At 45.2% G+C, this 66,018-nt stretch overlaps 2 protein-coding genes across 9 annotated transcripts; one reads left to right on the top strand and one right to left on the bottom strand.

Moving 5' to 3' along the window:
* The first annotated feature begins 5,938 nt into the window (after positions 1-5,938).
* RUSC2 (RUN and SH3 domain containing 2) lies at positions 5,939-62,626 on the top strand. Of its 2 annotated transcripts, none has more exons than XM_045195179.3 (12): positions 5,939-6,177; positions 50,167-52,266; positions 56,804-57,430; positions 57,650-57,835; positions 58,008-58,148; positions 59,299-59,375; positions 59,586-59,760; positions 59,850-59,955; positions 60,650-60,696; positions 61,119-61,941; positions 62,031-62,168; positions 62,252-62,626. In XM_045195179.3, the coding sequence occupies exons 2-12, from the start codon at positions 50,235-50,237 to the stop codon at positions 62,451-62,453; spliced, it is 4,554 nt and encodes a 1,517-aa protein (XP_045051114.2). In that variant the 5' UTR covers positions 5,939-6,177; positions 50,167-50,234; the 3' UTR covers positions 62,454-62,626. The 2 variants fall into 2 exon arrangements, with proteins under 2 accessions (XP_045051114.2, XP_024415829.2); XM_024560061.4 differs by lacking the exon at positions 5,939-6,177 and adding an exon at positions 40,448-40,864.
* Positions 62,627-62,850: 224 nt separating this feature from the next.
* CIMIP2B (ciliary microtubule inner protein 2B) lies at positions 62,851-64,952 on the bottom strand. 7 transcript variants are annotated; one of them, XM_053922907.2, is made up of 7 exons: positions 64,823-64,952; positions 64,210-64,433; positions 63,911-64,122; positions 63,845-63,876; positions 63,680-63,731; positions 63,406-63,535; positions 62,866-63,089 (listed from the first exon to the last, which is right to left on the bottom strand). In XM_053922907.2, exons 1-7 carry the CDS (start codon positions 64,882-64,884, stop codon positions 63,001-63,003), a joined length of 801 nt encoding a protein of 266 aa, XP_053778882.1. In that variant the 5' UTR covers positions 64,885-64,952; the 3' UTR covers positions 62,866-63,000. The 7 variants fall into 7 exon arrangements, with proteins under 7 accessions (XP_024415831.2, XP_053778882.1, XP_053778877.1 ...); XM_024560063.4 differs by lacking the exon at positions 63,845-63,876 and having other exon boundaries at positions 62,851-63,089; positions 63,406-63,603; XM_053922902.2 differs by lacking the exon at positions 63,845-63,876 and having other exon boundaries at positions 63,406-63,603; positions 63,920-64,122.
* Positions 64,953-66,018: the final 1,066 nt, after the last annotated feature.

The following is a 66,018-nucleotide window of genomic DNA, read 5'->3' as shown; positions in this document are numbered from 1 at the left end:
GCAGTTCCTCAAATTTCCCACTATCTTCAGAAGGCTTTATGCCTTCGCTCTTTCCATTCTGTCCTCTTAGGACTTCCCTCCTTCCTCTAGCTAAAATGCCTGTCTGCCTTCATGCACAGCGTTGGTTGTTTCCTCTGGGAGACTTCACTGACACCAAAGCTCCTATTCTTGAGTTGGGTGCCTCTTGCTTGCACTAGACCACCTTATACATTTCTCTAATTTTTAGTTCCCAAGAGTAGAATATATTTGCACTCACATGCCTATTTTAATTGTGGTTTACTTCTGTCTTCTCTGCTAGGCCATTATGATCTCCTTGAGGACAAGGACTTTGTGTCATTTTTTTTTGTATTCCTATCACCCAGGAGACTGCTAGCACTTAGATTATTCATGCTTTTCAATAAATGAGTAGAGGAATGAAATCTACCACCTCCTTTTTGTCCTAAACTTGTCTTTTACTGTGTTCTTGCAAGATGAATCTTATCCTTTGGTATCTAGTTTCCAATCTTACTTAAGGGGCCTCTTTTTATGTAACATGTTCACTCATGGTCTCCCATCTAAGGAATTTGTAAAACTACAATTTGGACCAATAATATCCCCCCAAACAATTGGCATCCTCTCCTAGTGGTTTATATGCATCTCGGGAGGTCTGATCTCAGTCTCTGCTGAGGATCCAAGGCAGCAGATGCCACGTTCCAAAATGAGGTGTGAGATGACTGTGCAAGACTTGCATAAAGGGGGTAGGTAAAACAGTTTGCAACTCTTAAATCACCTCACTCACGTTGAGAAAAGGGACAGAAATTCAGACATTGGAAAAAGATCCTTAGACGGAATTGCTAGTAGGCTTTGAGTCCCCTGACCCCTGGCCCAGTTTGATTGAAGTTGAGAAGATTTTGAGGAAATTTCTTGGAGAGATTGATATGATTAATATGTTTGAGAGCTCACCTGACTTATAACTGGAAAATCTAAAAGGTCAAGAGAACAATTGCCAACCTGTTCACTGGCAGAGCAAGACAAGGTGGCTGTGGTGAGACTGGCCTATGCTGCTATTGTTTTTCAGGACAAGGGGTGCATGGGTGCTCCCCATAGACCAGATATGGGCCATGTAAGGGACCTAGTAGAGTTCCTTTATATTGTCAGAGATACTGTCTGAAAGGTTGGGGAGATGTCAGCGGAAAGAAGCATGAGATACGCTGTTAAATTCTTACAGATTTCTAGTTAGGGATAACGTTGCCTGAGGCTGGAATTGATTGCCTGGGAAGGGGCATGAGGTGGTTACCTGGGTGTATACATTTGCCAAAACTTATCAAACTATACACTTAAAATCTGTGCATTTTATTGTATGTTAATGATATTTCAATAAAATTGATTTCTTAAATGCCTGGATATTTCTAAAGGAGTTTGTAAATAACCAACTAAAGGAAACAAGTTTGCCCACATTAAAGTGACTAGGTATAGGGGAGATCTCCACCAACAGGGGGGGCATCTCTGAAAAACCTCCAAAAGGGCTCCTTGAGAAAGAGTCGGCTCTAGGTAGCTAGCTACCAAGCACTGAAATTATTTTGTGATAGATTCAGAGGAGTAAGAACCTTCCTCATCTCTTCTCCCTCCAGCATTCTCAAACCCTCAAGAAACAGGGTTAGCAAGCTGGAGACGGGAGAAGAGAGACACAGGAAAAGGTAGACATCTAAGGGCCTCCCCTATTTCCCACCAAACATGGCCATTTGCAATAGGGCCAAGTTGAGAAAGAGGAAAAGCCTTAATTTTAAAGTCTGAAGTTTAAAAATTATTTCATTAGTCTAGACATGTTAGTAAAGTTTTACTCCCGGAGACAGCCACATGAGGGGTTTTTAGAAGTTGGGTTGAGTGAGGAAATTTTTTTACTTGAGTTAGATTGAATAGCTGCCGGTAACAAAAACACAGAGGAAATTCCAGTTTACATAGGCCAGGTTTACATTTGTTCCTCATCTACAGCCTCTCCGGACAGGGAGAGGTCACGGGACCATCTGGTTCACCTGTACCTTTTTCTCTAAGAACTTGGTGGGGGGCGGGAAGTAACCTTCTTTACCACTGCCAGCATCAGGAAAACAAGGGAGCAGTGTCCTAGCACCAACATTTCCCTGCAATTCTAGCCTCAGATCTTCTAAGATATGTGCAAAGAGTTCTGGAGCAGATGGCATTTGGAGGATCCTGGATTCACCCTAGACTGTTTGCTGCACTCTACCCCTCCAATCTGCCCCCAAAGACACATTTAATTAAAGTCTCATCCCTCTTGACTCTATCTCCTCTTATGTAACCCCTCAGTCACTGCTCTAATTCAGACCCCCTCACTTCTCATCATAATTAACACAGAGTCTCCTAACTGGTCTTTTTTCCTTCCTCTCTAATTCAATATTCACACTCCAACTAGAGGGAGATTTCCAAAGTGCTCATCTGTTCAAATGCTGGTGGTAATGCAAATGTTTCTGCCCATAACAATGCGAATGAGTCCTTGTTCCCAGTGATGCAAATTAATTTGGTCTGGTGGAAAACATATTTCTAAAAGTCAAATTCTCACTTGAATTGGCTTTAGTATCTTACTGGTTCCCTCATTAATTAGTAAGTTTGATATGTGTTTAGTTTATATTTGTGTAAGACTCATCATTTTACCATTTGGGAAGTTATCCCTTACCACAAACATCAGGCAGTGACCCACATCTGCTGGATGAGACTGTGTGGACGGAAGGGTGTGTGTTAACACCCCAGGGCAGGGATCAAGCCGGGCCTCAGTACCGGTGGAACCAGCTGCTGGAAGGCCCCAAGAACCTGGGGCCTTGTCTCTTTGTGTCTAGACCGGCTTCCTCTCTATGCAACAGACTGATTCTTCTCAGCAAATTGGTTTTCTTTGCTACTCAGACCATTTAGAAAGTCACTTGCCATTTTCAAATTTCCATTGCGAGTTTAACCATGAGTAACGGTGTAGTTCTCTCTCCCCTAATACCAGTTCTCGGGGAAGTGATTCTAACTAGCTTACTTTGAGGTAAGTCCTCACCCTGGACCATTTAAATGTACAACCGTGGCTTTTTATTGGTCCTGCTGGCAGTCTAAACCCTCTCCGCCTCACTCTCAGAATTTACTTCTAAAATTTGTACCTGATTTGCCATAATCTGCATAAAGCCCGTCAGTGTCTCTCCACTGCTTGCAGGTAAGTCTCCACTCTTTAGTATGCCACAGGAGGCTCTTCATCATCTCACCCCTGAGCATTTCTTTTTTTTTCTTTTTCTTTTTAAAGATTGAGTTCATATTGCAGAAGGGACTTTTTTTTTAATTCTCACCTGAGGACATTTTTGTTATTGCTTTTAGAGAGAGGAAGGGAGAGAAAGAAACATCAATGTGAGTGAGAGAATAGCATTGATTGGTTGCTTTCCCATACGTGCCTGGACCAGGGATCGAACCACAACCTACGTATGTGCCCTGAACGGGAGTCAAACCCGTGACCTTTCTATTATGGGACAAGGCTCTAACCAACTGGGCCACGCTGGCCAGGCACCCCGACCATTTCTGCTGTGCTCTCTTTGTTGCATCCCACACCTCCATCATATCAGTTATTATGCCCCTCTGTTCTTTTGCATATGCTGATTCTCCTACACTCTTTGTCTCCCACTCATTCTTCAAAACTCAGGTCACACTACTTCTGTGAGGCCAGAAGATGCATTATACAAAGTGACGTTTATCTGCTTCCTTGACTGTGACCCAAGAAGCTCTGAGTGGCTAGAGCACAAGTCTCAGTCTCTCTTTCACAGAGCATGGAACCTAGTGGCATCTAATAACTATTTGCTGAATGACCACCTGCCCCAACCTCCACCCCCTTTGGCTAGAAGAAGGAGACTGTAGGGTCCTCAAAGTCTCACACATACCCTGTCTGTCATTAGGAGTGGGAAGCACGTGAGTTCTGTTAAAGAAAAAATTATTCAGGACACTAGTTAAAGATGATAAGGCAGACTTTATTTAAGGGGTTATTGTGGTAAGTTTAGGACCACTGAAGTCTTGCAGTGGGGGAGAGATTCAGCTCAATTCAGACCCCAACAAGGACAAATGGGGATTTATAGCCAAGGAACAGGAGTAGAGTCAGTGGATGGAAAATTACAAGTCTTAGTATATTCGGGCTGCTGTAATACCACAGATTGGGTAGCGTATAAGCAACAGAAATTCTCAGTTCTGGAAGCTGGAAGGCCAAAATCAGGGTGCAGAGTAAGGCATTTTTTTTCCAGGTTGCAGACTTCTCCTTGTTTCCTCACCTGGAGAATTGGACTAGGAAACTGTGAGAGCTTCTTGGGCACTAATCCTATTCATGAGAGCTTCACCCTCATACCTAATCACCTCCCAAAGGCCCCCATCTATTGGGTTGGCCAAAAAGTTCATATGGGTTTTTTCCATAAAATAAAAGACATTTTTTATTTTCACCAATAACTTTATTGATTTGGATATTTTGGGTATGTCAGCTGTCTCCCAGTTAATGTCTCCATTTGATCGCTATCAACTTCAGCTGGTCTGCCCAACTGGGCAGCATCGTCCAGTGAGAAACCTCCAGCGCAAAACTTCGTTATCATTTTTGACACTTTTGATTAGTCACAGCACGTTCTCAACACACTGCACAAATCTTGGCTGTTTTTTTTGTTTGTTTGTTTGTTTGTTTTGTGTGTTTCAGTTGTTTTTACCTTTCTTGAAATAATAAAGCATAATATGCTGGAAAATGTGTATTTTCTTCCATCTTCAATATTAACATGGCTACACAAAAATTCACCAGTTTTGGTAAGTTTTTTTTTAAATGCATGCTGACTTGACAGCCCTCACAATACAACTTAACAAAATTGTTTCAAATGAAGTTAAAGTCAACTAAGAGCTACTAGAGCCATCTTAAGGGGAAAAAACAAATGAACTTTTTGGCCAACCCATACTAATACCTTTGGGTGTTAGGATTTCAACATATGAATTTTGGAGCATAGCACGTGGTCTATAGCATTCACGCAGACCACAGCATTCGGACCATAGCAATTACTAAGGAAACATCAGGGGTAAGGGGGATTCTTGCTAGACTGACTCAACAGAGTTCTTGAGCTTACACGAGCCCAGGATGATAAGGTAGCCAGGGTGATCAAATACCAACGGTGGGGAGTTTTCACTAAGCTGACTTATCAGATTTCTTGCTTAAACTGGATTTTTTTTTAATTTTTATTTATTTATTTATTTATTTATTTTAAAGGCAAGAGAAGAAGCCCAAACTCAAGCCAAAGTCCAGCAGAAGACTCAGGGGCGCCTCTCTAAAGTTGGTCAAAGGAGACAGTTCCAGATCTTACCAGGGCTTCTTTTTTTAAAATTTTATTTATTTTTAGAGAGAGAGGAAGGGAAGGAGACAGAGAGGGAGCGGAACACCAACGTGTGGTTGCCTCCCAAGCACCTCAACGGAGGACCTGGCCCATAACCCAGGCCTGTGCGCCCACTGGGAACTGTACCGGTGGCCCTTGGTTCGCAGGCCCACGCTCAATCCAGAGGCATGGGGTGCTTTTAAAAATACCAAAGCCTGGGAACCACCCCAGTGATTCTGATTCAGTCGGTCTCGGCTGAGATCAGGCCTTAGTTTTGTTGTTTTTCTGTTTTCCCCAAGAGGTTCTACTGGGGTGTGAGGGTTGATCATCGCCACCTTACGCGGAGGTGGGTGAGGTGGAGGTGGGTGAGGTGGAGGTGGGTGGTGAGCAAGTGCACCTGTCTTCAAAACCAGTAGGCCTGAGCCGCAGGGTTCTGGGTTCCAGCGCACCCAAACCGCGATTCCGCGGACACCACCCCGAAGGGGCGGGGCGCGAGCCGCAGAAGGCGGGGCCACGGCCGCAGCCTCGCTGCTCCCCTCGCGGGAAAGCACTGCGCGTGACTCGCTGCGCCCAGCACAGCCAGAACCGGAGAGGTGGGCGAGCCCGGCAAGCCCAGCGGGCCGAACCAAAGCGCTGTCCGGAGGGGCGGCTCGAGGGCAACCCAGGTTGGACCATCGGCCTCGCGGCTGCAGGGGGAACCGGACGTTACCAACCCGCGTGGAGAGGAGGGGGGCGTCGGCCTGTCCCCGCTGCAGCGCAACCCCTGGAGGGCGCGAGACGCTGCTGCCGCCGCCGCTGCAGCTGTAGGACCGACCACGCTGAGGCGAGAGACCAGGTAGGGACGCCTCTTCGCGGCCCAGCGGGATCCGGGGACCCTTTGCCCTCACGTTCTGAATGATCCTTCAGGAGAGGACCCTCGGTCTGCCCGCTTAGCCACTCAGCACCTCGCCCTTCCCCTCCGCTCCGTCCTGTCGCTCCCTCAGCCCCAGACTCCCGGGCCGCTCCGACTCTCTGGACCCAACTCATCCTCAGCCCTCTTCCTGACCCTTCAACTCCACCATCCACTGAGCTGCAAACTCCCAGGATCACCTATCCCTTTGGGCGTCACCCCAGATCCACCCCGACTGTTTCCTCAAACTGTCCCTTCGGAGACACCCGCTCAGCTGACTCGCGCCCAGTAGTCATCGTTGTACCCACATCTCTTGCGACGTCCCTGGGGGAGCGCGGAGGCTCAGCATCCAGCCCCGCGACTGCGGCAGTAAGTTCAATCCGGGTCCTCTGCGCCGGGTCCCCTGGTCCCCGCTTCCCAAGTGGGTATCTAGCCGAGCCGGGATGGGATCTCTCGCGCGCATCCAGTTTTACCTTGGGAAAACCTTTGGCCTGGCAGCTTGCCAGTCCCCTGCCACTGCCCTTACCTGCTGCGAAGGGCACCGTGATTCTGTTGCCTGGGGCTGGCTTGAGATCGCCGGGCTTGCCCGGTGGACTGCCCTGGAGGCAAGGACCATACACTATTCATGTGTATCCGCAGCGCCCAGGACGGTGCATGACACCTGGTAACATTCAGTAAATATCTGGTGGGTGGATGAATGAATGAATGAGCCCAATGCAGAGGCTGTGAGGCAGAGTGCTTTAGTGGGAAAGGTGTCACTAGGTACATGAAACGATAAAAAAGGAAGGGCATGGTGGTGGCTGTGGGTGGGGAGAGTTAATTGTGGTGCTCATATTGGAAGCATAAAACGGAATATATTCCGTTTTCAATTCATACGTCTAGTTGTATTTACATACGAGCGTCTATGTATGAGCTGTTTTCCACTTATGTTTACAATCAATCAATCAATCAATCAATCAGGGCTGGGGCTGCAGAAATTTGCATTGGTGAGTGCCTTAGAGGCTACCCAGATAATCCTGAAAGAGCTGTGCCCAGGTAAACCGCTCCTCTTGTCCTATAGCCTAACTGCTCTCTCTAGGGAAGAATTCTGGAGGCTAGCCACAGCCTGTAAAGCTGACTCAGTGTAGCTGATCAGCCGCTGCCTCAGGACAGGTTGGAGGAAAGAAGAACCTCAGTTATTTTACCCTTTAGCTCCTGGATACTCACACTGCACCACCACCCCAGTCCCCACCTCAGAGACTGGCCAGATAGACATCCCAGGCAGGCCTAGTGTGAGAGGTAGATATCAAAGATTCCTAAATACTCCTGTCACGTGGTCAGGCCACGTGGGCCATTGATATCTCAGCAAACCAGAGTCAGACAGGATTACCACTACCTGGACAGTGTCAGGAGCAAACAAGAACACGGGCCTTTTAAAGATGGCATTCTCCAAGAACAGACCACCTGGAACCTGTTTTTATTGATTCCTAGAGGATGACCTAAACAAATTCAGTTTCCTGAAAGTAAGACAGGGTTCTGAGACCTAAGTTTGGGCCCAGGTTCCATGGGGGGAGTAGATAATATTGCTGAGTGATGAAACAATGGCTGGAAAGTTATAGGAGTTTATAAGCTAAGAAGTAGCTGCCCAAGTAGTAATGGTGTTATTGTTACTAGGGCTCAGAGTTAGTAGGTAAAAATAGTGATTGGAGTTCTTAGGAGGCAGTGGTATGGCTTATGGGGAGGGAGATCCCACCACTGTCCCTGCTGTTCTGTTACATGTGTCCCTCCTGCTCTATGGCCATTGGGCACTTACCACCATTGTTTCCCTTCTGCTTTGAGCCAAAGTCAAAATCTGATTTCTTCTGATCTTTTTTTTGAAGTTTAAAAGTGATGGCAAGATTTTATTGGGGTAAGAAAATTAATACACCCTCGGGGACATAGAGGGCAGGCAGGCTGTAGCAGATTTCCTCTGATTTTTATGATAAGTGTTTAAGGTCCCTTTCTGAGACCAGGGCTGCCTAGCAAGAGTCTGGGTAAGTTCTCACCCATTTGTAGCCGTTGATTTATCCTTCTTCACTTTCTCTTTTCCCCGTCCTCTGACCAGTCTTTTTAAGTACATCTTGGATCATTGAAACCTAAAGCAGGGAGGGGCTCCTGAGCTGGATCAAGCATGACCATGGTGTCTGGAAACCAATACCTTTTTTTGGTAATCAATACATTTTTAATCAATACATTTTCTACTTTTTCCCATCTAGGGTCCCCGTCAAGCCCTCAGTAACCCCAGAGTACTCTGGACTATTTGATTTATTTTCTCTTCAACTTCCAATACCTCAGAGCGTTGCCAGATAAAATACAGGATGCCAAGTTAAATTTGAATTTCAGATAAACAAGAGTGTGTCCTTTTATTTGCTAAATCTGGCAACCCTAGTTCATGAAGAGGCTTGTGTTCTAATTTCACTCTACCAATTTGGGATAATAACTCACCCCTTTCTCCTGTTACTCACACACAGTGACTGAGCCCCCTATCGGAAGTCACTTGACTGAAATGGCTCCCCGCATGTTAGGTTAAGGCAGGCTCTGTAGAGACAGTTTGATTGGTCTATGTTGAGGTTATCCAGAAAACACCCACACAGAGGTTGGCATATGATGTTGTAGTTCCTGTCAAATGAGTTTGTCATGCAAAATGAGCGTATTATTTTGAGTGGCCAGATATCAACATGGCTCTGAGAAAGACAACCATCGGTGGGAGTGGGGTGAGAGGTAGATTCTAAAGAAAAAGTATAACTTATAGCAGAACCTCTGGTTTATTCTTTTGTGTACGTGCTAAAATACACATCACATGAAATGTGTCATTTCAACCATTCTCAAGTGTATAGTTCAGTGGCATTAAGTACATTCATACTGTCCAGCTATCACCACTGTCCACATCCAGACCTCTTCCATCTTCTCAAACTAGAGCTCCATACCCACTAAACAGTAGTTCTTCCTTCCCTCTCCCACTAAGCCCCTGGCAACCACCATCCATTCTGCTTTCTTTCTCCACGAATTTGACTACTCTAGGTACTTCACATAAGTTGAATCATACGTTTGTCTTTTTGTGACTGGTTTATTTCACTTAATACAATGTCTTCAAGGTTCTCTCATGTCTTAGCTTATATCCAAATTTCCTTCTTTTTTAAGGTTGAATAATATTTGTTGTATGTGTATACTACCTGCTGTTTATCCATTCATCCATCCATGGACACTTGCACTGCTTCCACCTTTAACTATTGTGACTAGTGCTGCTGTGAACATGGGTGTGCAAATATCTGCTTGAGTCTCTGCTTTCAATTCTTTGGGGTACATACCTAGAAACGGAATCGCTGGATTGTATAGTAATTCTGTATTTACTTTTTGAGAACCTGCCATACCGTTTTCTACAGTGGCTGCACCATTTACATTCCCACAGCAATGTGAGGGGTCCGATTTTTCCGCATCTTCACCAACACTTATTTTCTTTTTCTTTTTTAAATAACACTCATCCTAATGCTATGAAGTTGTATCTCATTATGGTTTTGACTTGCATGTCTCTAATGACTAGTGATGTTGAGCATCTTTTCATGTGCTTATTGGCCATTCTTCTATCTTCTTTGGAGAAAAGTCTATTGAAACCCTTTGCCCATTTTTAAATTGGATTATACATCTTTATATTTTTGAGCTGTAAGAGTTCTTTATTCTGGATAGAAGTCTCTTCAGATAAGTGATGTGCAGATATGTTCTTCCATTCCATGGATTGCCTTTTCATTCTTTTGGTAGTTTTTGATGCACAAAAGGTTTAAATTTTGATGAAGTCAAATGTATCTATTTTTTTCTTTTATTACCTGTGCTTTTGGTGTTATATCCAAGAAATCATTGCCAAATTCAGTGTCATGGGTCTTTCTCCCTATGTTTTCTTCTTCTAAGTTTTTTGTTTGTTTTATCTCTTATACTTGGGTCTTTGACCCATTTTGAGTTCATTTGTATGTGTAGTATAAGATAAAGGTCCGACTTCATTCTTTTGCATGGGAATACAAGTTTTCCCAACACCATTTGTTGAAAAGACTGTCCTTTTCCATTAAATAAACTTAGTATTTTTTTAGGATTTTTATTATTTTTAGAGAGTGGGAATGAAAGGAGAAAGGAGGAGAAAGAAATATTGATATGAGAGAGAAACATCAGTCGGTTGTCTCTCATTCACAACCCATCCAGAGACCGAACCCACAACCCAGCACATGCCCTGACCGGAAATCCAACTGGTAACCTTTTGCTTTGTGAGTCAATGCCCAACCAACTGAGCCACACCAGTCAGGGCCTAAACCTGGTATTCTTGTTGAACGGTATCTGATTAGATATGCCAGGGCTTATTCTGGGCTTTCTATTGGACTCCATCGGCCTACATGTCTGTCTTCATGCCAGTACCCACTCTTGATTACTGTAGTCTTGTAGTAAAACTTGAAGTAAGGAAATGTGAGTCCTCCAAGTTGGTTTTTCTTTTTCAAGATTGTTTTGGCTATTCAGGATTCCTTGAGATGCTATATGAATTTTAGGGTTGGATTTTGCTGTTTCTAAAAAAAAAATATGTCATTAGGATTTTGAAAGGGATTGTATAAAATTCATAGATTGCTTTGGATAGCATTGGCATCTTTTTAAATTATTACTGTGAAAGGAACACATAACAAGATCTACCTTCTTAACAAATTTTTAAGTGTCTAATATATTGTTGACTCTAAGTACATTGCTATACAGCAGACCTGTAGAGGTTTTTCATTTTGTTGACTGAAACTTTTTACTTGTTGAACAGCAACTCCTTACTTCCCTCTCCCGCAGCCCCGGCAACCACCATTCCACTCTTTGATTCATGAATGTGACTATTTTAGGCACCCCATGTAAATGGAATCAGGCAGCATTGGTCTTTCTGTGATTATCTTATTTCGCCTAGCATAATGTCTTTCTAGGTTGTTGCATAGACATCTTAACAATATTAAGTCTTACAATCATCCATGAATACAAGATATCTTTCCATTTATTTGTGTTTTCTTTAATTTCTTCCAGCAACATTTTGTGGGTGTTAGTGTATGTCTTTCACGTCCTTGGTTGAGTTTATTCCTAAGTATTGTATTGTTTTTGGTGTTATTGTAAATTGAACTTAATTTCCTTTTCAGATTGTTTATTGCTAGTGTATAGAAACACAGTGGATTTTTTTTTAAATATATTTATTGATTATGCTATTACAGTTGTCCCATTTCCCTGCCCACTCCACTCCATCCTGCCCACCCTCTCCCTCCCACATTCCCCCCCTATAGTTCATGTCCATGGGTCATACTTATAAGTTCTTTGGCTTCTACATTTCCTACACTATTCTTACCCTCCCCCTGTCTATTTTCCACCTATCATCTATGCTACTTATTCTCTGTACCTTTTCCCCACTCTCCCCCTCCCACTCCCCTATTGACACCCCTCCATGTGATCTCCATCTCTATGGTTCTGTTCCTGTTCTAGTTGTTTGCCTAGTTTGCTCTTGTTTTTGTTTTAGGTGTGGTCGTTAATAACTGTGAATTTGCTGTCATTTTTATTGTTCCTATTTTTGATCTTCTTTTTCTTAGGTAAGTCCCTTTAACATTTCATATAATAAGGGCTTGGTGATGATGAACTTCTTTAACTTGACCTTATCTGAGAAGCACTTTATCTTCCCTTCCATTCTAAATGATAGCTTTGCTGGATACAGTAATCTTGGATGTAGGTCCTTGCGTTTAATCTTGGGTAATGTAATTATGATGTGCCTTGGTGTGTTCCTCCTTGGGTCCAGCTTCTTTGGGACTCTCTGAGCTTCCTGAACTTCCCAGAAGTCTATTTCCTTTGCCAGATTAGGGAAGTTCTCCTTAATTATTTGTTCAAATAAGTTTTCAATTTTTTGTTCTTCGTCTTCTCCTGGCACCCCTATAATTTGGATGTTGGAACGTTTCAAGATGTCCTGGAGGTTCCTAAGCCTCTCCTCATTTTTCTGAGTTCTTGTTTCTTCATTCTTTTCTGGTTGGATGTTTCTTTCTTCCTTCTGGTCCACACCATTGATTTGAGTCGCAGTTTCCTTCGCATCATTATTGGTTCCCTGTACATTTTCCTTTGTTTCTCTTAGCATAGGCTTCATTTTTTCATCTACTTTTCGAACAGATTCAACCAATTCTGTGAGCATCTTGATAACCAGTGCTTTGAACTGTGCATCCGATAGGTTGGCTATCTCTTCCTCGCTTAGTTGTATTTTTTCTGGAGCTTTGAAGTGTTCTGTCATTTGGGCCTTTTTGTTTTTTTTTGTCTTGGCATGTCTGTTACTTTAAGGGGCGGAGCCTTAGGTGTTCACCGGGGCGGGGTAATGCTGGTTGCTGTGCTGTGACGCTGTATGTGGGGGAGGGTCCGAGAGGGAGCAATGGCGCCCCCTTCACTCTCCTCGGGATTTCAGTCTTTCACTCTGATACCCACAGTCAAACTGGGCTCCTCTGGTGCTGGTTCCCGAGTGGGTGGGCTTGTGCACACACTAGGCCCCTGTGGGTCTCTCCAACGACCTCTCCCATGAGGCTGGGAGTCTCTCCTGCTGCTGCCCCAACCCCCACCGGTGCTTTCAATCAGAGGTTTGAGGCTTTATTTCCCGGAGCTGGAGCCCTGGGTTGCGCAGTCTGCTTCGCTCCCCGCCGTTCGCCCGGTTTATCTGTGTGCGAATGTGGGGCCCCCGGGTGCTACCCACTGCTCTGCCTGCCCCACCCTCTGCCACTCTGAGTCCGGCCCTCTCGGTTTATCTGCGCAAATGTAGGGTTGCAGAGTCTGCTAGTGCTCGGACTGCCTGCGCCATTTGTCCCACACTCCGCCAGTCTCAGTCCTGCCACAGCTACGTGAGTCCTCTCCACCCGGGTGCCCGTCTCCGCCCCTCCTACCGGTCTGGATGAATGTTTATTTTGTATTTCCTTGGTGTGGGACCCCCTTGCCGTTCGATTTTCTGTCAGCTCTGGTTGTGAGAGGAGGCGCAGTGTGTCTACCTACGCCGCCATCTTGGTTCTCCACAGTGGATTTTTATGTGTTGATTTTTGTGTCTGGTAACTGCCAGATTCTTTTATTTGTTCTAACAATTTGGGGGAGAACTTTTAGAGTTTTCTACATATGCGATCATGTCATTTGCAAACAGAGATACGGATGCCTTTTATTTCTTTTTCTTGCCTAATTGTTCTAGGTAGGACTTCCGGTACTCTGTTAAATAGAAATGGCAAAAGTGAACCATATTTCTTCTTAACACAGTCATATGGGTTTGAGGATTTGGTATGTAAGTCTTTAATAGAAATTGAGAATAAAACTGTATTTTAGCTTTGTGTATCAATTAGCGTTAGTGCAGGGTGGGGCAAAAGTAGGTTTACAGTTGTCTGTATGGAAAATAATACAATAATCAATAAATAATAATACAAGAATAAACTCTGTTTCACATACTCACAACTGTAAACCTATTTTTGCCCCACCCTGTAGTAAATTATGAAGAAAAAGTTGTTATAGTCTATATATTGTATAGAAAACAAAATTATATAAATACAAAATATGTATAAACAAAAGTATATAAATGAGAGTGTACATTTTAAAAGAGGTTTACCAAAATACCTAAAGGTTTTAAAATTAATTTTGATAATTAAAGAAGAAAACCTCTGTTCTCTAATTCTTGGTTTAATAAAATAGTCTTTTATCTTCTCCAGGAAGACAGCTCTGAAATGGCTGTGGTGTTTTTTGTTTGTTTGTTTGTTTGTTTTATTGTTGTTCAATTACAGTTGTCTGCATTTTCTCTCCACCCCTCCACCCCACCTCAGCCAAACCTACCTCCCTCCCCCGCCTAACATTGAAGTTAAGAGCAATCTAACAATGGCCAGAGGGGAGTGGGGAGGGGATAGTGGGGAGAGGGGTTTACAGGAGCTACTATAAAGGACACATGGACATGGGCTGTGGTGTTTTTGACTTCTTGTGTGAGGTCCTGCAGTCAAGGACAATGAATTGATAACTAGGTGGAGAGAAAAACAGGGCCAGCCAACTTCTGGCTAGGATTTAGTCATTCTAGGATCCAAAGTCTGTACTTCACTTGTTTATCTTAGTATCCTAAAATCTTTATTTAACTTATTTGTTTTTATACTTTTGTACTTCTTTTCTTGTACAATTATTTTAAAAAAGAAAATACAGCTTTATATTTAGTGTGCTTAGGTAAAAATGGAAAGTTATTTTTATTTTTATCCATAGTCAGATAAAGGAGAGCAGGGTATTTCTTAAGTCAGTATAGATAGGGTTTACATGACCTCACAACAAAAAGCAGAAACTCAAGAGGAGAAAGTTGGGGGCCTACTGCTGGTCCCATTCGTCTTGGAGTTGTTTCTCTTCCCAAATATTCTTTCCTTGTTTTTTGAAGTATTGTATCCTATTTGTGTAAGCATAGAGCCAACCTTTGTTATCCGGACTAACATATTCTCCGAGGGTTCTTCATAGCTAGTGTTGTTCTGTAAAGTGAACCATTTCCTTTTAAATATCCCCCAAATTATAGTGATTTAAACATTTCTGTCTCACATATATGCATACTGTATATGCTTATATGTATATATATGACTGTGTAATGAACCACTCTAAAACTTAGTGGCTTAAAACAATGATTAATTTTGTCTCACAGTTTTGTGAGTTGGCTCAGTGGGTTTTTTGTAGTTCCAAAAGAGGAGTTCTAGAAATATTTTGAATGGGAGTGCTGTTGGAATGAATTAAGTTTCCCAACGTAACTACTTTGGAGGATGTCTCTTACTTAGTTGTGCAAGAGCTATTCTACTTCTTTAAAATATTATTCCCTTTATTCTTAGAGCTGTAGGTTTTTTTAAAAGATTTTATTTATTTATTTTTGGAGAAAGGGGAAGGGAAAAAGAGAGGGAGAGAAATATCAATGTGTGGTTGCCTCTGTGCACCCCCTACTGGGACCTGGCCCACAACGCAGGCATGTGCCCTGACTGGAAATCAAACAGGCGACCCTTTGGTTCACAGGCCAGTGCTCAGTCCACTGAGCCACACCAGCCAGGGCCTAGAGTTTATTTTTTAGATAGTGTAGTGACTATTCAGTTTATAGGCTGATTTATACAGCGTGCTTGCCTGACATTCAACACAGCAACCTACGTTATTGAAATTGAAAGCTCAATTATAATAATTTTTATATATTTTAGATATTTACATTAACAAATTAATTTGTTTTAATACAAAAATAACTGTGTTTAGGGGGGATCCAAGATGGTGGTGGAGTAGGTGGAAGTTACACTCACATCCTCCCAGGACCAATTATAACTAAACCATGGAAAAATCAACCTGAGTAACCAACTAGAGACTAGCTGAACACAAGTCTTATTACCAAGGATTTATAGGGGAAGCCGTGTCAAGATGGGTAGAAAGGGTGAAGATGTCAAAAGGGCTGGCCCCACTCCCATGGGTGACAGCTGAAATTCCAGAGGGATAGCTCAGCTGCAAGGGTCCTCCCTGAGGAGTGTGGGGTCTCAACCCCACACTAGGTCCCAAGCCCAGAGCACCAGAGCCAGGAAGAGGTGCCCACATAACACTTGGCTGTGAAAAGCAGTGGGCATTCTGCCTATACACCAGGGACAGACAGGAATCTGCTAGAGACACGTGTGCCCTCTTAAAGGGCCAGTGCACAAAATCTCATTTGCAGCCACTTACCCTGGGCTCCAGGAGAGTGATGGTGGAGCAGACTAGACTTCTCTGAAGGAAGACTGGGGTTTGTGGCTCTGGGGAGAGATCTAAAGGGACAACTGCCAGGATCCCTGTGCTCAGTCCCTCTCCTACACCACAGATGCCATCTTTCTCGGGTAGAGCACTCACCTTCAAACGGCATCAGTCTAGGCGAATGCAATAACCCCACCCTCTGTACTCCCTTTCCCCCCACCCTGCAGAGCTGGTGCCCTGCTTAGGAGTCAGCTGCCTGGGCCAGGGTGTAGAAGTCCAGGTAGACTCAAGGTGTGTCAGTGACTGAGTTGTGTGAACTTGAGTGCCTCCCCAGCATGGGAGATTGGTTAGCCTTACCCTGGGGTCTCCTGGCAGCTCCATCCTGCTGAGTTCAGGCTCCCAGCAGAATCTGGGACGGACTGAATTGTGTGTCTCTAGGACAGGGGCCATTTGTCCCTTGCATGCCTGACCAGTGCAGAGCCTTCTCTTCATATGGCCAAATCTTGTCTGTTTGGGCCTGACAAACTGTCCTGGCCTCACCCTGATGACTCCCTGAGACTCTGCTCCACCGCAAAAGTCTGTGGGCACCCTGCAAGCAGCAGATAGACTTGGTATACCCTGGGACTTTTGCCGAGTGGCCTCAGACACAGCACTGGCTGTGAGTTTTAACCTGTATCAGTCTGGTGAATACCACTCACCCCTACCTGGTGACTCAGTGAGAGTCTCTCTCATGCAATTCGAGTACCACTAGAGGCTCTTTCAGTGACTGAGCCTAACAGTCAGCCAGCAAACAGAAGCAGGCAGAAGAGGATCTCGGCATGCCTTGGGCCTTTTGCTGACCTGTCCCCAGACTCAGTGGCAGTGGAATCCGGTCTTGTTGAATTAACTTGGTCCTTCTCATGTACACCCAGGCCCAGAAGAGGCAGCCACAAACTGTGGATCACTTTGTAGCTCCAAACAGGTCGCCCATAGCCAGTGACAGGCAGTGTCTGACATTGACCTGCACCAGACTCCCTCCTAAGAGGCCCCAGAACAGACACACACAGTGGCCACCTTCAGAGCAGAATCCAATTAGCTTCACAAGCAGCATATCCAAAGGAAGATCTTGGCAGGCACCAGACCCTGCTGTGGCAGATTCTGCATCATGTGATCAGCACCTGCACAGCAGCCCATACACTGTGGTCATGGTCAGTCCTCACAGTCAGCCAGCCTGAGGATCGACCCCACACATGAATGGGCCAATAGCAATCAAGACTTAATTACAACAGGACAGCTCACATATCCTGCACATGGGACATTCCTGGAGCACCCAGCTCAGGTGATCAAGGAGACTGTGCCACAGGGTCCCTCAGAACACCTGCTACATACAGCCACCCTACCAGCCCTGGCCAGGTAGCTTAGTTGGTTAGAGCATTGCCTCAATACACCAAGGTTGCAGGTTCAATTTCTGGTCAGGGCACATACAAGAAGCAACTGATGAATGCATAAATAAGTGGAACAACAAATCAGTCTCTCTCTCTCTCTCTCTCTCTCTCTCTCTCTCTCTCAAATCAATAAATAAGCCCTGGCCAGTGTGGCTCAGTTGGTTGGAGTGTCATCCCGTGGACTGAAAGGTCACAGATTTGATTCCCAATCAGGGCACATGCCTAGGTTGCTGATTCAGTCCCCAATTGGGGTGTGTGTGGGGAGGAAGCCAACTGATGTTTCTCTCACATCGATGTTTCTCTCTCTCTCTCTCTCTCTCTCTCTCTCTCTCTCATGCTCTCACTCTTATTCTCTCTCTGAAATCAATAAATAAATATATTTTTAAAAATAAAATAAAATCAATAAGTGAAATTTAAAATAAATAAGTAGAGCCACCCTACCAAGACTGGGAGGCATAGCAGATTTACCTAATATATAGAAACACACACAAAGAGGCAGCCAAAATAGGGAGACAAAGCAACATGCCCCAAGTGAAAGAACAGGAGAAATATCCAGAAAAGAGGCAAGAAATATACCAGATATAGAGTTCAAAAATATGGTTACAAGGATGCTCAAAGACCTTAGTGATACTTTCAAGGAACTTAGTGAAAACTGCAACAACATGAAAAAAGACATGGAAACCATAAAAAAAAAGAACGAGTCAGAAATGAAGAATACAATATCTGAAATGTAGAATACACTAGAAGGAATAAACAATAGGTTGGATGAAGCAGAGGATCAAATCAACAATTGGAAGACAAGGTAGCAGAAAACACGCAATCAGAGCAGCAAAAAGAAAAAGAATTTAAAAAAATGAAGGTAGTTTAAGGGATCTTTGGGACAATATGAGGCATAACAACATCTGCATCATAGGGGTAACAGAGGGAGAAGAGAGAGAACAATATATCGAGAACCTATTTGAAAAGCTAATGATTGAAACTTCTCTAACCTGGTGAAGGAAAAAGACATACAAGTCCAGGAAACACAGAGAGTCCCAATCAAGATGAACTCAAAGAAGCCCACACCTAGACACAGCATAATTAAAATGGCAAAGCTTAGAGACAGAGAGAATATTAAAAGCTGCAAGAGAGAGACAGTTACCTACCTAGAAGGGAGCTTCCATCGACTGTCAGCTGATTTCTCAACAGAAACATTTCAGGCCAGAAGGTATTGGCGTGAAATATTCAAAGTGAAAAAAAACAAGGACCTACAACCAAGACTACTTTACCCCACAAGGCTATCATTTAAAATTGAAGGAGAAATAAAGAGCTTCCCAGGCAAGAAAAAGCTAAAGGAATTTACCACCAAACCAGTATTACAAGAAATGTTAAAGTGTTTTCTTTAAAAAGAAGAAGGAGAAAAAACAGAGGACATAGTTATAAAATATAAAATGGCAATAAGTACATACTTATCAATAATCACTTTAAATGTAAATTGCTCAAGTGCTCAATCAAAACACATAGGATAACTGAATGCTTATGAATACAAGACCCATATATGTGCTGTCTACAAGAGACCCACCTCATAATGAAAGATATACACAGACTAAACATAAAGGGATGAAAAAAATATTTTCATGCACATGGAAATGGGGAAAATGCTGGGATAGCAACACTTATATATGACAAAATAGAGTTTAAAACAAAGACCATAATATGAGACAAAGAACACTACATAATGACAAAGGGAGCAACCCAACAAGGGGCTCCAATCCTTGTAAACATGTATGTACCCAACATAGGATAGGAGCACCTAAATATATAAAGCAAATCTTGATGAACACAATGGGAGGGATCGACAGTAATGCAGTCATAAGTAGGGGATTTTAACACCCCATTGACATCAATGGATAGATCTTCCAGACAGAAAATCAACAAGGAAATGGCAGCCTTAAATGACATGCTAGATCAAATTGACTTACTTGATATCTTTAGAGCATTTCACCCCAAAGCAGTAGTATATGCATTCTTTCAAAGTATTTGTGGAACAATTTCTAGAATAGACCGTTAGGATACAAAACAAGTCTCAACAAATATAAGAAGATTGAAATTATATCAAGCATCTTCTCCGGCCATAATGATATGAAATTAGAAATCACAAGAAAAAAACTGAAAAAAACCCACAAAGACATGGAAGCTAAACAACATGTTACTAAGCAATGAATGGATTAACAATGAGATCAAGGAAGAAATCAAAAGATTCCTGGAAACAAATGAAAATGAGAACACAACAACCCAAAATTGTGGAGCACAGTGAAAGCAGTCCTAGGAGGCAAATTCATAGCATTACAGGCCTACCTTGAGAAACAAGAAAAATCTCAAATAAACAATCTAGCCCTGGCTGGTGTGGCTCAGTTGGTTGGGCATTGTCCTGCAAAGCAAAAGGTTGCCAGTTCAATTCCAAGTGAGAACAAATGCCTGTGTTGTGGGTTCAGTGCCCAACAGGGCACTTACGTCCCTGGATGGGATGCTTATAATAGGTAACCAATTTATTTCTGTCTCATATTGATGTTTCTCTCCCTCTCTCTTTCTCCCTCCCTTTCACTCTCTCTAAAAATAAATAAAATCTTAAAAAATAAAGAAAAAATAATACTTCCCGCCAAGATGGAGGCATAGGTTGATACACTTTGCCTCCTCACACAACCAAAAGAAGGACAACAATAAATTTAAAACAAAAAATAACCATGCCCTGGCTGGTGTGGCTCAGTGGATGGAGTTCTGGCCTGCAAACCAAAGGTTTGCCAGTTTGATTCCCAGTCTAGTGCACATGCCCGGGTTGCGGGCCAGGTCCCCAGAAAGGGGTGCACGAGACACAACCACACATTGATGTTTCTCTCCCTCTCTTTCTCCCTCCCTTCTCCTCTGTTCAAAATTAAATAAATAAAATCTTTTTAAAAATAAAGAAAAAATAATGTAAAGGCATAGCTGTATTCTGGATACAATCCTCTCCAGTATTTGATAGACTTTTTTTCACAACAGTTTTAGATTATAGAAAAATTGAAATGATAGTACAGAGAGTTCCCATATTTTTCCATAGGCACCCAATTTCCCCTATTATTAACATCTTACATTAGTATAGTACATGTTTTACGGTTAATGAACCAATACTGATATGTTATTATTACCTAAAATCTTTTTTCACATATTCTTAGTTTTTGCCAAATGCCCTTTTTCTGTTTCAGAATCCCATCCTGGACCCCACACTATATTTACTTTTCATGTTTTGTTAGATTTCTATTGACTGTGACAGTTTCTAAGACTTTGCTTGCTTTTGATGGCCTTGACAGTTTTGAAGAGTACTAGGCAATTAAGTTGTACAATGCCCCTCAGTTAGGATGTGTGATGCTCTCCTCATGATTAAACTTGCATGAGGGAGGGGATAACGTCTGTTTTGTTCACCACTGGAATCCTAGCAACAGTCTCAATTCCCAGCCCATAGACCTCTTTGCCCGAAGATTGAATTAATACTCCTTGAAAGAGGTGTTGAAGGAGGGCCTAGAATTAAAGCCCTGATCGTAGGAATGGGAAGAGAAGAGAGACTAGGAGACTTTTCAAAAGCAGGGGCTATGACCTTGGGGAGGGGCACGTGGTGCACATGTCTGGAAATTATTAGACCTTGTAAGGAGATGTTTTATGGGGAGGACTCCCGTTCAGTGTGTTCTGCTGACAGGGAGCGATTCCGGTAGTCATGTACCTTCATTCACTGTGCTCACTGGGTGGGAAACTCTTGATTCCCAGATAACTTGCAAGTTTCCTCTAACCTTTTTATACGTTCCCTTGGTATGCTTCCTGGGACACGGCCACTTTACAATTCATCGGAGGACAAAGAACAGAGCCATGAAGGTTAAAGAATTTGAAGTGCTGTGCCTATTGAAAAAAAGCCCTGGGTGTGACAGTGACAAGATTTCCTGTTGTAAATTGGTAGATTGGAACAGTAGTACAGTCTCAAAAAGGCAGTAGGAGTTCAAGAAAAGAAGAAATTCCTGTCTCATATTTATTATATAGTTGCCGTTTACTGAGGCCTCAGTGAACGCCAGTCAATGTCCTGGCTGTTTTCTCTGTCATCTCTCTAACTTCCACCACCATCCTGAGAGAGAGGTAGTATTATCCCCACTTTCAGGTAAAGAAATCAGGCTGAGGGGGATCAAATAACTTGCCCAGCCCTACAGAGTTACTCCGTAAGAGCAGAGTTATCTACCAACCTTTTCTTAGCTCTCTATGTTAACTAGAAAGAAACAAAAGTGAATGGCCTGAAACTGGAAAGAGCGAATCAGGGCTCAGCTCTTCATTGTAATGGACAGTAATTTGTTAACTGAAGTGAGTTTCAATGCCTTAACTAAAAGGGTATAAGGTAAAGAGGGACTGAACTCCAGCAAAATGAATGAGAATAAAAACGGAACTCAACTGAGAGCCAGGCTATTGATCAATTCTAGTGACTCCAAGGACCAGTTCAAATACAGGTAATTTCGGTTGCCAGTTCAGTATAAGCTGGTCCCTGATCAATAAATATGCTAACTAGCCTCCCTGGATGCAGCTGGCTTTTCTGGATTAGCTGTCTTTCCATTGAATGCAGCACATTCCAAAGGCCTACTTTATAGTTTGCATAATCGGTCAATAATTTGCTGAGTCTCCCCAGGTAGACTGTAAGCTTCATGAAGGCAGGCGCCAGTTCTGTTTTGTTCACATAGTGCAGTGCCTACTACTCTGTAGGTGCTCAGTTAATGTTTGTTGACTGGTTCATCTAGTCCTTGGGCAAGACATTGGTATCTGATATTCTCAGGGTCACAAATTCCTCCATACATGTGCCTAAAGCAGGGAAGGAAGCCCTCCCAGACTCCTGTTGGTGTGCTTCTAGGTTGGGCTTTTAGATTCCCCAAATCCTGCCTGCTTTAGATGTCTCTGGTTTTGGCAGTGGGTCTTGTCCTTGTTCTGAGATTTTAACAATAAGTGGATGGTGCCATTTCCATCCCCAGGGGAGCTTGGTGGGGCCACAGCTGAGGGGCAGGGGAAGCACAGTGTTACTGCTTCCTCTGCTGGAATCTCCCCACCTCTACCCAGAGATGCTCCAATAGAGGTTGGCTAGTCAGGAAATTCCAAACGCTTTTCCTGAAATGCTAAGCAGCTTGAGGAATCTCTCCAGCTGGAGTTGGAAAAGTTCCCAGTGAGGAGAGCTGAGTCTTATGTAACTTTGGGAAAAGAACAAACTGTTTCTCAGCTAGGGCTGGACTTTCTGGAGACATATCCTGCATTCTTTCCTAGATGCTCCACTGGAAACAGCTAGCAGGGCAGAGTTGAAGACTAGTGGGGTTAAGGGAGGAGAGATGAAGAAAGAGGGAGAGAGGGACGTCTGTCATTCCGGCTGGAACTTGCTGTTCTGGTTCTCACACTGTGGCTCCCAGTAGCAGTAGAGGGAGCGAAGGGAACTCCAGGAGAGGAGTCGTACCTGGGCACACTTGCCCTGCCCATTCCAGAAGCCAACCATTTGTACTGTCAGTACCCCAATTAGGTGAACTTCAACTAAGTGTGTGTGAGTATGTCCACAGCTAAAAGGAGTCATATTCTGCTCTGGAAAAAGAAATTTTTCCAATTTAGTTTGGTGAAGATTCATTTTCTCCTTAGTTCAATTCATTGGATGTTTTAAGCCATGTGCCAAGGTCTAGGCTAAGTTAAATCACTACCAAGATGAGCAAGATAGTTTCTATCCTTAACATTCAACCAAGGAGGAAAGAGAAAATGTATATAAATTATTTTAATGCACTTCCCTGCTTTATAGTCCTTTGCACTTTGTGTAATTTAATTTTTGCTTTTATTAATGGTCATTCGGTGAACATTCTTATGTATATATCTTTGTGTCTTTTCGTCATGTTATTTCTTTTAAATATATTTCCTAGAAGTAGACTAAAGAAAGAGTATATTTATTTCAAATATTTATATTGCTCTGCTGCCCTCTTGAAAATTTCCTTCATTCAAAAATACTGATCTACCATGGACACCAGACATTCTGCGAGGTCCTGGGGGTATAGTAGTAAATAAAGATAGACAGGGTTCCTGCCCCGTGGAGCTTGCTTTCCAGCAGTAGAACTAAATAGACAATTATAAAACACAGTACAGGGAAATGCAAGGTGCTTTGGGAGCATATAACCAGGGTATATAACGTGGTTGTGGTCTAGGAAGAGCCATTGAACTTGTGAGTTTCATTTTAAAACCTGGAGACTGATTGAGAATTAGTCAGGTAACCTGAAACCTATATAATTTTATTAACCAATGTCACCCCAATAATTTCAGTATTTTTTTAAATAAATAAGATAAAAAAAAGTAAAGTAGTTTCCTAACTTTAAAAAGAATTAGACAAGTGGAGGGGCCATGCCCCAGTCAGTATAGAAGCGACCGTAGGTCCAGGCGGGTGTGGCAAATGATAAGAGTGGAGAGGTAAGTTATGAAGGGCAGAGTACCCTTGTAAGGAGTTTGGATTTTACGGAAAGACTTTGAAGGGTTTTTTAACAAGAGGGTGACATAAATAGATTTCATTTTGAAAGGATGGCTCTGGGAAGGGAGATCAGGTTAGGGGTTGATGTAGCTTGATAGTTTGGTCTTGGATAGTAGCATTGGGGATGGAGAAGGGTGGACAAAATTAACAAGACAGTGGTTATTGGCATGCCATAGGATGTATAAAATGGAAGTAAATATAAATAACAGACACCCAAAGCTGGTAACTTAAATAAGATGAAAATTTCTTTTTTTTTAATTGAATTTATTGGGGTGACATTGGTTAGTAAAATTATATAGGTCTCAGATGTATAATTCTACAATACATCCAAATTTCTTTCTTTCTTGACAAAAACCCAGAAGCAGACAGCCCTGGGCTGGGATGGCTGCTCCACTGTCATGAGAAACCCAGGCCCCTCCCAGTTTTTTGCACTGTTATACCTAGGCCATCTCTGTAGTACAGGATGGCTCCTGCAGCTCTAGCCATGACACCTACCTTCCTAGCATCAGGATGGAGGAAGGGAGGAAGAAGGATGCAACCTGTTTATCTTAGAGAAATTACCCAGAAGTCTCACAAACAATTCTACCATAACTTAGTCAAATGGTCACACCTACCACCAAGGAAGGTAGAAATTTAGAATTTTAGTTGTGCATCATTGTATCTGGCTGAATATCAGAGTTCTATTAAACTGAAAAAGAGCCCTGGCTGGTGTGGCTCAGTGGACTAAGTGCCGGCCTGCAAACCAAGGGGTCACAGGTTCAATTCCCAGTCAGGGCACGTGCCTGGGTTATGGGCCAGGTCCCCAGTAGGGGGTGTGCAAGAGGCAACCACACATTGGTGTTTCTCTCTTTCTATTTCTCCCTCCCTCCCCCTCTCTCTAAAATTAAAAAAATAAAATCTTTTAAAAAATAAATTGAAAGGGAACGGATATTTGGCGACTAACAATCTGGAGCCTGGGAAAGTGAGAAACTATAATTCAGCCAAATTGTTTACAAGATAGCATTGATTACGTAAATATTACACGTACCACTATTGAAAAGAGACTTCTTTGGCTAATAGGCAAAGATTTAGCATATTAAATCCTGGGGTTTTTCTGTTGTTGTAAAGAATAAAAAAGTGTCAGCTCAAATAAGGCCCCAGCTTCAATGTAAATACAGCTGTGTGGGTTTGATCTGAATGGCTACCGGGCAGAATTGTCGTGCTGTGATTTTAAGCACCTTGTCATTCATTAATATTCAGTCTATAGAAAAGAGCAGACCAAAAGGTTGCTGCTATTTAGAACAAAGTTTAAATCGGACCTAAATTAAGGCATTTGTTTATTGTTTTTCTCCACCGAGAATATTAGCGGTATGTTTTAGTGGAAAGAGCAAGGGCTTTGGAGTGAGTCAGACAAGCGGAACTCCCCTACTTTCTAGCTCTGTGATCTTGGATCAAGTCATCTCTGCAAGACCCTCCGTTTCCTGTCCCTGCCGAGTAGGGACAATGGGATCTATTTTGCAGGGTTATTGTGAAGGTTGGAAATGCACTCATGGCAGACATCTAACACAGTGGGAAGCATAGTAGATGATAAATAATAGCTATTATTATTGTAAGTCCTTCATTTCCTTCTAGTCTGTGGTGTGTGGGGAGGTATAACTACGGTGATTCCTGACCCTTTGCACGAATGTTATTAGGGTGCCGCTATAGCAGTTTGGTTCCCGTTTACAAAGCCTGTAATTATTTGTGATAAATTCTAGATTCACAGTCTGCCCTAAGTCTTTGCTCAAATAAGCTCACCCCTACCGTCACCCTCACGTCTTTCATCTGTATTTACTGTGTCCAAACACATCTGACTGTTGATAGTTTCCCTTGCCATCCACAGCCATCCTACATATGGAAGTGGGAGGGGTGGGCAGGAGAGAAGGATTTGGGACCTGACCAATTCAAGTGTGGGTTTGGAAAAGGCGCGGCGGGGGGCGGTCTGGTGGAGACATGGGATAGTATTATTAAGCAGAAATAGAAAAATAAAAGCTGTTTATGGCTCAGTCTGCACTCCAGAATGATAATGCAATAAACTAAATTCCACAGATGGTTTTGAAGTGCTTTATATGAGGGGAATTAGCCAGTCTGTCAGCTCCAATACAAATAACCTCGGAATTCCTCCTTCACATTCCTCAGTGGCTCCTTAGAGGGGAGCTGCCTCTGGAATACATGCATCAGGCCTTCGGGGAAAAGGAAAGAGGATCTCTAGGCAGGCCCAGCAGAGTCAGAATTTTTAGTTACAGTCTTTGAAGAGATAGGCCTTGAAGATGTAGTATAGAGGTCAGCCAGTTATAGCCCGTGCCAGGGTGATTTTATACAGCCCACAAACTGAGAATAGTTTTTTACATTTTTAAAGAATATATATATATATTTATATATTCTTCATATATATATATGCTTCATATATATACTCAATCCCCTGGCTGGTGTGGCTCAGGGGATTGAGTGCTGACCTGCAAACCAAAGGGTCACCAGTTTGATTCCCAGTTAGGGCACATGCCTGGGCCAGGTCCCCAAGGAGGGGGCATGTGAGAGGCAAGAACACGTTGATGTTTCCCTCTCTTTCTCCTTCCCTTCCCCTCTCTAAAAATAAATAAATAAAATCTTTTTTTAAAAAAGGATATGGAGATATATATATATAGCAGAACTACATGGCCCACAAAGCCTAAATACTCACTGTCTGTCCCTTTACATGTTTACTGTCTGGCCCATTAGAGATGGAGTTTGCTGAAAGGAGGTGGGTCTCACCAGAGGCTGCAGATCATCAGAATATCTGTTTTGAATCCCAGGTAGGCACTTGTAGAAAAAGAGGCATCAGCATCAACGAAGAATAGATTACTATTTCTCCTTTCCAAGAGCTCTGGAAACCTGGCAAACCAACCCCATATTAAGGGATTGCTGGGCTAGAAAGAGTGAAGGCTTTTGTTGGGTTTAGAATACAGTATTACTTTTGTTCTAACTGAGCGGTGGAATGCATCCTTTCATTAACGCTGCTTTCTCGGGCCTTCCGGCTAAGTCCAGTTTGTAAATACTGCTGCTGAATGCCGTGCCAATGGGATACAAGCCTCAGATCCATCTCATGGACCCAGGCATAGAGGAGAATTAGTTTTCTAAGTGGAGTAAGTGGGTGAGTGGAAGTGTTTCTTTTGCTTGCATATTTCTACTTTCCCCGTTACACATTACTAGAAATTAACACCTCATGTCTAGGGAAGCAGATTCCTAGCTGATTCAACTATCCCTCAAACTACAGGTGGGGAGTATAGTCCTAAAACACAGGAACTGCAACTTCAGGTGCAGACCAGGTTCACTCCCCAACATGGCCATCGTGACCTAGAAGGAAAAACTCAGAAGGCCATGGCTCTCCACCTACGTGCATGAATGACCGTCATATTACTGAAATACTTTTGTCCAAAGAATTTACAGCATTTACATTTCTTGATACCTATTATTTTAATTGTTCAAATTTTTTCCTTGCCACGATACCAGAAAGTGGACACAATCAGCCCTTTTTCTCATGGTAAACCTAGAGCTTTGAGAGGACAAGGACCCTGCCCCCAGATGACCTAGCAAGTCGGAGAAAAAGCCGAGAATGAAAGCAGTGTTCCTACCCTTGGGCATCCTGCCACTACCCTAGGCATGGGCAGCTTCCAAATGGAACTGAGATCAAGCCCCTTATCTCTAGTGATCAAATCTGGTGGTTTCTGAAGCTGTATTGTTGTTCTGAGGACTGCCTGGATAAGCCTTGAATGGCAGGAAAAAATGTATTGAATGAGTGGTTCACCAGCCTACCTTCTTACCGGCACCCTGGCTCCTCATGGAATGTATGTGTTGTGTCATTGCCAGTGATTCTGAGTCAGCCGCAGGCAGGAGGATGACGGAGTCATTGGTACTGAGCGCTGGGCGACGTGGCTGCTTTCTTCATGCTTCAGCATTCCTGCCCGGTGCGTGGTGCATGCTTATCATTCCACAGCAGTCTGCTGTGCACACGGGCCTCAGCAGGCCAGTCTACACCTATTTACATCAGCTGTCTGGCTGTCAGCCTCCTCGCACCCGTCTGCCTAATGGGACGAGATGAAATCTGTTAGGGGCTGCCTCTCAGAGATGAATGGGATATTCACAGAGTTCCAGATACTGTGGTGGAAGTGTAAGTTCCCTGGGACCCCAGTCTCTAGGACTTGGGATAAAGAGGCTTTCGGGAAAAATTTTCTGGGCACTGGTTCCTGACCAGACGAGGCCTTGTTGTTGGTGTTTCTGTCCTATCGTGTCATGTCTAGGAAAGAAGCTCTGGCCAAGTAAAATTGCAAGGGATTTGATGTACCTGGTATTTGTATAGAGTTTCAGGTAAGAACTCTATACAAATCAATTGAGGATCAGCCTAACCTTCCTTTATTTCTAATATCCTATAAAACCCTCCCAGGTGGGTTTTTGACTTTTTCTTAACAGTGTCAGCACTCACTGCATGAATCTGGGACTTGTGACTGACAAGGCTGAGCTTCTGGAAGGTTGAGTGACAGTCTTCCCTTGATTTTATTCAGATCCTTTCACGGCAACCCAGTGCGTGTGTGCGCATGTGTACGTGTGAGCATGTGCGCACACCATTCCAAAACAATGTGTTAGGTTTCTTGTTCACGGCCTGCCTAACTCAGGAGAGTGCTATAAACAACACCTCTCACTCAAGGTCTGCCTGGCCCCTTGGGACCAGATAGCTGGAGTAGGACAGCTCTGTTCCCTTTCCCCTTCCCTGCCCCTGTTAATAGTGAACTGCTCTCAGCAAGGCTTGCTTCCTCCAGAATCCCACTTAGCATCCTGAAGAAGCCTGAGGCCACTCCTATAGCAAGAGGCTGCCCTAGATTTGGGCAGTAACCAGTAGAACTTGATACTGACGCCAGAGTGTAAAAATAAACACCTCCTACAGTGCTGTCTTAATCCACTGGCATCAGAGTTGCTATTATTAACCCATAGGCCTCATAGGCAGCTGTGAATGGCAGACAGCAGCCTGGACAGACCTATCCTGCCAGCTCGGGATCAGACTGTTTCTTGCCTACTCCTACTGGGATCTGACCTGGGGCCCCTGGAGAAGCAACATCAGTCTGGGAGCATGCCCCACGACAGGTAATCCTAGAGATGAATTAGTATCTTTGGTCTAGGAGAGCCCTAGGTTCCCAGGGCCAGCTTGCCAGTCCGGAGTATAAGTGACACAGGATGACTAATTCAGTCCTAGTGCTGGGAAGGGAAAAAAGGAACATGACTCTTTCCATTTCCTTTGGCTCTTTTAAAGAGATTTTGCCTGCCTGTTCCCTAGATCCGAAGCCTTTCTGTTTTCTGGGAAATTGGGAAAGGAGAGAGGAGATAACTCCATTGGAACTCTGCCAAAGATATAATCATAATAGTGACCATAATTGAGCACCTACCTTGTGTCAGGCACTTTACATACAATATCTTAGTTAATTCTGTCTCGGGCTCTTGAGGGAAAATATCATGACAATTTTACAAATGAGGAAGCTGAAGTTTAGTGAAGTTAAGTAACTTCCCAAAGTCCACTGCTGGCCAGCAGTGTGTCAAATTTGCACCCAGTCCTGTCCACACCGAAATCTGTGCTCAGAATCATACAGAACCTAGTCCCTGAATATTCAGACCCAGGCCAGACTCCAGCCACATGCTTTAACATTTCTTTGCTTAAGTAAATATCAATTCACTCTTTAGTCTTATAACTAAAGCAAATTGATTATCAAATAACTGGTTCACAGAAATGGTCTTTGCTGCCACCTGCTAGTGAGGTAGTTAGCCCCTGTTCTCTTACCAAGCACAGTGAGCTGGACATGAAGACTGTCACCTAAAGTCTGTTGGAAAATAAGTCACCATTGGGAAAAGTTTTGACTCTGAGGAGTCTCAGGGACTGTGACCACTTTGCTGAGAAAAAGTCCAGACTGAAACCTGGGGGAGCCAGGCTTTGATAGTTTCTAGTGAATGACAATATTTCCTTGAAGGGCAGCCTGGCTTTTCTCTTTCTCCCACCTCCCCTACCCTATCTCCACAACTGGCTTGTGTAATTCAATCTAGATTCTTTTCATACCCTGCTTCACTGTGCATATGTGGCCTTTTATTTACAGCTTTTGACAGACTGATTGCATAGCAGTTTACCAGTCTGCACCCTTCAGTCCAGTGCCTGGGGGAGGGGAAGCAAAGAACACTCTGGCCTTGCTTCCTGGAACCCTGGAGCCAAAAGGAATAACCAAAGGAAAAGCGAGGGGTTGACCACACTGAACAGTCAAGGAGAAGCAAAAGGGCCGTTTTTGTCCCAGCTAACTCCCTCCTGCAAATTCACACTTGAGAGCTCCATCCCGGCCCAGCAGCCCATGGCGGGCCTTTCAGCCCCCTCTCCTGGTAATCGTCTCTGGTCCTGGTGCCCCCGCTCCCTTGCTGCACCTACACCAGCATTAGCAGGCTTGATCTCTCCATCTCTTCATCCTGTGGGCCTTACTCACTGCTGCTCCCTCCAACTTCTCATTTGAAGAACTCAGTCTGTCAAGGTAGGAACTAAATCTTTACTAATTTTCTATAGTCTTCCTCTATCTCCCTAACCTACATCCTAAAAGAGATAAGACTTACAGCCAATTCTCAATCTCTAGAGACTTGTAACTGTAGCAGTTAGAAGCCAAGCACCTGGGTATATATATATGTGTGTATATGTGTTTAATGTATTTGTGTTGAAAGGCAGGAGAGAAAGGGAGGACATTTTTTAGCACCCTGCATAAGAACCTTCCCTTGGGCTGCAGGTTTTAACCTGACTTGACTTGTAATTAGAGCTTAAAGGGACCTTAGGAGGTGATCTGATTCAGCCTTCTGCCTAACAGGTACTGTGAGTTGAGCTAAGGAAGTGGTTAATCGGTTGACCTAGTGGAGAAAGGCATACAGTTGCTGGCCGGATCAGTGGAAGAGAAGAATTTTTTTCCCAGGTATAATCCCTTTTGAGCAGAGACAGACCCTGGGACAAAGTTGAGTTTGTTATCAGACCCTTATGGAATAAAGGGAAGCAACCCTTTACAACTCAGTGAAGTTCAGTGGCTTCTAGCTTATTCTTTCCCTGGGTACAGTTCCCAGTGCTGCAGTCTCCATTCATTGAACTGGGGCCTTCGGAGCTTCAAGTACAACTGAACCTAAGAGATAAAAGCCTTAGAACCTATTGGGGGTTGCTCCCCTGGATATTCTCTGTTGGTGATTTTTTTAAATCCTCACCTGAGGATACGTTTATTGATTTGAGAGAGAAAGAGAGAGAGATCGATGTGATAGGAACACCAATCGGTTGCCTGTTGCATGCGCCTGGAGCAGAAATCAAACCCCCAACCTAGGTATGTGCCTTGACCAGGGATCAAACTCACAATCTTTGGATGCACAGGACAATGCTCCACCCAACCGAGCCACCTGGCCAGGGCTCTGTTGATGATTTTGATTATATTAAAGGTGCCTGCATATTTCCAGTTCATAAGGGAGGCAATAGACTCGGGGAAAAGAAGATATACCCAGGTGGTGTTAGGAAAGAGCCCATTCTTCTTTAAAGCCAGGCCTCTTCTAGAGTGTTTGTATTTGACCTTTAGGAATGGACTTTTAGCTGAAGTCTTCTATAGCATTGTTGAGAAGCCAACAGCAAAGCAAGCTCTGTGCTTGGAAAGAGGACTCTGTAACAGGGAGGCCTGATAAGGAAGCAGCTGGGTGTGTCTGGGACAGCCCTTCTGGCTAGGTCTCTTGCAACACACTCTCAGCGTACTGGCTGGCCTCACTTGGAGTCCAAAATAACATAACATCAGTTCAAAACAGTGGCCTCCTCAGCCAGGAGCAGCTACACACTCTCAGAGGAAAGACAGATGAACTCCTGGAGGCTGGCTGCTATTCCATTTGTAGAACCAGGCTCCTGATGCCATAGCCAGGGGCTCTCAGGCATCTAACAGCTTGTTTATTCTCTCCTTGCAAGTCAGCCCAGTTCATTTCTGTACTCAGAAGAAACTCTGATATTAGTACAATTAATCGACATCATTTTCCAAAATACTTGATTTGAGAGCCACGAAGAAAAAGAAGAGATGCTTTCTACCAGTTAATCATTTATTTCAGTCCCCATTTCTCCAACCCCAACACACCAGGTTCAGTCTTGCCTTTGCCCAGAGGTTTTCAGAATTTCTTCCTCTGAGCCCTAGGGTCCCCTGGAGGTGCCTTTGGGGCCCCCAAAGTGGAAAGAGGAGAGAGAATTAGAGTATATGGGCCTTTAGGTCTCTCCTGCGTCAACCCCACTAGTTCTGTTTTATGTATTGGGGCTGAAAAAGTTTGAAACCACTGCACAAACCCTTATCTCACATCCTGAAACACCTTTCTTGTCGCCCTAGCCCTCTCCATAGGCATGTTGGCAATGATTTTAACAAAATTTTGAGCACCTCAGGTTGGGCTCTTACCGCTGAATATCCATCATGGTGCTTTATACACACAGCAGGAGTACAGTGGATGCTGTGGCTTGGATGCATAGTTGATTGATTTATTGACTCCTGGGCTGATTTTAATTATTGGCCTTGGGATGCTTCTAGATAGAGAAGAGCATATAGTATATCATAGTTTATTTTGATTTCTTTTGACTTGAGCACCTCTGGCTTCTCCTGTTGGAATCAATGATGCAGTCTGAGGTGAAAACATGGCTAAAAGGAGTTACCTTACACAGGTTGTTGGTGGTGGAGAGAATACCTGACTAGGTCAACACAAGCAAAGTACTTCCTGTTGATTTCCAAAGAATGTCCTGAGGTGAAAAGTAAGCAGAGTGATTATTAGGAAAGATTGGGGACAGAGGTCTACTAAGATCACGTGGTATGTGTTTTTACAGTACTGCTTGCTTTCACTAAAAATTAGCCTAGATGGTTTTCAAAACTACTCAGTGTCCTGATTTGGGAAATGTTGATCTTTTTCTTTGCTAAGCTACAACTACAACATCATTCAAACTGTTTATTGGTGCCTCTAGTCTACATACATGTGCATATCTTTTTTATTTGTTTGTTTTGGCTTTGTTTTGTTTTCTTTAATTAATTTACATTTTATAAAAGTTATATATACATTTAGGTTTTTTTTAAGCCGAATAATAGAAAAAGAACATGAGTGGGAATGCTGGCAAAACCCAAATAGTCTGCAAGTTTAGTAAATAGTAATGTATTTGATGTTAGTTTCTTTGTTTTGACGAACGTTCTATGATTATATAAGGTGGTAATATTGGGGGAACTGGTTGAAAGACCTACAGGAACTCTGAACTATCTTTGCAACTTTTCTAAAACTTATTCCAAAATAAATAGCTAATTTTGAAAAGGTCTTCGTAGTGAAAAAAAAAATAGTGCAAAATCTGGGACAATCCAATCATCAAAATCAAGAATACCAGCAATGAATTATGACCCACTGAATTTTTAAAAAGAAAAAGAAAAAGGAATCCAAGAGTCTGTACTGGTAACCAAATTAATAATGGAAGGAAGGAAGGAAAGAAGGAAGGAAGGAAGGAAGGAAGGAAGGAAGGGAGGGAGGGAGAAAGGAAGTAAAGAAGGAAGGGGAATCTTTCTTATATTAGAATGCAACTAATAAATGTAGAAGGAATAATAGAGAGAAAAGCATTGTCTTTCAACCATCAGAGTAAATAACTGATTCAGTCAAAAATCATCAGTGGATGCTAACATTCCTGTAAAACATTTATAGCTTATAGAGCACTTCCACACACTCTTTTGAGTAGGCTACTGTTAGATCTATATAACAGGAAGTATAATGTAGCTCCCCTTAGTCTCCACATCCTTTTTGTCACCTACTGACTCCCCATAAAATAGGCTGGTCCAGGCATAAGAATGCTCAATAACCAATTACTATATTCACAGATGTTTTATTTTCACCACCTCTGGATCTCTCTAATAACCTCTTTCTACTTGTTTATCTTTGCAATTTTTATTCTTTATTCAAAACACTTCATACAGAGCTGATAAGTATTCTGTATCTGACATTCTTAATATCTGAAATCCTTGCAATTTAAGTGTATTGTTTATTGTTTTCTCTCTCACTCACTCATAGTATCTTGCTTCCATATGTATTTGTGATCTTTGATAGAAACTAATTTTTGCTTGCTCTTTAATTTTGAGAATCCTGTCAGCTGAAGCTGGGGATATTTTTTTCTAAAAAAGATTTGTTTCTGCTTCTGCCAAAGGTCAGAGAGAACCACCAACCCTCGCTCACTTGAGCTTACTTTGAGGGTCTCAGCTAAATGTGGCAGGCTCAGGTTTAGCTCCCTTACCTTTCTAGTGGTCCAAGGCTTGTCATTCTGACCACACAATTAAAATGCTTGGGGAATTGGCCCACAAGGAGCTGTGGTCCCCCCCTTGCTTACTCTGCAGCTAGCTCGTGATTTCTTTTCCCCTTTTTGAGAGTGGGGAAGTTGACTCAGAAATTTTTCCTATTTACTGTGAGTCCTGAAATGCCTTTTAAAATATATGTTATATAGGATTTAGTTTTTTGCCATAGAAGGGAGTCCTTTAATAGCTTGTCCACTATAATGCAAGTACCAAAGTCTATATAATTTGATATCCTGCTTTTTAAATTCCCTTTTAAGCCTTTTTCTATACAAGTAAGCTTCATTATAAACATAATATCTGTGGTTCCATTATATTCTATTGCATTGCTAGACCACTGTTTATCCATTTTTTATTGGATATTTAGAATATTTTCAATTTTTTGCCATTGCAGGCAATACTGCAGTGAACAGTATTATGGTAATGTGAGATAAATTTGGATGGGGAGGGGATATAAAGAAAAAGCATAGCTGTTTCTCTGGGTGAGGGTTGTAAACTCAAATGTTTTATAAAATCCAGGCAAATAATACAAGTGAGTAAAGTGAACCATTGAAGCTGGCTAGGTATAAAAGACCATAAAGAGTGATGGAAACATGTCAAACTGAAGGGTCATCTTCTGAGGGTGCCACTTATGAGGGTGACACTTAGGAGGGAGACACTTATGAGGGTAGCCATTGCTCAAATCCAGCTGATTGTTACCATCTAGGAATGGGGGCCTCGTATGATCAATTCTTCTAATGTTCAAGCAAGACATCCTAGAAATTCAGATTTTTTTTTGAAATATTCAAATTTTGATGGTGGCATTTTATTCAAGCTACATAAAACCTGTTGACACACAAGACGTGACTGCCAGGCTGCCACTCTGCAGCCTGTGTTGTGCGCGTGGCCCTGAGAACAAATGGTGGGGACGCACTGACTGCAGGCACAGCGGTTCGATCACCCTTCCATCCTCAGCATGAAAATGGAGAGAAGCGAGGGTGAAGAGTTTATCTCAACACTGAAGGTTTATTTACTAAGCACTTTACTAAGGCTCAGCTTTTTTGTTTTTGTTCTCCTTCCTCTCCTCCTCATCAAATATGCTATTCTCAGTCTAAGCTAACCTTCTAAAAGCTGACTTGGGTTCAGCTATCCCTGCTCAGATGTTTTTTATCAAACAAACATGGGTGTTACCCTACTAGGTTCCAAGGCTCTGTGCTCAGAATTACTTACCAAAATATAAGACACAGCCCCACACTCCAACCTGAGATGTCATCAGGAGCTAAATAGCAAAATAACGTGGCCAAGGCTTGGTACCCAATGAGCTGTACAGACAATTGGTATTGAAGAAGTTCAGAAGAAAGACTTCCATAATAACAGAATTTAAAATAAATTCGATAAAAAAGAAAAAGAACTTGTGGACATGGACAACAGTGTGGTGATTGCAGAAGGGAAGGAAGTGGGTGAAGGTGGAAGAGGGTATAAGGAGAATAAATGGTAATGGAAAAATACAATAAAAAATAAACTATTAAAAAAGGAATAAATTTGGGGAAATTAATCTCATATCAGTACATAGGATAGCTGGGAGGAAAGAGCCAGAATGAAAGCAAGAAAACCAGTTAGAAGACTATGTAACAGTTCAGAAGAGAGGTAATACGGGCCTGATTTAGTACGATAGAAATTAATGAGGGAAACTTGAGAGGTGATAGAACAAGGGTTAAGAACACTGACTTTGGAATCAGACAGATCTGTCTGAATCCTAGATCAAACATTCACTGACTGAATTACCTTAGGAAGATTATTTAATATCACTGAGCCTCAGATTTCTCATCCATAAAAGAGAGATAATAATACTTATCATGGAGAGTGGCTACATATGGATTATATGAGATAATGTAAGTGCTTGCCCTAATAGCTGGAATATAGTAAAAGCACAATAAATTATTAGATCAATGCCTAAAACATTGGCAGGAAGACTCAGCGTGATTTGGGGATTGTCTGAATATAAAGACTCCAGGTGACCCTTAACATGTTCAAGCATGTGTCACTAGTAATCTAAAGCTGATTTCAAATAGAAGAATCAATTTTGCTTTAAGACGTGTTGGATTTGAGGTAATAGTAAGAAGTATCTAATAGGCTATTGGACATTTGATTCTGGAAGTTCAGGAAGAAAAGATTTGGAAATCAACAGCATAAACACTTCTCAGGTTGGAGACTCAATTCTGAGCCTTGTTGGAAATCTACATTTAAATATGGGCCAGGTATTGTTTTATTAAGCAATGAAGAAAGAACTAGAAGTAGAGCTAGGAGGATTGGTATTGACAGAGCCAAAGTGGGGGGGGGGAGAGTTTCAATAGGGAGAGGATGGCTAAGTTTCAATTTAAATACTATAAGTTCAAGAATTATAACTGCTTCAGACAGTTCAAGTATTACAAGAAGACAGACTTCTGGTGCTTAAGAAATGGTTAAGGAATAAGAAGAGTTAGCATAGTTCATTCTTTTAAGAATTTTGGTGTTGGAAAAAACAGAAGAAAGGGGGAATTGTCTGAGGTCCCTGGGTTGACACTCCAGTGATGGCTAAGATAAAAGACAAAGTGAGTGCATCATTCTCAAATCCCCCCAGCACTGTATGAGGGGTCCAATTTCTCTGCGTCATCACCAACACTTGTTATTGTCTGTCTTTTTTGTTTTAGCCAGTCTAGTAAGGTAAAGTGGTATCTCATTTTCATTTTCATTTGTACTTCCCTAGTAACTAATGATGTTGAGATTCTTTTAATGTGCTTTGGAGAAATGCCTATTAAAAATCCTTTGCCCATATTTTATTTGGGTTTTATGTCTTTTTGTTGAGTTGTAAGAGTTTTTTTATATATTCTGGATAGAAGTCCCTTATCAGATATGTGACTTGCAAACATCTTCCATTCTGTGGCTTATCTTTTCACTATCTTGATTGTGTCCTTTGAAGCACAAAACTTTTAAATTTTTTTGAAGTTCACCTTTACCTATTTTTTATTTTGTCACTTTTACTTTTGGTATCATGTCTAAGAATGTATTGCCTAACTCAAGGTCATGAAGAGTTATTCTTTTTTTCCCCTAAGCTTTCTTTTAATAGGCCTTTTTTTTTTTTTTTTAAATGAACAGCAGGGGTCTTCTCTTCCAAGCATTTTGAGTCAGATCTGCCCACCACTCACTCATTTTTACTCACAGAACATCTCTTTTTGAACCGCTCTTATTGAATAAGACTCTGACTAAACCACCTTATATATGCCAAGCACTGTACTAGGTTTTATGGGAAACACAAAATAAAAATTATACTGTCCTGGCCCTGGCTGGTGTAGCTCAGTGGATTGAGCTCCAGCTGTGAACCAAAGGGTCACCGGTTCAATTCCCAGTCAGGGCACATGCCTGGGTTGTGGGCCAGGTTCCCAGTGGGGGCCATGTGAGAGGCAACCGCACATTGAGGTTTCTCTCCCTCTCTTTCTCCCTCCCTTCCCCTCTCTAAAAATACATAAATAAAACCTTTAAAAAAATAAAAATACATTGTTAAAAAAATTATACAGTCCTATGCACTGTATGTTGGAGATACAAAGATGCATGTAGCTTGGAACGTGCAGTCTTTCTGCACAGTCCAAGACATTAAGAGACATGTAGGCAGATCTGTAAAAAAAAAGAACAATAACCATATCGAGTGACAAATTATTTACTTAATCCTTAAACCTGTCATGGACTGATGTTAGTTTCTGCCGAGGTATGTGTGAGAATGCAATGAAATGAGAAAAATGACAGTATGCTTTCTTTTATGAAATGATGATAGATGATGTAAGGTGGTTTTTTTTAATGATGCTACTTGGCAATATAAGAAATTGGCAATTCTATATTGATCCCCTGGGTTTTGTGGGATTTTTTTCTTGTCTGTAAAATCAACAAGCTGCAGCCTTGGGTTCACGAGACAGAGAGACTATTTCTGGCTCCAGGGTGATCAGCGAAGATTTGACGGAGGGGTTGATCTGGGCCTTGTAGGCTTTCGATAATTCTGAGTATAGCCAAGTATAACAGGTAGGAGAATCCGAACAAAGGCAGCAGAGTGGAAATGAGCTTATGAAACAAGTTTAAAGGACTACATGATGGGGTGTGGGAAGTAAGTTTGGGTAGAGAGGGAGTAGAGAACCAAGATGGAGGGCCTTGAAAGCCAAAATAAGGAGTTTGAACTTGATTCTCTGGGTGATGAGAGACCATTAAAAGGAGGAGCAGGAGGAGTGACGCTGAAGAAAGAGGTGCTTTAGGGAGATGAATCTGACAGTACTAGAAGGTAAATTGCAGGTGAGAAGACTAGTTAAGAGGCAGTTGAGGTTTATAATGTGACAGTATTTGTATTTGGTTTCTAGCCAGGAAATAATTTGATCTTTCATCAGAAGCCCTATAGATCTGGGGCAGTAGTGGTTGGAAAGTAGGTGACGATATGGTCTATGATGTAGTGAAGTAAGCCCAGCGCTGGAAACATTTTAAGTGGTGGCTCTCCGGTGCAATGCACGGCTTAGCCTCACAGAAATTCCAGGGACAAAGACCCTGGGCCCAGAGCTCTTACAGAAGAAGCTAGAACTCCAAGCACTTGGTCATGGAAATTGACTCTGCCCTAATCTACAGCTGCTTATCCAACCCCTTTGAGGTCTATATGAGCCAGGGGACAAGGAAGCACAGTGACACCATTTCTGCTCCTTTTACTTTCCCTGTAAGGATCATGAATGGTTGGTTTTATGAAGAGCAGCCCCCCTTTCTCCTCCCCTTCCTTGCTGTTTTCTATTTTGCAGGATCAAGGGTCCATGGCCCCTCAGACAAGTCAAGGTTGGAGATAGCTTTTGGCATTTAGCCACTTCTGTTCTCTCTCCAATTCAGCTCATCTCAGTATAGCATCAGTGGGAGTGTGAGTCTCACAGAGAACAGAAGAAGCAATAAGAAGAAAGAAACTATTGCTTCTGGATCCCATGTGGTGGTGGCTGCTATGTTCCTGGCTAGTGGACCCAAACCTTCTTTCTAGGGACCTGAAATCCAAGGGCTTAGCTTTGGAGTCCAGATAGTAGGCAACACTGGGAGGAACCCTGGGCAGGGCTAGTGCTTAGGAGGCATGCCCAACTTGAGACCATCTCTGTGTTCAAGGGTGGTAGTAGTGGGCAGTGGCATGAAGTAGGCAGAGACATACTGCCACTTACTATACAATTGGCTCTGGCTGTGGCTTCTCTTTACTGATTCCCACAAAACTGGCCCAGAACCTGAAGAGAGTGAAGCAGGGAAGGGATAGAGGATTCTGTAAGTCTACAGGCAGAACAGATTCTTTTTTTTTTTCTGGCCTAGCCTTCCTTCCCTTCCTTTCCCCAGAAAATAGTCATCCCACCCCCTGGGCCTGCCCAAAGGATTCTGCCTCCCACAGACCCAGCTGGACCCTGCTCAGCACTATCCAAAAACTGATGTAGAGCCCTGACTGGAGTGGCTCAGTGGGTTGAGCACCAGCCTGTGAACTGAAAGGTCACTAGTTGGATTCCTGGTCAAGGCATATGCCTGGGTTGTGGGCCAGGTACCCATAGGGGGTGCCTGAGAAGCAACCACACACTGATGTTTCTCTTCCTCTCTTTCTCCTTCCTTTGCCCTCTCTCTAAATAAATAAGTAAATAAAATCTTTATAAACAATGACATAGGTGAGAGAGGAACATTCTGCTCCAGTTACATTAGTAGACTCTCTGAAGAACCAGGGATCTGAATTGGACCCTGTGTTAGGAAGGGGGCCTGTAGCCAACTTGGTCCTAAGGCTCACTACCAACCTGTGTATAGAAGCCTGCCTATGATGCAGTCTCTTTCTAAGACAGACCCATTTCTCTGAAGAGGCATGCCCTGGAAAGCCTAGTGCTGAGTCTACAAGGGCATCCTTAAAGACTGAACCTGGTGTTGCTGCTGATACCTGCAGCCTCTCTTGAGGGCTTCAGGAACCCCTTCTCAGTCGGTGGCTCCACCCAGAGGCGAGTCTGGAATCCTAGTGAAAGGGAAAAGCTGGAAAACAAGAAGTCATTCAGAGTGGGCAAAAGGAGGAGGGAGAGGTTTCTGGCTAAGATCTAAAAGGAGGGGCCTAAGGAAGGAAGGAAGCTCTAAGCCTCTGCCCAGACTTTTTTCTGAGACTCTTAAGGACAAGAGAGGAGCTAAGCCCAGTGCTCTCCCTAATTTCCTTTGCTGCCTTGAGAGTTCTCATCTTCCAGCACTGGCTGCCCTCGGAGGCTGTCTCCTTTCTCCCTTCCCTAGGCTAAAGCCCTCGGGGACTGACAGGGAGGGAGGCTGAGCGGCTGTACTGTGGGCATGCCTGCTCCTTTCCCTTCCCCCTTCCCTTAGCAGCAACGTCACCGCAGCACCAGCGGCAGCAGCGGCAGCAGCAAGGATATTGGGGCTGGGATTGCGCAGCCTCCTTGCATTAGCAACGTTGCCATTGTATTAGCAGAAATCAGATCTTAGGAAATCGACCCAATTCCCTCTGTGTGGTCCCGTGGAACAGTGCCTCAGCTGGAACTGTCAAGGTTGAGCTTGGTCGGAGTGCAAAAGGAACAGAAGCCTTCGGGTTCAGCTCAAAGCCCCATACCGAGGTATGGCTCAGCGGAGCTGGGGGAGGGGCAGGGCACGGCCGGTAGGATAACCGATCAAAAGGTTTGGGCGCTCGCTTCTGAGGGTTGGCTTTGTCTTTCCTAAAGATAGTGAGTGTGAGAGCGAATATTAAACACGCTCACCCATGCACATATTTGGTGCAGAGATAGGTAAAAGCAGATGGGCTAATGCCATATACGAATATATATATGTATATATGTAAAATTTTATTTTATTTATGTACTTTTGGATTTTTGGTCAAGAAGTAGAAGAGCCCCTCTTTCCTTTCTGGGCATTTCTAATGAAGCTGCTATAGTGTGGGTCAGGGTGGAGAGGATCAGCTCTAGAAACAAAGGCTTAATGGGAGGAGACACCCCTAAAACGACTGTAAGTTTATGATGGAGAACAAGCAGGGATCCATGCAGCTTTCAAGAGGAAGGGCTGACAAGCATCCAGCCCTTCCTTCCCCTCCACACATACATGCATGCACATAGACACACTTACCTTCTCCTGGCGCTGTGGGAGCCGTGAGGCTCCAGGTAAAAATGGATGGAGTGAGAAAGAATGTTGACCAAGAGGCTCCACAGTATGGGGTGAGGAGGGGGAGGGAGCCTGTAATGCCTGGGGCACCTGACCCGTTATAATCAGTCTGCTTATATAGGCTTAGATTTCTAACAGGAAGATACCTAAGCATAAGCTGATAGTCCTGGATTCATCCTCCTGCTCTCTTCCCTCCAGTCCTGCCCAAGAGAGGAGGACCCTGGCAGTGAAAAAGTTATCGGTCCTACTGAGACTCCTCCTGGGACCTCAGGACAAGGTCAGATTGCTGGAGAATAGCAACTGAGTACCACTGTCTTCCCCAGGAGGCCAAGAAGAGAGGCTCTATTGACAGACAGAAAGACCCTGAGGACCAAAGACAGAGGAAACCTTTCTTCTAGGATTTAGGAACATTTTCCTGCCCAGAGTTACCCTATTGCTGAGTAGATAGAAAGGGTTCCTTAAATTTCCCTGGCCTGTATGGCTCAGTTGGTTGGTCATCCTCCTGGAGACGGAAGAAAGGTTACTGGTTCAATTCCCGGTCAGGGCACGTTCCTCGGTTGCAGGTCCTTCAGCAGGAAGCAACCAATCAGTGTTTCTCTCACACATCGATGTTTCTCTCCCTCTCTTTCTCTCTCCCTTCCCCTCTCTCTGGGATCAATAAAAGAAAAAAATGTTAAAGGAAAAAAGGTCAAAAGTTAGAATTCCAAGGCCCCATTTTAATTCTGTCATTTATTCATTGAGTGATCTTGGGCAAGTCATTTTATTTTTCTGAATGTTGATTTCCTTATTTGTTAAAATGAAAGCAGCTCTGCCAACTTCGGTGAGCTGTGGTGAAGATCAATGAGATGACATACATAAAAAGTGCGTGTGAGAGTTTGGGGCGGAGGACGGCATGGATGCAAAAATCTCGTGAGATGCCTACAGGACTTCGCACCTCCGTTGGCTGAACTAGACTTGCCTGTGAAGTGATGGACAGGCATTTCCCTTGGCTTTGTGGAGATCAGGAAGGAATAAGACCCCTGAAATACAAATATACAAAACAAAATAAAATTAACCAGTGAAAGACCTTTATACTTAAAATAGGATTTGATACAACCTAAATAAAAAGCTAAAACTATACAGTTTTTAGAAAAAAACTGGAGGGTTTTTTTTTTTTTATGGTCTTGGGATAGGCAAAGCTTTCTTAGGTAAGCAGGATATAGAAAGCTTTAACCTAAAAATTAAAAAAAGATAAATGAAACTCATAAAATTAAAAACTTCCATTAAAAAAAAAAACACCATTAAGAAAACAAATGGGCAAAGCCACAGGCTGAGAGAAAATATTCTCAAGACGTATGTCTGACAAAAGACTTATCCAGAATAAATAAAAAACTTCTAAACTGAATTTTTTTTTAAATCTTCACTGGAGGATATACTTATTGATTTTAGAGAGAGAGGAAGGGAGTGAGATAGAGAAAGACAGAAACATCGATGTGAGAGAGAAACGTCAATCAGTCGCCTCCCTACGCACCCTGACTAGGAATGGAACTGGCAACCTAGGTGTGTGCCCTGACAGGGATCAACCTGCAACCTTTGGGTGTATGGGACGACGCTCTGACCAACTGAGCCACCCAGCCAGGGCTCCTAAACTCAATTTTTTAAAAAAGACAAGCAAGTCAATTTTTAAATGGGTGAAACAGGAGGCAACAAACAACCAAGCACTTACTGTGTTCCAAGCACCATGTATGGGTTCTAGGGACACAGAGCTGACTGTATCACAGTTTTTGACCTCGAGGAACTACCCTCTCATCTGGGGGACAGAGGGATAAACATAACATAATAGAGTGGCAGAGCCCCAGCCAAGGCTCTTCATCACCTTCCACGTCCGTTTGCTCTTCACCCCTGGTTGCTTTCTCTCTAGCCTGTCTGTGTCACTATGTGTCTCCATTTGAATGCACGCATGACCCAGTAATAGTTTTGTGATAAATTCTTACGTGTATATACCTGTGAATGCCTCTTGAAAATCGTGCTGGAAAAGGGTGGGGGAGTATTCATTGTAGTTCAAGTGATGGCTATAGCCCATAGGTACCTCCAAAATCACTGCTGTATGTACAAGAAAGTTCTCTGTGCTCCTTTTAGTCCAACCTTGGATTGTGGCCTGGATTCTAGGGAAACCTGGTACTATGTGTAAGGGGAAGCCCCTCCACAGTATCTGCGGTGTTTAAAGAATAAAACCATAATTATGTGCATAATGGTATTTATTATATACGCATTAAGAAAACACATGCAGACAAAACAAAAGAATAAAATTAAACATAATCCAAAGTCACTCACAGAGAGGAGCACTGTTAACATTTGTTGTATATGCTTCTGAATTTTCTCCCATGCACACCCCTGTGGTCTCAATGTTTGTGTCCCCCAAAATTCACGTTGAATCCTAACCCCCAAAGGTAATGATAGTAAGGGTGGGGGCCTTTGGGAAGTGATTAGGTCATGAGGGCATAACCCTCATGAATGGGATTAGTGCCCTTGTGAAGCAGGCTCCAGAGAGAGATCCCTTGTCCCTTGCTGTGTCCATACACCTGTAGCGACACAGCAAAAAGGTGCCCAGCTATGTACCAGAAAGACGGCTTTCTCCAGAACGCAACCATGCTGGCACCTTGACCCTGGACTTCACAGCATCCAAAACTTTGAGAAATAACTTTCTGCCTTTTATAAGCCACCCAGTCTGAGGCACTTTGTTACAGCAGCCTGAACTAAGACAGATATAGACATATTTATTTTTAAAAATGGTGTCATAATGTACGTGCTGTTTGTAATGTGCTATTTTCACTTACTATTTTGTGAACATTTCCCCAAGTCAATAATCATATTAACACAACATTATGTTAAAGATATTCTGTTCTGTACATTTTAAAATTGGTTATCATTGGAATTTTAAAGTGTTTCCAACTTTCTGTTATCTTTGTGGCATATGTTTTTGAGCACAATTTTCTTGGTGAAGGAATGGAAAAGATAAGAAGAGTGAAGGGAAGGCTATCTTATGTACCTCATAGCAAAGCTTCCCTAAAATGCACTTCATCTCTCTGTACAAAATCCCACACTGTAAGGCAGCTGCTCCTCCCTTTTTCGTTCTCACCGGGTCTCTGCAAATGCCCAGTGTCTTCCCCTGCTCAGCATCGGTTCCCTTCCTCACCACTCCTTCCCTCTTCCCCTAAACCCTAATCCTTTTTTCCTATTTTGAAAAATGTTTTAAATAACAGCTTTATTAAGATATAAATCACATGCCATAAATTCACCCTTTTATAAAATTGAGATATAATGACGTACCATATAATTCCATAGTTTTGATTTTATTCACAGACTTGTGTAACCATCACCACTGTCTGATTTCAGAACATTTGCATTCCCCCAAAAAGGACCTCCACACCCATTTGTAGTCACGCCCCATCCCCGTGTCCCAGTCCCTGGCAACCCCGAATCTACATTCTATTTCTGTTGATTTGCCTATTCTGGACATAAATGGACTCATACAACATCATACAAAGAAGCCTTTTATGACTGGCTTCTTTCACTTACCATTCTGAGGTTCATTCATGTTGTAGCATGTATTAGTACTTCATTCCTTTTATTGCTAAATAATATTCTGTTATATGTATATACATTATATTTATCCATTTATCATTTGATGGACATTTGTATCGTTCCCACTTTTTTGGCTATTATGCATAATGCTGATATGAATATTCATATACAAACTTTTGTGTAAAAATATGTTTTCCTTTCCTTGGGTATATACCTAGGAGTAGAATTGCTGGCTCACGTGGTAACTTTATGTTTAACATTCTGAGGAACTGTCAGATTGTTTTGCCGAAGTATCAGCACCATTTTACATGGCCTCCAGCAATGTTTGAGGGTTCCGATTTCTCCACATCCTCACCAACATTTGTTATTATCTTTTATCTTAGCTAATGTAGTGGGGCAAAGTGGCATCTCATTGTGATTTTTATTTCTCTAATGACTAATGTTGTTGAGCATCTTTCCATGTGCTTATTGACTATTTGTAGGTCTTCTTTGGAGAAATGTCTATTCAAGTTCTTTTTCCCAGCTTTTAATCGAGTTATATACCTTTTTATTGTTAAATTGTAAGACTTCTGATCAGAACTCTCTTAGCAGATATATGATTTGCAAATATTTTCTCCCATTCTGTGGGTTGTCTTTTCACTTTTTGTTTTTTAAGTATATTTTATTGATTATGCTATTACTGTTGTCCCATATTTTTCTCCCCTTTATCCCCCTCTGCCCAGTACCCCCCCTTCCCTCCAGCATTCCCCACCCACCCCCCTGCCCACTTAGTTCATGTCTATGGGTCGTACATATAAGTTCTTTGGCTTCTCCATTTCCTATACTATTCTTAACCTCCTCCTGTCTATTTTGTACCTACCAATATGTTTCATATTCCTTGTACCTTTTCCCCTATTTTCCCCATTCCTCTCCCCACTGATAACCTTCCATGTGATCTCCATTTCTGTTCTAGTTTGCTTCGTTTGTTTTTGTTTTTGTTTAGGTTCAGTTGTTGATAGTTGTGAGTTTGTTGTCATTTTACTGCTCATATTTTTGATCTTCTTTTTCTTAGATAAGCCCCTTTAACATTTCATATAGTAAAGACTTGGTAATAATGAACTCCTTTAACTTTACCTTATCTAGGAAGCACTTTATCTTCCCTCCAATTCTAAATGATACCTTTGCTGGATAGAGTAATCTTGGATGTAGGTCCTTGCCTTTCATGACTTGGAATGCTTCTTTCCAGCCCCTTCTTGCCTGTAAGGTTTCTTTTGAGAAATCAGCTGATAATCTTATGGGAACTCCTTTGTAGGTAACTGTCTCCTTTTCTCTTGCTGCTTTTAAGATTCTCTCCTTATCTTTAATCTTGGGTAATGTAATTACAATGTGTCTTGGTGTGTTCCTCCTGAGATCCAACTTGTTTGGGACCCTCTGAGCTTCCTGGACTTGCATGTCTATTTCCCTTGCCAGATTGGGGAAGTTCTCCTTCATTATATTTTCAAATACGTTTTCAATTTCTTGCTCTTCCTCTTCACCTACTGGCATCCCTATGATTTGGATGTTGTAGTGTTTAAAGTTGTCCTGGAGGTTCCTAAGCCTCTCCTCCTTTTTTTGAATTCTTGTTTCTTTATTCTGTTCTGGTTGAATATTTATTTCTTCCTTTTGTTCCTAATCATTGATTTGAGTCCTGGTTTTCTTCTCTTCACTGTTGGTTCCCTGTATATTTTTCCTTATTTCACTTTGCATAGCATTCATTTCTTCCTCTGTTTTGCAACCATACTCAATCATTTCTGTGAGCATCCTGATTACCGGTGTTTGAACTGTGCATCTGATAGGTTGGCTATCTCCTCATCACTTAGTTCTTTTTCTGGAGTTTTGATCTGTTGTTTCATTGGGGCCATATTTCTTTATCTTGGAGCACCTGTTACTTCATAAGGGGTGAAATCTTAGGTATTTGCCAGGGCGGGGCAACACACTTCTGGGTTGTGGTGCTGTATGTGGAGATGGGGTCAGCGAGGGAACAATGTTGCTTGCTCAGCTCTTGCCCTGCTTTCAGTCACCTCCCCTGCTACCCACAAGCAAATTGGACCCTCTGGTGCTGATTCCTGGGTGGAGGTGGTTTGTGTACATTCTAGGACCCTGTGGGTCTCTCCAACGAACTCTCCTGTGAGGCTGAGTTTCTCCTGCCACCTCAACCCCCACAGGTGTTTTCAATCAGAGGTTTTGAGGCTTTATTTCCCCGCACCGGAACCCTGGGTTGTGTGGTCTGCCTCGCTCCCCAGTTGTTCCTCCCGCTTTATCTGCACACAAATGTGGGACCACCCGCTGCACCAGCCGCCACCTTGCCATTCGTTCTCTCTGCCCCAGCTGCCCGTCTCCACCCCTCTTACCAGTCTGAATGAATGTTTCTTCTTTAACTCCTTGGTTGTTGGACTTCTATACAGTTTGATTTTCTGGCAGTTCTGGTTGTTTTTTATTTTTAAATTGGTTTTTATCCTTCTTTTGGTTGTGTGAGGAAGTAAAGCATATCTACATATGCCTCCATCTTGGCTGGAAGCCCTGTCTTTTCACTTTCTTGATGGTATCATTTGAGACACAAAAGTTTTTAATTTTTATAAAGTTCACCTTACCTTCCCCGGCAGGTGTGGGTGGCTCAGTTGGTTGGAGGGTTCATTCCTCAGTCAAGGCACCTACCTAGGTTGTGGGTTCAATCCCAGGTTGGGTATGTACCCAATCATGTTTCTCTCTCACATTGATGTTTCTCTCTCTCTCTATCTCCCTCCTCCCTTCCTCTCTCTCTAAAAAGCAATGAAAAAATGTCCTTGGGTGAAGATTTTTTTTTAAAGTTCATCTTACTTTACCTATTTTCTCATTTGTCACTTGCGTTTTTGGTGTCGTGTCTAAGAAACCACTGCCGAATCCAAGATAACAGATTTACTCCCGTGTTTTCTTCTATAATTCTTAATCTGATAGCTCAGTTTAGCCTCTCTAGCTTCTGCCTTTCTCCATATCTACTCATTACATCAATCAACATGCAAAGGCTTGGAAATCCAACAAAGGAGCCTTCCTCTCAGAAAGGAAAGGAAGAAGAGAGATGGTTAACACTTGCTTTTGAATTTTAATGTAATTTAACTTAACACACATAGTTTTATTTTATTTTTTTTAAGACTTCATTTACTTATCTTTAGAGTGAGGAGAAGGGAGGGAGAAAGAAAGGGAGAGAAACATTGATCAGTTGCCTCTGCACTCCCCATACTGGAGTCCTGGCCCACAACCCAGGCATGTGTCCTGAACAGAAATCGAACCAGCAACCTTTTGGTTTGTGGGACAATGGCCAACCCATTGAGCCATACCAGTCAGGGCATATAGTTATATTTTAAGACTGTGTCCCTCACTCATATATTTATTAGCTATTTGAATTTTTTATTTTATGTATTGCCTGTTCATGGCCTTGAGCATGAAGTGAACTTGGCTATGTCTTTCTTATACTCTACATGAAGAGCCGTGATCTTATGATCTAAATGAGTTAAATTTTTTTTAATTGGTGGTATTAGGAGTTTAAGTGATGGAGAACTTAGGCAATGGGGGATTTAGACTCATGGTCGATGAAAGGAAAATGACAGGAATAAAAAAGAAAGGAAGACAGATGGATGAATTGGGAAAAATTGGATATGAGGAGTCTGCACAAGTAAAGACTGTTAGGATGTGATCTTGGTCACAGGAGACTAGAATTTGAAGAGGCCATTCTGCCACAGTCTGGCAAAGAGACCAGAGGAGCTCAGGATGGACTCTGTGAAATGGGAGCCAGGAGACCTTGAACTTTACCTTAACGTATCAAAATTAAAACTGGGAAGAGAAGACTTTCTAGAATGCCCCTGTAGTGAATGTTCTAGGCTAAAATGAAGCAGAATTTGCATACTTCAGAAGATCTGTACCCTAAGCTAAACAAATATTAAAAATGTATTATGCCTCTTATGTTTGCCAGGCCTTATGCGATATTTTGCTGGAGTGATAGAAAGGAAGTAAAAATAGGCCCCACTTCCAATGAGAAGGAAGAGGTTGGCATCAGCCATTCTTGCAATCACTCTAATGCCCACCTCGGTCTCTGCATTCAAGAAGCTCTAGTACAGTAGTAGGGAGAGTGAGGATTCTTAGCCCACAGTCATCAAAGAGGGACAAGTATTCTGGGGCTGAGAGGAGGAGAGAAGGAGTCTGAGATGACATAGGAGTCCAATGATATAGTATACTTAAAAGATCCTTTTCTTGCAAAATTATAGCTTATTGTTATAAGGACATGATATAGAATTTGTGATTGTCTCCTCATCTGTAAACTTCTGTGCTGCAGCTGTGTCCAAGGCACCTCTGTATCCCCTTGGTGCCTGGCACCATATCAAACACCCTAGTGGTGTTTTCTTAATTATGTCACTATTCATGCTTTTTTGTACTGAGGATTAGTCATTGTTTACTGCTAAGAACTGTGTCCTTGAAAGAGAAGAAAACACTGTCTCTGAGATCTCCAGATCTTCATACGTGGCATTAAAGGGGTCTAGGCCCTGGCCATGTGGCTCAGTGGGTTGGAACATCATCCTGTCCAGGGGTGTCCAACCTTTTGGCATCGCTGGGCCACACTGGAAGAATAAGAGTTGTCTTGGGCTGCACATTAAATACATTGTGACACATAATCACAAAAAAAATCTCATAATGTTTTAAGTAATTTACGATTTTGTCTTGGGCCGCATTCACAGCCATCCTGAGCCGCATACGGCCTATGAGCCACAAGTTGGACAGCCCTGCCACTGAAAGGTTGCGGGTTTGATTCGCAGTCAGGGGACATATGGGAGGCAACTGATCAATGTTTTCTCTCACATTTATGTTTCTCTCTCTCTCTCTTTATCTCTTCACCTCCCCTCCCTTTCTCTCTGTCTAAAATCAATAAACATATCCTTGGGTGAGAATTTTAAAAAGCGGGGTACAGCCTTTTGTCACAATTGGATGCATGGCAAACTTAACATGAAGCGGGAACTCAAGAGCTGGACCAGTGTGATGCAGAACGTGTGTTGGGATACCCCTGTCCTGTCGGGCTATGTTATCAAGCTCCATCTTGACTCTGAGTCTTTTCTCCTCTTGGGCTCTTCTCCATCTGCAAATTATATGAGGAAGGGCATGTCCCGGACTTCCAGGGAAGTGACATTAGCTTCCCTTTCTTTCCCTCTCTCTCCAGGTGCCAAGCTCTCCTGATGAAATGTGTTCTGCCCCATTGGGCTCCGGGGGCAGTGTCTGGTGCTGTTGATGCCCTTGTTCGAACTTTCCAGAATGGATAGTCCCCCAAAGCTGACTGGAGAGACCCTCATCGTTCACCACATCCCCCTGGTGCACTGTCAAGTCCCAGACAGGCAGTGCTGTGGAGGGGCAAGTGGAGGTAGTGGGGGCACAAGACCCAATCCCTTCTGCCCACCCGAGCTGGGCAAAACCCAACCTGATCAAGACCTAGGACAAGCTGACTCCCTGCTGTACAACAGTCTGCACTCTGCCCCAGGGGTGTCTGTGCGGTCTGCAGACAGCAACACCAAGAGTAGGGGTCCAGATGGAAGAGGCCCTGGGGCTCCTAAACGGCATAATCCCTTCTTGTTGCAGGAGGGTGTGGCTGAGCCAGGACTTGGTGACTTACATGATGACAGCATCGGTGATAGTGCCACCCAGCAGTCCTTCCATCTGCATGGAGCTGGCCAGCCCACCTTCCACCTATCCTCTTTCCCGCTGCCACCACCTGGCCCCGGAGTGGGCAGGCCATGGGGAGCAACACGGAGTCGGGCCGGAGTGGTGGAGGGGCAGGAACAGGAGCCAGTGACCACCTTGGATACCCAGCAGTGCAGCACGAACCACTGCTGCCAGCCAGAGCTGGAGACAGAGACCATGGAGCTAGATGAGTGTGGGGGACCTGGTGGGAGTGGCAGTGGAGGTGGAGCCAGTGATACCTCCGGCTTTTCCTTTGACCAGGAATGGAAGCTCAGCTCAGATGAATCCCCCAGGAACCCAGGGTGCTCAGGCTCAGGACCCCAGCACTGCCGCTGCAGCAGCACGTCCAGTCAGTCTGAGGCGGCTGACCAGTCCATGGGCTATGTGAGTGACTCCTCCTGCAACAGCTCCGATGGCGTGCTGGTTACCTTCAGCACCCTCTACAACAAGATGCACGGCACCTCCCGTGCCAATCTCAACTCTGCGCCACAGTCCTGCAGCGACTCTTCCTTCTGCAGCCACTCAGACCCTGGCGCCTTCTACCTGGACCTTCAGCCCTCCCCAGCTGAGTCTAAGATGTCTTGTGAGTCCCACCACCCTGATAGTGGAGGAAGAGAAGGGGGCTATGGTTGTCCTCATGCCTCATCTCCTGAGCTCGATGCCAACTGTAACTCCTACCGCCCACACTGTGAGCCCTGCCCAGCTGTGGCTGACCTCACAGCCTGCTTCCAGAGCCAGGCCCGTCTTGTTGTGGCCACACAGAATTACTATAAACTTGTCACCTGTGACCTGTCCTCCCAATCATCCCCAAGCCCTGCTGGCTCTTCCATCACCAGCTGCTCTGAGGAGCACACCAAGATAAGTCCTGTACCTGCCTCTGGCCCAGACCCTGGCCCCAGCCAGCCCTCTGAGTATTACCTATTCCGGAAGCCAGAAGTCCAACCAGAGAAACAAGAAGTAGTGAGTTCCTCTGTGGAAGCTGCAGCTCCTGTGGATCCCACCGTGATTGAGGGGCAAGTGTATACTAACACTTCACCCCCCAACCTTAGCACTGGACGTCAGCGCTCTCGAAGCTATGATCGCAGCCTGGAGCGCAGCCCTCCTGCCCGCCTGGGCTCACTGGAACGCATGTTGAGTTGCCCAGTGCGCCTGAGTGAGGGCCCTACAGCTCTGGCTGGGCCTAGCTCCCCACCTAGGCGGGTCACCTCCTTTGCTGAGCTCGCCAAGGGACGGAAGAAAGCTGCAGGCTCTGGCTCCCCCCCACTTCGAGTGAGCGTTGGGGACTCCTCCCAGGAGTTCTCTCCCATTCAAGAAGCCCAACAAGACAGGGAGGGCCCACTAGATGAGGGTACTCACTGTAGCCATAGCCTACCACCCATGCCCTTGGGGCCAGACATGGACTTAGTTGGCCCAGAGCCCTGGTCCACCCAGGTCTGTCAGGGACTCCAGTCCAGTGAGATGTCACCTGCTATCCTAAGAGCTCCTGGGCAAGGCCCCCTGATGCAGCTGATGGATCCAGGGCCTGCTCTCCCAGGGAGTCCAGCCAACAGCCATACCCAGAGGGATGCAAGAGCTAGAGCTGACGGTAAGGAACCTAGAGGCTGGAGAATGCCAGAATATATGCATGGCCTCCTCAGAGATAGGGCCCTGTCAGCCACCCCATCCATACCACTAGAGGGTCCTCAGCCTATCGTCTTTCCAGCCCAGGGCATGTCCTACAGTTGTAAAGGGGAGAAGGAGGTTGAAGGATTTAAAAGAAAGGCACAGAGGAAATAAAATCAACAGGACTTACAGCCTGACGTATTAGTAAAGGAAGCACTCAGAAGATTGTGATTCTAAGCCTGGAGAACTGGAAAGATGATGATACGTGATTAGGGACTGCAAACACAGAATTCGATTTCCTGGAAGAGGGATGAGGCATGAGTTTAGTTTTGGACATTTAGGAATTGGCAGTGCTTAAGGGTTTTATCTAAGAGCCAAGGGATGTGTCCAACAGGCAAACCCCACTGGGCGTCGGTGAAGTTCACTCTGTGATCAGTGCTCATAGCCACTCTTCACAGAGCCTGGCACCTGACACTTGACCTTTAGACCACTGAGGCCAGCTCTTTCCCTATTTATTTTATAATATTTAAGTAGTTATTTTATAAAGGCTCTATGTTAAGTGGGTGCTGGTTATAGAAAGACGAGAGGGACAATCTCTGCCCCCACGGAATCCGACCAAGGACGGAAACAGGAAAGTGAACCGCACTGGTCTATGCAAGGGACGTCTACGTCAGACTGAGATGTGGGAGAAGGACTGCTGCACAGTTCACACTCAGGCGCAGTCTAGAAAGACAATAAGGAACTGGCTTTGTGGGGACTTGTAAGAAGAACATTCGAGGCTCATAGAGTCTGAAAACCACAAAGGCACAGAATGACTTGATAGTGTGCAGAAACTACAAATAATTGGGTATAGCCGCAGTGGAATGTGGATGGAACCACTGAAGGATTTTAATCAGGGAAGTGGCTTTTCTGTCTGTTTGTTTGTTTACAACAGCTTAGCCTGTTCTGATTTGCATATTAGAAAGGTCACTGGTTTCTTGGTTGAGGGTAGATGGAAAAGGACTCCTGGAGGTCAGGACACAGCATGATGGGAGAGTCATCGGGGTGAAAGTGGTGGTCGAAGCTATGGATGGATGAGAGTACCCAGCAAGAACGCATGGGGCTATAAAGGGAACAAGGACAGAGCCCTGGGGATATAATGATTTAAGGGTGGGCAGAGCAACCCTCGAAGGAGACTAAAAAGAATCAGGCAGGAAAATTGGAGGAAAACCACAAGAGTGAAGTCACAGAACCAAAGGAAGAGAAAGTTTAAAAAAAAGAGTTAGGTTCAACCAAATGAGTTCTGAAGAGAAACCCCTGAGAGTAAGGCTGATAATCTTAAAAGCTAAGGACAGAAGCAAGGTCTCAGAGGGTATGGAAGGAAGGGGGAGATAAAGCAGGAGAAAGGGAGATAAAGGGGAATTTGCTGTGCTGTGGCCTTAGGTTGGGTTTCTTGGCTTATCTGGTTATCAAAGGAAAGGAGTTAAAAAAACATAAATAATATTATCTCTGCCATTAGAGAGAAATAGGCCAGCAAAAGATTTCACACTCCTAAACACCCACAGAGGAGCTGCCTTTGGGGAAGGGGATAGAAGAGGGAGGTCGGAAACAGCGGGGTCCTTAGGAACCCACTCCCATCTCAGACTGCACTGTCTGGTGGGTGTCTGGGCACAGGGGACCCTGTGGCTGGCATCCTGAGGGCAAGAACAATCCTGGTCAGAGGTGGGAGGAGAGGCATTAAAATGTTTTTCCATTAGATAAGACTTCATATCAAGATGGTGTCCTGTTCCATAAGTCTCCAGTGACCTACCACAGGGCACTTCTCTTGATTCTGTTTCTTTAAAAAGGTTTTTTTTAATTGAAAAGTGAGTGACAGTTCAATGAATTCATGAATAACGAAAGAGGCTGAGATCTCTCTGAGATCCTGAGAGCAGAATCTAGGTTCAGAAGGATATTACCGAATCTGGAAAGAACTGATAAAACAGGGACCAATGTGCAGTTTGGTGTACGAGCTGTATGTGAGTTATTTGGGATATTGCACTGCCTGCAAACTCAGAATGAGTCATCAGTTTTAGAGGGCTGTTTCAAAAAGTTACCATGACTGGATTTATTCACCGACTTCAGAAGGGAGGAGTTGATAGCACCTCCTCCCCACCCCTCCCACCCCCAGTTGGTGCTCACCTGGAAGTTCTGGGCCCTCCATTTTAAGAAGAAATTGAGGGACTTGGGGCTGTATCGCCTACAGAGGAGCAGACTCAGGTGAATGTGGCCTCTGTCTCCAATTTTTTTAAGGGCTGTCACGTAGACAAGTGAGTAAACTTCCTCTGTGTATTCCCCGAGGGTAGAACTGAGGTGCACAGCCCACAGTAGCCCCCGCCTCCCCCTTCCCCCATCTTGTCCCTCTGCCTCAAACCCTATCCTGGGAACTGAGCAGGAAGATTTATAAAAGAGTAGGAATAAATCATCTTAATTCAAACGTACTTTATATAGGGGGTGTAAGTAATAAAGCTCGGGTTGGGAGAACCTAATCTGATAACCAGGGTCAACTCAGCCTTGAAACTTGATACTTAAAGAAGTGGAAAAGAAGAAGACACTCCCAGCAGGAAAAGCAGTGAGCTTAAAGATGGGACTGGGGTGGGAGGAGTGGTGTCGGGTGAGGAGGGCAGGTGTGGGAGTTCAAGCAGAGAGAAGACTAGGCTGCGGGCCACAGGAGATTGGTGTTTTAGGAAGCAAGCTGATAAGACTGTGGATGCGGTGAGGCCAGCCTTAACCAAAGGTTCAGTGGGGATTCATTCACTTAACAAATCTGTATTCAGTACCTGCTGTGTACCGGGCTGTGTTCTGGGCACTGGGTATACAGCAGTGAACAGTTTTTAAAACCTTGGTTTTTGGAGCCCTTATGAGAAGTTACAGACAATAAACAGGTAAGATCACTTCTGACAATGAAAAATGCTAAAATAAAATACAACAGGGTAAGGAGATGGAGTGTGACTTGCGGAAAGGGCTGGCGTGGTCAGAGAGGGTCTTGCAGAGGAGGTGGTGTTTGAGCTGATGCCTGAATGCTGAGAAAATTTCAGGCAGAAGGAAGAGCAGGTGCAAAGGCCCCACGATGTTAATAAACTTGGCATGTTAAGGACTGTAGGAAGTATGGCTGGAGCCTAGTGGGCAAGGGAGAATGACAAAGGTTACTCCCCAAGCACTGACTGGGGATGACAGGTGGGTATTGGAAAGGTCCTCTGAGAATGATTCTGAAACACCTCCCTAACAGGGTTGTGGTCACATCCCCTTAAGGCTCACTGCCGAACGTTAATGGGGAGAGATGAGGGGTGGGGAAACCCAGCCTGATACCATTTCGTGAGCAGTGTGATGTGGTGAAAAGAACATTAGCCCCAAAGTCAGACTCTGGCTTAGGCAGAATTTTAGTTCTGCCACTTCCTAGTTGTGCAGCCTTGGGCAAAGGACTTAATCTCTCTGAATTTTCAATATTCTGAGCTGTCAAGTAAGGATGTAATTCCTGCCTGGATGAGTTGTTGAGCCAGATTTGCGCTAGTGAACCACACCCCGGGTTTTAGGCTGTGTGTCTGCTTACAGCGCCACCTTGTGTTCATTCAGATACTTACAGTATGCACAGCTTTTTATTAGAAGCACAACCCATATGCGAAAGACCAAGTGACCCTGAGTTTTGTGTTTAGTTCTGAGCCCCATGTTTTGAGGGGCATTGACCTGAAGGTTGTCTGAAAGAATAGGAGAGGACCACTCTTGGGGAGCACACATATGTGTAGAGGGAGCACATGTGGACTCTGAGACTCCCATGCCTGGATCATGGAAGAGTGGGCTGGGGTGACAGAAGGGTGATTCTGGCTGCAAGTCAAGAAATAGGTTAGTTCAGTTAGACGTGCTCAAGAATGAAACATACCCGCTTGGATGCGGATAGGGGGTGATGAGTGAAAGCTGGAAGTAAATCTTGACCCAGAACATCTGTGACTGTGACTCCAAGTTCTTAGGTCTTAGAAACAGAAGACTGGTGGCTCTGCCACTGACAGAAATGGAAGTCATCAGGAGAGCGGTGATAGATAAGCTGTTTTAAAATAGCAAATTTTGTATGAAAGCAAAACCCTAAAGCAGAATGATCTAAAGAGCAAAAGGAAGGCCAGGGCTAAAGCTATGGGTTCAGGAGTCATCTGTATGAGTATCTGAACTTGAATAATGTAGGAGGAAATGTGTGAAGTGAGATACAAGAATTGAGCCTTAAGATACACCCACCTTTGAAGTCAAGAAAATGAAGAACAGGTAAACAGCCAAGAATGCAAGACAGTTCAGTATCATAAAAACAATATAAAAAGTTTTACAAAAGAAGAGGGGAGCAGTGTCATATTCCACAGGCTTGGATGACCGCTATCCCATTTAATTCTGACAACCCAGGTCCTGCCCATCCCTTGCCCCTCTCCCAGTAAGCATCATCTCCTGTCCGCTTCTGCACTTCCTCTCATGTGGTTTCAGTGTCTGTCCATCTGATTCCTTTTCCATCCCTGTTGCTACAGGAGGTGGTGCTGAGAGCCGACCGGTCCTTCGCTACAGCAAGGAGCAGAGGCCAACAACGCTGCCCATCCAGCCCTTCGTGTTCCAGCACCACTTCCCCAAGCAGTTGTCCAAGGCCCGGGCCCTCCACAGCCTTTCCCAGCTCTACAGCCTCTCGGGCTGCAGCCGTGCACAGCAGCCTGCCCCACTGGCTGCCCCCACTGCTCAAGTCCCAGCCCCAGCCCCTTCCAGGGAGTCACAAGCATCCACCAACAGAGGTGCCAGGAAAGCTGGGCCTGAGCCAGAAACCTCACGACCATCACCTCTGGGCAGCTACTCCCCTATCCGTAGTGCTGGCCCCTTTGGGATCAGCACCGACTCTTCTGCTTCCACTTCGTGCTCTCCTCCCCCTGAGCAGCCCACAGCCACAGAAAGCCCACCCCCATGGAGTCTCTCCTGTCCTGCTGTCCAGCCTGCCACCTCCCAGCAGCCACAGAAGGAGGATCAGAAGATACCGACCTTGGCCGAGTACCGACTCCATGGAACAGGAAGCTTGCCTCCTCTGGGCTCCTGGAGATCTAGCCTCAGTCGAGCAGAGAGCCTGGTCCGAGGAGGTGGTGAAGGCAACATGGCCTCCAGGCCTAGTAACGGTATGAGCTTCACGGCCTGCCCCCGAACACTTTGAACCCCGTCCCCCTGCCTTTGAATGGTTTCTTATACTCCAGCCTGGGGTCCGAGGTCAAAATATTTACAGCATCTGTGGATAAGACCCTAATTCTCATGTTTTATGTGGGCCCACTGGGTGGATATGAAATGCTATCTCCTGGTAATTCTTGCCTGTCTCTTCTGCTAATCTCTTCTGCTTTCAGCCAACCACCTATCCCCTCAAGCACTCAAGTGGCGGGAATACAGGAGGAAGAACCCACTAGGGCCCCCTGGTTTGTCAGGGAGCCTAGACCGAAGGCCGCAGGATGCTCGGCTGGCCCGAAGGAACCCCATCTTTGAGTTCCCTGGCTCCCTCAGTGCCGCCGGCCACCTGAACTGCCGGCTGAACGGTGTGTGGTCCAGGTCCCCAGCACACCCAGGACAGGCTCTGCAGTAGCTGGGAAGGGCTAGAGAAGGGGTCGGTCTCAAAGGAAAGTAGCTCAGAGGGAATAAGGTGCAGAACTGAGCTGCAGCTCTTAGAGAGAGGGCTGTTTGGGATTGATGTCCTCCTCTTCTTTCCAGGTCAAATAGTGAAGCCATTACCACTGACCTGCCCTGACTTCCAAGACCCTTTCTCCTTGACTGAGAAACCACCTGCTGAGTTTTGTCTGTCCCCAGATGGCAACTCCGAAGCCATTTCCATTGACCTGCTTCAGAAAAAAGGTAGATACAGCCCCCAGCCCAGGCCAGGAATTCTGTTGTCACTACCTATTTGTGCCTATTGCCCTGCTACCTGACCCTCCAGGTGTTTCCCTGTCTTAGAATTTCAAGTGCCAGGAAAGAATTAGCACAGGCATCAGGGCGAGAAGTCTGTGTACTGCGTACTGTGTACTGCGAATGTGCAGGTGAGCAAGGGTCATTTATCAGATGCTTTGGAGTCAGGCTTTAGTCCCTTCCCTCCGGGAGCTGAGTACGGTGAGGGAGACTGCATGTCATAACTAAATGACCACATGCCCTCATGGGGAATTCAGTTGCTACAGGACCTGGCTACTTGGGTAAACGCGATGGTAACTTCTAATAAGATACAGACTGACAAGGAATCACTCTGTTTAGCAAATTAGGGACCACAAGAGAGCAGTTTCAGTGAGAGAATGGGAAAATACTGAGTATAATTATGGACTGAAGGGAAAGGAGCCTATTAGAAGGAAGAAAGTTGAAGCTAAAATCCCTTTCAGAGGCAGAGTGGGAAATTCAGAGTTTAGGGAGAGGGAAGAACCTTGGGTAAGAAGGGGAAGAGCCACCTTCCTCCAAAATGGAAAGGGAGTGAGAGGGAACAGGTCAGAGGGAGGGAGGAGAGAGGTGATATACTTAAGTCTTTTGGATGGAGAGGGAAGTTGAAGGAATGTATGACCAGTGGCCTCTGCTCTCTGTGTGAAGTAAAACCAAGGACTTGAGAAGAGGGGTAAAGATTTGGCATGGCAACTTGGAAGCCTAGCTGAGGGTGCCATAAGGCACACTTTCAAAGAAGTGCCCTTGTCGGTCACCGGTGTGAGTGGCCCTGGCCTTTATCCAGTAGCCAGTGGCCTGGTGTCTCAGAGTGGAAAAGACAATAAATTGATCCAGGAGTGGAGTAAGAGGGCAAGGAACTTGGAGGGTCTCGACGATGGAATCACTGAAGTGGTCCAGGCTGGGAGGTGAAAACAGGGGCTTGAGAACTGGGCAAAACTAGGAAGCGGCCAGGTCCTGGTACCTTGATGAGACCCAGTGCAGGGATGGAGAGAGTGTGTATGTATGGAAGCCCTTCCCTCTCCCCTGGAGGCTCAGTCCCAGCTGAGTTGCCCAGAGACGTGTCACATCAAACTCTTGCTTTCAGGGCTGGTGAAAGCTGTTAACACTGCAGTGGATCTCATTGTGGCCCATTTTGGCACAAGCCGGGATCCCGGGGTGAAGGTAAGCGAGAAACCGTGGAGAGCTGAGCTCTGCCCTGCTGACCCTCACCTTCCCTGTGCTGCCACCTTCCCTTGCTCTCTTGCATCTAGAACCTAGAATTGATACCTAGGGATGGGGACCCCAGCAGAAGCACCAGCAGGGCTAAGAGCATCGAAGAGGACCAGGGTTGGACTTCAAATGATTCCCTGTACTTCCCTACTGCGTCCATAGGCAAAGCTGGGGAACAGTTCCGTTAGCCCTAATGTAGGCCACCTGGTTCTGAAGTACTTGTGCCCTGCGGTCCGGGCTGTGCTGGAGGACGGGCTCAAGGCCTTTGTGCTAGACGTCATCATCGGACAACGTAAGAACATGCCATGGAGTGTGGTTGAGGCTTCTACACAGCTAGGTAAGTCCTGAGTGCAAGTTGGGGACTCCAGGGTGAATTTAGGGTTCCAGAGATTGAGCGTATGACTTTCAACTCTGGCTTCCTCCCAGGCCCATCTACCAAGGTCCTGCATGGCCTCTACAACAAAGTCAGCCAGTTCCCAGAGCTCACCAGTCACACCATGCGCTTCAATGCCTTCATCCTTGGCCTGCTCAAGTGAGTGTGTAGTAGTGCGCCAAGATCCACAAGCCCCCGGCCCTCTCCCCTGGGCTCTGCTGCCTCTGAGGAAGCAACTCCCTAGACTAAGGCGGAGGGGATCTGTGGGCTCTGTGGCCAGAGCCCAGGCCCACTTCCCCCCCACCGAGCTACAGCCCCTCTCTGTAGGTCACTGGTCTCACCACACCCACGACCCTCTGGCACTAACACCAACATGGTCTTCTGCGTTGACACATCCACAGTCTGGCTTATTTGGAAATGGATCTGGTTCTCAGTGTCTCTGGATATTGTAAACCCTGATCCTCTCAATTCCAGCACTGCTTCCAAATCTTGCTTCACCCTAAGTCCTCCTTGGGACCCACGTCATAGTATTCTTTCTCAAGTATGGCCCAGGTTATTCCCTTTGGCTCTGTACTCAGTAGCTGCCCTGACTTCCTGGGCCTTGTGCAAGATGACTCATTCTAGGAGGGAGTGGTTGGTTTGTGAATCACATGTTCACCCCCTCCCTGCATCCCCACTGACTGTCCAGACCTATATGACATGAAATGAACTGGGCAGCATCCCTCCCATAGCAGGGAGAAGGGAGACGCTCACCTGTGGTCAGCCCTGTGTCTGCCCTATGTGTCCGTCTCCTTTGTACCATATCTGGCTATGTCCACGTAAGACTCAACTCTTTTCACCTATCTCCCTACAGCATCCGGTCCCTGGAGTTCTGGTTCAATCACCTCTATAACCATGAAGGTAATGCCCAGAAGCCTGCCTTGTTTTACGAACTCAACATAGGCCAGACCTCAGAGGCTCAAAAGAGGGAGGCACAGCTATCTTTTCAGCTGCTAAAAGGTGGCGAGAGGAACTACACAAGCTTTCATCCTCAAAGCTTGGGCTCCTTCCCAAGTCCTTCCCCAGCTTCTGCTGTGTTAGAGCCTGGCAGTCGGCAGGGTAGTCGGGAAGTCAGGGTGCCAGGAAGCCCAACACTGTCTTCAGGTTGTGGAGTTAATGCACCACACAACTTCAGGAGTTGTTTACAGCTGCAGTACCTCTAAACGCACAGTCCACAGCCCGTGTGGCACAGCGCCATGACTCTGCCCAGGTTACCTTTCAGAGGCCCACCCAGGCCAGGCTGTTCCTCCGTGTGGCTCAGTCCCTCTCTCTTTCTCCCCTAGACATCATCCAGACCCACTACCAGCCTTGGGGCTTCCTGAGCGCAGCACACACCGTGTGCCCTGGCCTCTTTGAGGAGCTGCTGCTGCTGCTACAGCCCCTGGCCCTGCTGCCCTTCAGCCTCGACTTACTGTTCCAGCACCGGCTGCTGCAAAGTGGGCAGCAGCAGCGGCAGCACAAGGAGCTGCTGCGGGTGTCCCAGGACCTGCTGCTGTCCGCCCACTCAACACTGCAGTTGGCCCGGGCCCGGGGCCAGGAGGGCCCTGGAGACATGGACAGGGCAGCCCAAGGGGAGCGGGTGAAGGGTGTGGGCGCCCCAGAAGGTGGAGAAGATGAGGAGGAAGAGGAGGAGACAGGAGAGGTGGCAGAGGCAGCTGGGGGCTCAGGGCGTGGCAGGGCCCGAGGTGGGCAGGCCGGCTGGTGGTACCAGCTCATGCAGAGCTCCCAGGTCTATATCGATGGCTCCACTGAGGGTTCTAGGTTCCCCCGTGGTGGCAACAACAGCTGCAGTAGCAGCAGTAGCAGCGAGAAAAAGAAAGGGGCAGGAGGTGGGGGGCCACCCCCCCGAGAGGGAGTAGTAGAGGGAGCTGAGGCCTGTCCTGCTCCTGAGGAGACCCTTGGCCGGGACAGGGGGTGGCCCTTCTGGATGGGGAGCCCCCCTGATTCTGTGTTGGCTGAGCTGAGGCGCAGTCGGGAGAGAGAGGGGTCTGCTGCCCCTGCACCAGAAAGTGAGGAAGGAGCCTCAGGGCCTTCACCTGGGGGCGTCAAGTGGGGATACCTCTTTGGGTCCCGAAAGCCTCAGCGGGAAGCCCGGCCCACAAACAGGTAAGAGGTAGCCCGTGGTATAAGCAGAGGGAGTGGGGGAGCCTGATCCTAGCCAGGGCACAGACAGAGCCCCGACTGCCATCCCCTAGGCTCCCATCTGACTGGCTGAGTCTGGACAAGTCCGTGTTCCAACTGGTAGCACAGACGGTGGGTGTCCGCCGGGAACCGGAGCCCAGGGACAGCCTGCAGGAGCCACATTCTCCAGCCCTGCCCTCCAAGCCTCCATGGTGAGCCCTGGGAGATAGAAGGATTGGGGGCTGGGGCTGGCTTTGGGTGGGGTCTCTCTGACCTCCATTTGTTGTTTTCCCAGCGAAGTAAAGGCACTGTGCCACCATCTGGCCACAGGCCCTGGACAGCTGAGCTTCCACAAGGGAGATATCCTTCGAGTGCTGGGGCCAGCCGGAGGAGACTGGCTGCGTTGTAGTCATGGCCCTGACACTGGCCTGGTGCCTCTGGCCTACGTGACCTTGACCCCAACTCCAAGTTCAACTCCTGGAAGCAGCCAAAACTGAGGCCCTGTGCATGCTGGTGGCCTCAGGGACCCTCATAATCCCCAGACTCAGAGCCTGAGAGCCCTTCCCAAGCCCTCGGGCTTGGCTACAGAGAGCAGACTGAGAGCTGGGCCACTTATCCCTGTGCTCAGTATTAATTACTCCCCCTTAACTGTGCCAGTGACCTCGTCTAGACCTCTGCCCAGGGAAGGGATGCAGCACTGGGCTGCCAGCATTTCCCCGGCCCATCTGGGCTGGCCTTCCTGTGGGTGCAGGGCCCCCTAGGCCAAGCAGTGATGACAGTGGGTGGTAGTCCAGGGGCAGATCCCTAAGTTCCCAGATGTAAATAGGCTGCGGCCAATGCCTGGCGGTCAGAGGAGGGAAGAGGAGCCCAGGCTTCTGTTTATGTATTTATTTATTTATTTATTACACCTATTAATAAAAAAGGTGCTTGGCCTCCAAACCATTTTCTCTTTGTGCCTCCCCCCACCCTCCAGCCCATCTCTCTCTCCTCCAAAGGATGGCTGGGAAAGATGAAAAGGTAAGAGAGAACTCGCAGTCCTGGTACCTACGCCACGACCTGCTTCTGGAAGGTGCTAAGGCCCAGAGCATCATGGGTGAGATGCCCATATGTGCGGCCAAACTGGAACTTATACCCTGTGTGGCCAAGAAAGTCTATCACTTGTAGCCAGTGGCATGGAAAAGACACGTATTTCTCAGCCTTTTGATGATGCTCTCCAAGCTACCCTCCAAAACCCGGTCCTAATTCCCCACTGTGAGCCACCTCAGTCTACTTTTCTGCCCAATGCTAAAGCGGAACTACATGATCCAAGGTCCCCCATATTTATTATTTCCAACCCCCAAACTACCTCCACCCACCACGTACACACACACACACACACACACACACACACACACACACACACACAAACAAAACCCAGTCCCAAAAGCCTCCCTCGGGGGCCATCCTCACCTGGCACGTAGCCCCCATAGTTAGGTAAAAGGCCCAGGTTCTGAGGATAGGTCCTTGAAAGTGCGGGGAGATGTTTGAGTCCCATCTGGGGTTTGCCCTGTGAGTACATCTGTCCAAATTCCTGCAGTGCCTGGTTGGTGAGCACAGGAAAGCTGGAGCCGAAGAGGAAGCGGGCTCGGGGCACATAACCAGTAAAACCTGAGGGATGTGGACACTGAGTCAGGACCTCCTGGGGGCCTCCCCACACCTCTGGTCATTACCTACCTCCCCTCACCTGACATGAAGAACTTGTGAGGATCTCTGTCATCCATGGAATAGGGGGAAGCCTTGTGAGGGAAGTTGACAAAAGAAAAGTAGGCTATCAAATTCAGCCCTGTGCTCTAACACAAGCCCCCAGGGAGGTGGGTCTGGCAGTTAAGCCCGCCTCCCCAGCCTACACAGAGGTGAGGCTCCCCACTCCTGCCATACTGCCTTGTTGCCCCACCCCCAGCCTTCTCAGTCTTACTTGTCCCACCTCCTGCCCCAGCTCTGGCTCCTCCTCCTCCAGCTGTGACTTAGGCTGTGGCTCTTGGTCTTTTTCCACGTCTTCTCCCTTGACCTCCTTTGGTAGCTCCTGCTCCCCTTGCTCCCCACACCAATGGGTAAAATCATTCAGAGCCTCAGCCCAGACCTGGCTGCAGTTCTTGGCAAAGATGAACTGTGCCTGGGGGACAAAACCTAGGCGGGCAGGGGGCAAGAAAGGTTTCTGTTAGTGTTTGGGACACATGTTCTGGGATGGGCATCTGTTCATAATTGGGTACATACCTGTGTACCCAGGGATCATGCTGGAACTGAGCCTTTTATGCCCACGCCTGACAGCCGGGCTTCCCCTGGGGACCTCGGGAGATCTTGGAGGCTGAATGGGAGGCAGGAGAATGCGACGAGCAGGGGGCCAGGCTAGGCCAGGAGCTCCTCGAAGTAGCTGACCGGTCATGTGCCCATAGGTCTGGCCCATGCTGAACCGAAGTAGTGGGCAGTGTCCGGTATACCTGTAGCACAGGACTCACCCACTCACCTCTACAACCCCCCTGCCCCACCGTCCCCAGAGACAGAAGCAGAGACCTCTGAAGCACTGATCTTTTCTGGACTCAACTGTGTATGTATTTGGAGCAGGCATATCTCAGTTCTCTGGGTTTTCAACCCTTCCCCTCTGCTGTTACCCTGTTACCATGGAGAAGACAACACGAAGCTTTGTGGCAGGCCCAGCGACCACTGTCCCTTGCTTTTCCTTTCAATCCAACACCACAGATATCCCAGCCCTGTGCCTCCTGTACAGGTATGTCCACTTGGCCCCCGAGATCCAGGTGGCACAACTCCTATATCCCTATACCCCTATTCCCAGAAGCAAGCAGGGCTGTGCTCTGTGTAGAAGCCTTACCCTGGGATATAATGAGGATTCTGAGGGTGAAGCCCCGGTATGAAGGTGCTGGCCACAGCCATGGGAACACAGGCAGTCCCTTTTGTTTCCCTTTGGGCAGAGGATCCGGGCTGTGAATACTGTGTCCAGGGCTGTGGGGTGGAGCCAGAGTCAAGGGCGGGGTTAAGGGAGGAGAGATGGGGCAGGGCACTAGTGTGACGACTGCCAAGGCCAAGGCCAGTGGAACAGGAGAGCAGAGGCTCACGGGTCTGTCTACTCCAGAACAAATGCAGTTCTGCCACCTGGGGGCAGGGGGAAGTCTCAGTACAGCCTCCCCACGCCAGGACCCAAGGAAGTCCTGAGGTGGGAAGAGGGACAGCAAAAACTGTTAGGTCCATTCAGCTGTATCTCAAAAGAGGGCCCTTCTTTTTTAAGCCCTCGTCGCAGCACCTGCGGGAGGAGATGTGGCTTCTGCTCGTTGTCTTGATTAAAGGTGATGGAGCTCCTTGGGAAAAGAGGATCTCCAAGGAGAGCCCAGAGGAGAGGTGACAGAGGGAAAAGGAAACTAGCGACACCTAGGCAGTGACATTATTAATTTTCAATAGTAGAACTTGACAATTACTGATTGCACACCTGCTGTGATCTGGATCGCCACCCATTCAACAAATACGCCGCTCTCTGCCGGGCGCCCTTCACAGCGGCAGAACGTGTGCTACGTAGGAGTGAGGAAAGCGAAGCTTCACATGACTTTGGGCAAGTAACTGAGTACCTCTCAACCCCACCACCATTTATAAAATGCAGATACTACTCCTCCCCCTGCTACTCCAGAACAAATGCAGATTGTAAGGCTCAAATCAAGGTATGCAAAGATCTTTGTAACAATAAAGATGCAGGTAGGGGAAAGCACGATGCCCTCGAGCTGACCCTACCGTCTCTGCGCAGGTGACTTAAGTTCTGAATTCTCTAACCTCTCACATGAAGTTTAAGATAACCTAACCTACCAAGGTGCTATTAGGGATAAAGAACTTCACACACAGCTACTACGATTTAATTTCCTACCCTATTGTCTAGTATTGTCTCTAAGCTTCTAATACATATAGGAAGTCAGTGAATGGTTAGCAAATCCAGTGGACACAGGTTTTTTTACTGTGAGAGTTCAAAGGAAAGAAATATGAGGGTAATGTTGGGATTTAAGACTAGGGGGCAAATTAGAATAT

The sequence above is a fragment of the Desmodus rotundus genome, chromosome 1 (assembly GCF_022682495.2).
Source record: "Desmodus rotundus isolate HL8 chromosome 1, HLdesRot8A.1, whole genome shotgun sequence".
Lineage (NCBI taxonomy): Eukaryota > Metazoa > Chordata > Mammalia > Chiroptera > Phyllostomidae > Desmodus > Desmodus rotundus.
Note: the sequence above shows the minus strand (reverse complement) of the source record. Positions and strands in the feature narration are given on the sequence as shown.

Coding starts and splice junctions, on each gene's coding strand:
- CIMIP2B (XM_045195182.2), bottom strand. CDS start 64,884: ATGGCTGTGGCCAGCACCTTCATACCGGGGCTTCACCCTCAGAATCCT. Junction 64,434..64,822: donor AATCCTCATTATATCCCAGG/GTAAGGCTTCTA, acceptor CCTGTGCTACAG/GTATACCGGACACTGCCCAC. Junction 63,090..63,405: donor CTATGGGGGCTACGTGCCAG/GTGAGGATGGCC, acceptor TTGGCCACACAG/GGTATAAGTTCCAGTTTGGC.
- RUSC2 (XM_045195179.3), top strand. CDS start 50,235: ATGCCCTTGTTCGAACTTTCCAGAATGGATAGTCCCCCAAAGCTGACT. Junction 59,761..59,849: donor TGAGGCTTCTACACAGCTAG/GTAAGTCCTGAG, acceptor GCTTCCTCCCAG/GCCCATCTACCAAGGTCCTG. Junction 60,697..61,118: donor TCACCTCTATAACCATGAAG/GTAATGCCCAGA, acceptor TTTCTCCCCTAG/ACATCATCCAGACCCACTAC.